Below are 72,089 nucleotides of genomic sequence, written 5' to 3'. Positions count from 1 at the left end.
CCCCACTATCCATTACACTGTCACCTATAAGGTTGTCCAGCCTCCCCTTCCCATACCTAGTGAAGCCCGATCTACTGATAGACTCAACTGGCACCACTGCAATGTAACCCATACCATATGCCATCAGGCTGGTAACCAGTTGTTTTGGACTGAATCATACATAGGTCAGTCTGCTGTCTTGTCTCATAGCTATGAATGTGTTTATTTAATATTAATGAGCTGTCTTTGTCTAATAGGTAAGTCTTAACAAATGATGAAATACAGGGCGTTTCAAAAAGAAAGAGCAGATTTCAAACATTTATTTCTCAAAAACTACAAATGATAGAAACACAATTCAAACGTTTCTTGTCAGAGAAAGGTTCAAAGTTTTTCAATGGTCCGCGCAGAAGTTCCATGCAAATCCGCAGTGGCGCTGGCGTTTGTTTGTAGGAAAATGGCGACGACACCACAGGAACGATCATTTTGTGTGCTGCAATTTGCAAAGTTAGAGTCCATTGTTGGTGTGCAACGTGCATTCCGCCGTCAATTCAACAAACAGCCGCCTCGTCATAAGCAAATTTATGAGTGGCATCACAGATTCGTAGAAGATGGTTGCATCTGCAAGCGAAAAAGCACGGGTCGTCCACGCACATCGGATGAAAATGTCGAGCGTGTCCGTGCAGCTTACGAAAGGAGCCCTAGAAAATCCACGACACGGGCAAGTCACGAACTAAACATGTCTAAAACAACGGTATGGCGCGTTCTGAGTAAGCGTCTGCACATGAAGCCGTACAAACTGCAGTTATTGCAAGCATTGCGTCCTGACGACCACAACAAAAGGTTCGAATTTTCAACTGCAATTCTACAGGACATGGAAGAGGACAATATTGCCGAACGATTAATTTTTTCAGATGAATCAACGTTTCACATTTCTGGTAAAGTTAATCGGCATAACGTACGAATTTGGGCGAGTGAAACTCCGAGGGACGTTATTCAACATGAAAGAGACTCACCAAAGGTTAACGTCTTTTGTGCAATTTCGGTAAACAAAGTTTATGGACCTTTCTTTTTCATGGAGAAAACTATCACAGGAACCATTTACCTGGACATGTTAGAAAACTGGCTATTTCCTCAACTTCAGGAAGATTCAAATCACTTCATCTTCATGCAAGATGGCGCCCCACCACACTTCTCTGAACCTGTACGACGGTACCTAAATAACACCATTCCAGGACGGTGGATTGGAAGAGCAGGAGCACAAGATCAATGTCATCGTCTGTGGCCTCCCAGGTCACCAGACCTTACTCCCTGCGATTTTTATTTGTGGGGGTACATAAAGGACTGTGTTTATGTCCCACCTATGCCCGCTACTCTTCAAGAGGTACGACATCGAATTGTTGCGGCCGTGAATTCGGTAACTAAAGACCAGTTGCGTCGTGTGTGGCAAGAAATGAGGTACCGGTTTGATATTTGTCGTGTAACAAATGGTGCTCATATTGAGGTACAGTTTTGATATTTGTTGTGTAACATTTGGTACTCATATTGAGTGAAGGACCGTTGGAATTGTGTTTCTATCATTTGTAGTTTTTGAGAAATAAATGTTTGAAATCTGCTCTTTCTTTTTGAAACGCCCTGTACTATAAATGTAAACAGATGGCAGTGTAGTTAATAGCAAGTCACTTGAAATGTTGTCTGCATGATTCCTTATATCTCAGATTGCAGATTATGTGTGAATTACCTATTTTGTATTTTGAAGATATCTCTGCTGCAGGGTGAGTTCATCCAAAATGTGACTGGATACCATAATATGAAGTGAAAGTAACAATAATGTACTTGTATATGAACTAATTTGGTAACTGATTTGTTGAGTACCCTTAGAATATGACACTAAGTTGTTGGCTTATTTGAGATACAGTTCACATGAGTGTTCTATGTATGACATCCTTAATGCAGTACACCAAGAAACTTACCAGAGCTCACACTGTCTAGCTCTTAGTTGTTCAGGAGCATGCTGGAGATTTCTCGTTTGAGAAGAGAGGCTGAAACTAATATGAGTTTTTTTTGTACATTCATGAGTTTATTCCCACTGAACCACTCTCTCAGTGATGACACAAATGGTTTAATCTGTAGTTGTTACCAGAATACTTGTGTCATCAGCAAATACTGTAATATTGCCTGAACTACTCTTCCTGTTTACGTCATCAATATATAGCAGACACAGTATGGATACCAGGTTTGAGGCATGTGGTACACCATATCTACCAGGCATTACCTCAAAGGAGTGCATAGTATACTGATAAACATTAGTATTCTTTTTTTCAAATTTCACTTCAAGTTTTGTATTCCATTTGACAGAGATAATTCTAATTATTGGTTTGCAGTTCCTCTTATACCTTTATTAGCCACCTTTCTACGTAGTATTGTGCAGTTAATATCATCAAAAACTTTTGACAGATGTAAAAAATACCAATAGTAATTTCTTTGTTATCTAATAATTTTAAGGCTGTGTTGTCATATTCATACACTGCTGTGGTTATTATTTATGCTTTATGAAATAAATACTGATGCTTCGATATTAAAGAGAATCTGTTAATAAAATTTTCAAGTCTGGTGTAAAACTGAAAAATGTGATGAGTTGTGCCACTGCCCTGTAATTAGCTACATCATTTTCAGGTCCGTTTTAGAGGAGTGGAGTAACTTTAGGAACATTTAGGAGGTCAGAGAAAACTCCATTACTAAAGAATACATTAATTATATGAGTCAGTGGTTCTATAACGTATTCCCCACATTTACTTACAATTAAATCATGCATGTTGTCACTGCCACTGGAGAATTTATTTTTTAGTCTTTTTATACCTCATTTAGATACTCCATCAGTGGAGTTATTATCTTGCAAGAATGACCCATTGTCTGGTATACTCGAAAGCAATATCTTGTGGCAACTTCAACCGCTGAAGCAGAATACAGAGGTGCCGTCTCTTTGATCGACAATTATTTCAGACACAACGCTTTGGACAAGAACCTGGAATTTCAGGTTTAAATGTAGACAATCAAGCTGTCATAAACATGCAATAACAAGAAGCAAGAAACATATTGACATTCCGTGGAAGTTCATTCATCAATATATTGGAATAGCTACAAAATTGAAACGTGTGGAAAGTTCAAGTCAGCTTGCTATATACTGACTGAACCACATACTCATAAAGCATTTGAAGAATTAAGGAAAATATTGAGCTGGAGCATAAGTCCAGATTGTTTTTCCTTAATAAACACAACAAACATTCGTAACAGGGATTTTAGTCATCAACAATGTATTCTCCTTCACTATTTACAACAGTCTGCCAATGCTGGGGTAACTTTTTGATTTTGCCACTGCAGAAATCATGTGGTTTTGGGGTGATAGACTTGTTGAGCCATGTTACATGCACATTTTCACCTGGAAAGGAAGTTCCTTGAAAGTTGTTCGATAAGAGAGGGGAAAGGTGAAAATCTGATGGTGCAAAATAAATTGAATAAAATGGGTGCGGAATTACTTTCACACCTGACTCCTTTATAGTCTCTTTTGTCAGTCTAGCAGAATGCAGACAGGTGTTATATGGAATAGCATCACTTCATGCAGTCTTCCTGGTCGTTGTTCTTGGATTGCATCTGAAAGACATCTCAGAGAAGCAGTTCATAGTACACCACACCATTGCTGTTCCAGCAGATGCATAACATTATCCTTTGCTGATGTGCATATGGAATACCAACATGCAAAATAAAAATACTACAAACTTATGCACCAACCTCATAATTAAGGAGGGAATAAACAGTTAATTATTTATCTGTGTCTTGTTGAATGTTATGCAAAGTGCTTTTATAGTATATTTTCCTTATATTTTTTAATAATGCTGTACATAATTATTACTCTTTTCCCAGCCAATTGTTTGTTGTTTCTTGTTGAAACATACTGAAAATGAATGTTTTTTTAAAATGTACACCTTTGAACATAACAAAATACTGTAGTTACTTACCTTTAAAACAGTAATTAGCAATATGTTAATATAAGTACAATGTCATTAGTAACACACATAACCAAATGTGGCATTCAATAATTATGTGCAGCCCAATGTCCATGGTCCTGGTGCTGCAGGGACATGACGCTCGAGGTCTCAGTTTGGAATAATAAGCATCTATTATAAGATCTATTATAAGACAATATATATTTTAAAATATATGGGTGTGTGATGCCCCTGTACGGTAATTTATTTTATGGCATTGGCGTTCATTTAAGGGCTATATGAACTATCAACAATAAAGCTGCGTAATCAATAATTCCAGATTTTAACTTTAGTGAAGTATTTAAATCACACATAACACAAAGCACATGTGCAAGTAAAATTTTCAAAAATAATAAAATAACTAATACAGGTCGTGGTCCAAGAACTTTTCTGCTCCTTACGTTTCGTCCAGGACTGCGCTGGACTTCCTCAGAGGCGCTGCTCCGCTGAGTCTTGCCGACTGACTGGTCGGGTGTCTGAGAGCGACTTATATATTGTGAGAAAGGGGGGTGTGGTTCAGGTGACATGTGATGAGCAGTGATAATCCATAGCAAAGATAAGGTTGACTATCGATTACCACCTTGTCAAAGATAAAAATTGTTAGTAATTTTGTAGAGCCACTGTCCATATATCGCTAAGTTTCATAGCCTCCTCTTTCCTATTAAAATTATCGTGATGTTTATAAATTTCAATAGCTTCTCTATATAGCCACGCATAGCCACTATAAACACGCGACTGAAAGAGCATAAAAGTCTTTGTCGACGTGGAAAAATAGAAAAATCAGGTGTAGCGGAACATGCTCTTCAACCAGGCAACCACCAAGTGAAGTTTTCGGATACCGAAGTTTTATCTACAACGTTAAATTACTATTCACGGCTAGTGAGAATCATGGCTGGAATAAAAAGGAGCAAACCATGTAGACCATTATTTAAAAGGATGGGGATTCTTCCCCTTCCATGTATTTTCCTATTTGAAAGTGCAATGTTTATAAAGAAATATACAATAACAAATCCTAGTATCCTCCCCAAAAATGAAAATGTTCATCATCATAATAGAAGACAGAAAATTGACTTTCATGTACTCCATACAAAAACCAGTTTGTGCCAAAAAGGAACATTACACCATGGATAAATTATCTACAATAAATTGCCAAGAGAAATTAAAGTAAAGACTGATGTAAAAAATTTTAAAGCAGCATTAAAAGAATATCTGTTGACACATTGCTTTTATAGCGTGGAACAGTTCTTCCAAAATCCTCGAGAGTCTAAGTGATGATTATGCAAATACTGTAACCATTAATACTGGCCTATAAATACATTCAGATGTAATTCTCAAGTTTCTAATGGGGGTTCAAGTATAAGTTGTATACCGGCTTGCCCAGTATATGAAGTAAAATTCTGCGAATGTAATTCTCTAGTGTACATGTCAATTCATAGTGTAGAAGAGTTCCTCAGAAATCCTTAGAGCTTAAGTGAGGATCATGCAAATACTGTAATCGTTAATATTGGCTTATACATGTATTCAGTTGTAAACTTCAAGTTTCTAATGTGGTTTAATTATAACTTACACATTGACTTGCCCAGTATATGAAGTGCTGTAAAATTTTGTGAACATAATTTTCTAGTTTCTAAAGTGTTTTAATTGTAAGACATACTTTGACCTGTCCAATGTCTGATGTGCTGTACTGTACATGTAAGATTTACTGGACCAATAAATACAATACAATCCAAAATTGCTTCAAAAAGCTTCACTCCAGTGTGACCTGCATTACTTTTAAAACACAGGAAGCTTTCAAATGGGACCCCATCTTCATTTATGCATCTAATTATTATACTTAATTGGTCACTATGGGATACATCTGCTGTAAAATCTACTCCGACAGAAAAATATATAGAAGAAACAACGTCATTACATATTTTCTGAGTCACTGACCTCCTCATAAGATATATTAAATCTTCATAAGTTGCTAGTGACAAGTATGAAGTAGATCTTTTTCCAGTATTACTCAGCAGCTAATTTCAGTCACATCATGTAATTTTCATTTTCCACAGAGCAAAACACCTCTTTGTCTCCATGAACCCCCACACGTTCGATGAACCCCTATAAGCTAGTGTCTTAGCTACAGAAACAACTCTTTTTACCACATTTCTCCCATACGTAACTTCATGTTCATAATGAGTGAGCAACCATTTGTCAGTTCTATTCATCTCATTTCTTCTGTTTTTCAATTTAAACAAGCAGTCTCTTTGAAAGGTAAAATTTTCATGTTCAGCTAATCGTATTCTAGCATGGCTCCAATCACCGAAATCAGATGTTGTAAATTGAGATGCACCACTGAATAACATGTACAGAACAACATGTACAGAACAACAAACATTTGCTACTAGGAGAATACACAAGATATTCAAGGTTGATAATTCACCATTCACCAAAACCCTCTGTAACAATATTTTGCTGCAAAATTGCTGAAATTTGTCAGTGTATCACTGTGAGAACAAAGCAAAATCACCATTTTTGTTTTAATTAATACCAAATAATGGAGTGTCTGGTCACTGTTTTCCAAATAAAATTGGTCATTAATGGGAACAGGAAAATCCCCTGCTTTAGAGTGTGTAGATTCATGACATCCTTCTGAAACTCTCAAAGACAGAATTTCAGCATTCTGTTTACCATTTAGAACTCTGTTTATGTTTGCAATTACAGAGATACACTGTTCGTTGTTACTGTTCTGAATCGCAACATCACTTGAATGCTCAGATCCACAAAGTTCACTTTCACTTTAGCACTAAAATATGAGTCCACTCACGGTATTTCTTGTAAAAGTTTGCTATCTCTCTGTCTATTTTCTTCAGCTTTCTTTCAATATGCAGCACGACTTAACCTAGATCATCTATCCATGGCACTACCACAAACTAAAGAAAAAAAAACTGAGATGCAGAGTGTTGGAACTGAACATACAGTGGACTCCCTACTATCCAGCCTAATGTGGCAGAAGGTCAAGCTGGACAACAGGAAAACGGGATACACCGGAGATTTTTAAGTTCTCTTTTCTGGCCCCAGCATCATTGAAAATACCCTTTTTATGCCAAATCACAATTTATTAACTTTTCTCCCTTCCCTATTCACTATAAGCTTTTTTATCACCAATTTTGCACTCCTTAATCACAACACAAAGGTTCACACAAAATAACAATTTAACAATGCATGCACTCTGGTCATCTAATATGCAACTGAAGAAACAAAGAACACGGAATTGAAAAGAGAGTTGTTCTCTACATGTGTTTGTTGTTGTTTATGAAGGCTTCTAATACTAAGTATCATTCCCTGTAATTTATACAATAGCATAACTGTGACACCAGACATGTTACAAGCACAAAAGATGCATAAAACATTTTGAAAGGCCACCCAGCATTGTAGTCGATGCTTGCTTGCTAAAGCTTTGGAAAAGTACAGTGCATACAATACATTAATCCTCATTTTATTACAAAGAGAATTAAGTAGGTCAGATAGTCCAGATAGTCTACAGTCCACTGTGCTTTATATCAAATACAACAGAGTCAACTTCACTATGACCAATTAGTACTCATACCTTAATTTTAAGCTGGGAACCACAAGAAACATTATTTTATGTAAGACAGCAATATAACCGTGAATGGATGAAGAGCTGTGTAACACGCAAGATCTCATAGGCTAAATGATTACAATTAGGGTAAGGCTGTGTCACACAGAGAGCAGGCTGCATGTACACTCACAACTCACTGTTGCATGCTGCAGTCAGCTGTGGTCATACAGTGTGTGGGCAGATGCTGCGATTCAATTGTTGAATGACACTCGTTGTGAGTGAGTCAGCTCCTGTTCAGTAAACATGAGTAGTGGTTCTCACGATGATCAACTAGCCTTTATTTTCACTCACTTCAAGGAAACAAAGGAAGTGGAAATATGAAGTTAACACTAAACGACTAGATGACATGGACTTTCACAGTTTTTGCAAGGAACTGTGGTCTTGTGAAGACATTTCCTCAGTTATTTTCAAACGTCTCGTGAACAGTTGAAAACGTTACGAGAGCTCATGTAATCGAAAATCTTGCAAATTGAAACGAACTAGAGAGAGCTCATAGGTTCAATTTGTTTGAGACAAGCACATTATTTATGATGTTAATTTATGCTTCTGTTGCTGCTTGGTGGAACATTATTTATAATACAACAGTATTTATGATAGAAACCATTTACTTTATTTTATTTTTTACTGTAACTATATATTTTAAAAAACAGTAATAATCATAAAACACAGAACTGTGTAAATAAAATATAAACTGAGAAATATTGTCAACTCTGTGTGCAAACAAGCGTGACCTACAGGCCAGTCGTCGATTGTCTACACTGAAACAAACTTTTGCTGTATTATACATTTCTCAGGCGCTAGTAAAGTCATTGGAAGATTCCCCCGGCTCCAAAATTACAATGGGGATTTATTTTTATGATATGATTTCAGCACTGCATTGTGACACAACTGAGCTGGGTGATGCAAGGACTGCATAGGTGGATGTGGTGGTGTTTCATCGTTTAATATTGCATGTTCAATCTCTCCATATACTGTACCAACTGTATTTTTAAAGCTGGCCGCTGCTGCTGAGCGGTTCTAGGTGCTTCAGCTTCCTGCCTCGGGCATGGATGTGTGTGATGTCCTTAGGTTAGTTAGATTTAAGTAGTTCTAAGTCTAGGGGACTGATGATCTCAGATGTTAAGTCCCATAGTGCTTAGAGCCGTTTTTGTATTTTTAAATAAATTCTTGTTTGAGCTGAGAATGTCTTGTACATAACTCAGAGATAAGTTGCCATGTGATCGAGCTCATGCTTCTCTCTCCTGTTACTGTCTCTGGTGTGTTGATTTATTTCTTTGCATTTTGACTTTTTCACCAGAAGAACTGACATTATCAATTCAATTATGCTTCTTCCTCTTGATCCCCATCGTCAGGAAATAGTTCCTCTGACTCTTCAGCATTTGATGACGTCTAATGTGGCAACAGTGTCAGGAAGAAACTTCAGTTGACCAGCCCATGGAAAATCCTGATACTTCTTGGCTAGACCTCTGCTGGAGATACTTACTATAGGAGTCTCATAGATTCTTCTGTTTTGCTCGAACTGCCTCACCTATCAGCCAAGCCATATGAATTTTCTTTATTCCTTATGATGCATTTATCACTAACAAGTAGTACATTTTGTTCCAGGTATTTGGCCACTGGTGATTCATGCCACACCATCGCTATTTTATTCCGCATGGGGAAGACTAGTGTCTCCAGTTTAGTCAAATACGTGTGTCAAGAACTACACAACTTTTTACAGTCACTGTATTTACCTCAACAGGCAGAGGAAACCTGGAAGAAAATTGAGGTAGGATTTGTGGAATGGTGGCAATTTCCTAAATATAGTGGCAGCATAGATGGATAGTTTGTTAGAATGAAGTGTCCTAAAAAACGGTGGCTCAAACTATTTTTGGTACAAGCACTTGTTTTCAGTTGTCCTGTTTGCAGTTTTTGATCAGTATTATAACTCCATGGTTATCGACATGGGCAGCTATGGCAGACACTATGACAGGACAAGTTTCAAAAACCCTGCAATATTCTGCAAATTCATACGAGGAAAATGTATTCTGCCTCCGAAACCATTGCCAGGCACTAACATTCCTGTCCCTCAAGTGGTGACAGGTGATGAAATGTTTAAATTACAAACCCATCTTACATCGCTAATGGTTAATAATAATGAGTGAATTTAATGGAGACTGATTTGATTTATGATGTCAACTGAGACATTCATATAAACCCTTACCTTCTATTTCAGCATCTTATTTTGCAAATGCAAATTTTCCACAGTATTTCCAGTTTTGTTACATGTTTCCTTTTGCTTTTAGCAAGTTTCATCGTTAAATACTTCAGTGCTTGAAAATAAAGTTCATACGCACACAGGCACAAAACTAAATCTGCAGTTTCTAAATTCATCAGTGCAACACTGTTCTTGCAGCTTGAATACATACATCACAATATTAAATAAATCATATACATTTATATTACAATATCCTAGCTGCAATCATTTTAAATGATAAACTTACTTGCCTCCCAGAATGTGAATTTATACTACGTTTCCTATTCTCTCTCCAACAATTTGGTAACAATTTTGCTTTCCAATTGTCGTCTCTTTGAAATCAGGATGACCTGAAGCCATTGCTGAGTTAATACTACAATTCAATGCAGCAACTAGAATCTTGATGAAAACAACAACAAACACAGACCTCTCTGCCCTTCAACTGGATGTTACTTCCCGTGTTTCGCTGTCGGTAAAGTCTTGTCAATTTTCCTCCTTGTTGCCGCCTTCTTCATCACATTTTTATAACCACAGTGTCCCATATTGTACAAAATTTTTTTTTCATGCACCAACTCAGTCATTCTGTTTCTGTGGCCATCTTGCGCAGTCTTGAACATCACAGAAAGACCACAGTTGGTGCTCATGCAGGTTGTGCGCTCCTTTGTGACAGAGCCTTAATGCACTCGTACTTGGAAGACTTCATACAAGTGGACTTGTAATAAAATATGAGTTTGATGACAGGTGCAATTTTTTGCAATATTTCGCCAATAAATTTTCAAATGCCTGATGCAGATTCAATGAACATTAATTTAGACTTTAAAAAAAATTTCGATGGCACCATTTTACCGTTTTCAAAATTTTGCCGCCCTGTGTAGCTGCACATGTTGCACCTGCCTAAATACGGTCATATATACAAGTCTCAAAATATCATTGAAAATCCACTGTGCAACTGTTTTTGAAACCAGTGACTGCCTCCATTGTGGCGCTAAAGGTTGAAATTTGGGTCAAGGGTGCCTGAAACATTCCACTGTAATGGTGCAAAACGTGACTCTCTGCAACATCATCCTTGGAATCGGTGATGCTTCAAACAGCAAAGCATCGACAGCCCTGTGGCTAGCGCCTGAGGGACTATGCAACCCATTCGACACCCCTTATGTGTGGTTTGCCTACCTGATCTCCATTGCAAAGACATCAACAGAAGGTTTGAAATGCGACTAACAGGATCTGTTACGCCCTTGTCGTCGAATGACATGTCAACGGTAGTGTTGGGCAGAATTGTGGTGAAATTTGATGCAACTGTGACAGCATTATCCACATTACAACACACTTGAACTTCTGATGCGTAGCCTTTATTTTGCAAGTGTCGACAGCTTGTTGTTTGAAGCATCGCCAAACCCAAGGCTGACATCACAGAGCACCACGCTTTTGCACTGTAACAGAGGAAGAGTTAAGGCACATTTGAGCCAAATTTCAAACTTGTGTGTCTTATTGGGAGACAATTTTGAGTTTTCAAAAAAATTATCCTCTAATTTTGTTGCGCAGAGTAATTAAGAAATTTTTCTGCTTAAATTCTAATTATTCATTGGCATGCAATTTCGAAAATTTTCTTGTAACTATAAATTTGTTTTTCTAGAACTTGTAATTTTTTACTTTTAAGCACATTACATACAACTTTCATCCTAAAAGAGGTTTTATTATGTGTACTTACACGCTACTTAATCTAGCAAAAAAAAAGACTTGCCTATATCTGTCCCAAATAAAAACCACTGCACACACCACAATTTAATTTTTAAATGCCTGTTTTACAATATTTGTTGTCACTGTCCTCAGTTTTGTGCATCTTAGAGTTTAGTATATAAGAGGTTTTAAAAGCAAGAACTACATTTAATTTTCGAAAATGCTGTTTAGTCTTTCCTTCTGTAACTTATGGGAATGTATTTTAATTTTGATCCTGACTTTTCATTTTGATTTGAAGTAATATCTGATTTGCTTTGAACCAATTTTTGTTGAGCTTCTTCTTTAGTTTTACATACAGTTCTTCAAGTAAATCCCAGGAACACCCATTTACAACAGCAATATGTTTTAATGTTGTCAGTTTCTGTTCTATACATTTAACATCCTATGGTAACTTTACTTTTCTGGACAACATAAAAACATGCTCAACATTTTGCTTCTTAATGATTATTTCCAGGTAATTTGTGGCATTATCTTTCCCCATTTCTAATGTGAATTGTAACTTGCTATGCATTTTATTCAGAGTTGTTACATAATCTGAACATCACTTTCATTTCACTTTCTCAAGACAGTGACACCATCTACCTATTGTTCGAATAGTTTTTTCTTTGAGGTCATTATTCACTTGAACAAAACTATTTTCAAACTTGTTGACAAAGATATCAACCAAGGTCTTAGTCAAGCTATTACTCATGGCTAACCCTACACTTTTCAGTTTAAATCAATTATCGAACTGAAAATAACTGTAGGAAAGAGACTATTTCTCCCTGACATAATTTTTCGTGAGTTAACAAATTGTTCTTAATAATTTCAAGACATTCATCTATTGGTATGTTCATATAGAGGTTCATAATGTCAAAAGCAGCTTACACTGTATCATTTGGTATATCAAGATATTTCAGGAAATTTGCAAGCTCGTAACTACACTCCTGGAAATGGAAAAAAGAACACATTGACACCGGTGTGTCAGACCCGCCATACTTGCTCCGGACACTGCGAGAGGGCTGTACAAGCAATGATCACACGCACGGGACAGCGGACACACCAGGAACCGCGGTGTTGGCCGTCGAATGGCGCTAGCTGCGCAGCATTTGTGCACCGCCGCCGTCAGTGTCAGCCAGTTTGCCGTGGCATACGGAGCTCCATCGCAGTCTTTAATACTGGTAGCATGCTGCGACAGCGTGGACATGAACCGTATGTGCAGTTGACGGACTTTGAGCGAGGGCGTATAGTGGGCATGCGGGAGGCCGGGTGGACGTACCGCCGAATTGCTCAACACGTGGGGCGTGAGGTCTCCACAGTACATCGATGTTGTCGCCAGTGGTCGGCGGAAGGTGCACGTGCCCGTCGACCTGGGACCGGACCGCAGCGACGCACGGATGCACGCCAAGACCGTAGGATCCTACGCAGTGCCATAGGGGACCGCACCGCCACTTCCCAGCAAATTAGGGACACTGTTGCTCCTGGGGTATCGGCGAGGACCATTCGCAACCGTCTCCATGAAGCTGGGCTACGGTCCCGCACACCGTTGGCCGTCTTCCGCTCACGCCCCAACATCGTGCAGCCCGCCTCCAGTGGTGTCGCGACAGGCGTGAATGGAGGGATGAATGGAGACGTGTCGTCTTCAGCGATGAGAGTCGCTTCTGCCTTGGTACCAATGATGGTGGTATGCGTGTTTGGCGCCGTGCAGGTGAGCGCCACAATCAGGACTGCATACGACCGAGGCACACAGGGCCAACACCCGGCATCATGGTGTGGGGAGCGATCTCCTACACTGGCCGTACACCACTGGTGATCGTCGAGGGGACACTGAATAGTGCACGGTACATCCAAACCGTCATCGAACCCATCGTTCTACCATTCCTAGACCGGCAAGGGAACTTGCTGTTCCAACAGGACAATGCACGTCCGCATGTATCCCGTGCCACCCAACGTGCTCTAGAAGGTGTAAGTCAACTACCCTGGCCAGCAAGATCTCCGGATCTGTCCCCCATTGAGCATGTTTGGGACTGGATGAAGCGTCGTCTCACGCGGTCTGCACGTCCAGCACGAACGCTGGTCCAACTGAGGCGCCAGGTGGAAATGGCATGGCAAGCCGTTCCACAGGACTACATCCAGCATCTCTACGATCATCTCCATGGGAGAATAGCAGCCTGCATTGCTGCGAAAGGTGGATATACACTGTACTAGTGCCGACATTGTGCATGCTCTGTTGCCTGTGTCTATGTGCCTGTGGTTCTGTCAATGTGATCATGTGATGTATCTGACCCCAGGAATGTGTCAATAAAGTTTCCCCTTCCTGGGACAATGAATTCACGGTGTTCTTATTTCAATTTCCAGGAGTGTATTTTTTATATTCGTGGGGTTGTCAAAAACAAACACCTCTTTTAATTTCTTATTTAACAGTCTATTTAATTTCTAATTTGATGCTGATCTATTATTGGTAATGGGCTTTACTGTTTAATTAAGCTTATGTGTTTTGATCAATGAACATAACCTGGGTATACTAAAATTTGTCATTTTAACATGATGTTTTTCTTTTTCATTTAGTATAAAACTAAGTTTATCAGTTTACTTCTAAGGGCAAGGTTGAATTTCTTAGTAGAATCTTTGCTAATTTGAACAATGTTATTCTCATTCAATAATGGTTCAGTTTTAGCTACATAATCCTGATCATGAATAATAACAACAGAATTCTTTTTATCTGCTTTTGTAGCATCTGGTTTATTATCATGCAGCTTTACATTTAATGGATTATTAAAGTATCAGCTTCGTTGTTACTATATACCTCAACTTTTAATTTTAGCATTATTAACAGGGGTTGCAATGGCTTGAAACATACTCATTCCTGACAAGCCTGTTGCTATTTTTATATCTGTCATTATTTCTTTAATGTCATGAATATAATAGAGGGAAACATTCCACGTGGGAAAAATATATCTAAAAACAAAGATGATGTGACTTACCAAACGAAAGCGCTGGCAGGTCGATAGACACACAAACAAACACAAACATACACACAAAATTCTACCTTTCACAACCAACGGTTGCTTCATCAGGAAAGAGGGAAGGAGAGGGAAAGACGAAAGGATGTGGGTTTTAAGGGAGAGGGTAAGGAGTCATTCCAATCCCGGGAGTGGAAAGACTTACCTTAGGGAATCTTTGACGAGGGCTGTTTGGTTGAATCTGGGAGTGGGGCTGAAGGTGAGGCCTTTGGATAGGACAGGAGGTAAGTCTTTCCGCTCCCAGGATTGGAATGACTCCTTACCCTCTCCCTTAAAACCCACATCCTTTCGTCTTTCCCTCTCCTTCCCTCTTTCCTGACGAAGCAACCGTTGGTTGCGAAAGCTAGAATTTTGTGTGTATGTTTGTGTTTGTTTGTGTGTCTATCGACCTGCCAGTGCTTTCGTTTGGTAAGTCACATCATCTTTGTTTTTAGATATATTTTCTTTAATGTCAAGTTGCTTAAATTTATCATTGATATTGTCCTGCAAGCCTTTCTGTAGTAATTCCTGTTCTGAAACAGAAATAGCTATATCAGAGAGGTTTCCAATGGTTTTTGAGAAAAAATTGTATTCTTAATATCTATAGCATTTAGCCATGAGTAATTTGTCTAAACTGAGTTTGTTTTGAAATTTTACTGACAGGATTTCACATAAATATCATCTCTAAAAATTCTTCATTTGCCAAATTAATCTTTAAAGATAGCACATTGTTTTAGCACCATTAGATAAAGACTGGATGACCTTGTAAAACTGTCTTAACTTGTAATTTGATCCGTATGACTTCTGATTTGGATCTCACTATTTTAGCAAGTTTTGAAGAATTTGTAATTTTAATCCTAGCATATTTAGGAACCATCTTATGCTTTATACATTCTTTATTGAAGAGAATATGTAGTTGTTATTTACTTATCCTATTTTTAATTTTCAACAAAGCACTAAACTCCTTAACAGTCTGGTAAGGCAAAATATTATACATGTATTCTAGACATCACCAAAGTGCGGAGGCAATCTACAGTTATGTGAAATATATAAGTAAGAACTTCAGCAGCCAAGATTGCTTATTATAATTTTATTTTTGATGACTGATTTCAGCAAACATTAGTTGCCATCATCAGAGGTGTAAAGAATATAGATTGTAAATTACAAGCATAATCAGATCGGATATAATAATGTGGGGTAAATATTTTCACAAAATGGATATATACAACATCCCTCATGCAAAGACACCTCAGTACATCACCATCACTTGTACAATACATTTATCAAATTGTAACACGTAGTTCTAGGAACACAAAGAAAGCGTTACATCAGGATGTCAATAACAAAACAAGTTTTACATAAAATATCATGCGCATTGCACTGACTGCACAAGCTCATGTTCACCCAACAGATGAAAGGAGACTGAGGACATGTCAAACCAAAGATCTTACGAATTATCAGCAGGTGGTACTGTAGTAGCGAATATACAGATGTACGATTCTAAAATGCAAAGCATAAGAATGAAGTTACATCAAAGGAGTCAATAAACAATGTAATATATAAATTTTTGTATGTAATTACACAACACATGGAATCCAACCTAACATATAGTGGAATAACAAGGTTACTTTTTTAAAAATTTGTTAAAATTAAAATGCTTATAACATATTAAGAGAATGATTGTATTTCTATTGCCTAAAGAGTAAAAATAGTTGTAAGGCAAGTAATGCGTGGAAGATAGACCGCCAGTGAACAAGCATACAGAAGATCAGTCAGTGTCTAGTAGATAATAATACAGAAACACTGAGTGAAATAGAAGTCATAATGTATGTAGGTAACAAAGGAGAACAATTAAAATACTGCGATCTTAAAATACTACGTAATAACCGCAATACTAGAGACCTGTATCAGTGTGACACAAGGTTCACACTAGGTGCTAACAACTTGGTCCACACAAACTCTAGGTGTTAATGTAACATGTATACATATAATTTGAAATACAGGGTGTACCAAAAAGAATCATCTGATTTGGCACGTCTGTATTTCTGAAACTAATAAACATATAAAATGAATTTTGTTTTTTGATGAACAAGATACTCAAAAAACGTTTTTTTTTTTTTTTCATACCATCAACTGGGGTTACTTTGGGCCAGTTTTTCATGTTTTCACTTGCAATTAATAAAAAATATAATAAATGGATTTTCAACATCAAAATTGAATTTTAACTAATTAACAAAGTATAAAGAAGTAAACTGTATCAAATTTTTTAAATAAATTCTTTGTTTATTTTTTCACTATTTTTTAAATGTTGGAACAAAGTAACTCCTGCTCAGGCCCACTTTCGACCACTCACTTACTTTAATGCAAACTGAATACAAATCATATGTTAGACTATTGTAACACCTTGCACAACAATCAGGTAATGAAATGACAATACAAAGTATTTAAAAAAATTACTTATTTAAATGACTATGAAGAGAACAGAATTTTAGATTTGATTTCTAAAACATGAAAAACCTTTATTTTTGTTCTACACATTTTTTTAATGCTAATTTCTTATACGAATTCAAAATCAGCCATCTCAGGAACATTAAAGTGTCCTTGGGAGGGTTGAATTTTTTATTCATGCCAGTCCACTCATAAACAAGAATATCCTTTTTGTCAGGCCGCTTCCAGGACTTTTTGGTCTTGCTCATACAGTCTACTGTAGGGCCTAACTCTCCCCCATTAGGCAGTTTTGTTATCAAACCTGGATAGTGCTTTCCTTCATACACACATCAAAATAAGTTTTACATCACCTCGGTTCCGAGAGTTCCGGAACCTGTACAGAAAATTGGAATAGAGATCAACATAAACTTATTGCTCATAAAAACCATATTGTACCACCATACAGTGAGACTAGATTGCTGTACACACTGGTAGCTCTAATACCAAGCAGCAAGTCCTCTTGCATTGACGCATGCCTGTATTCAACGTGGCATACTATCCATAAGTTCATCAAGGCACTGTTGGTCTAGATTGTCCCACTCTTCAGCAGTGATTCGGTGTAGATCCTTCAAAGAGGGTGGTGGGTCACATTGTCCATAAACAGCCCTTTTCAATCTATCCCAGGCATTTTTGATAGGGTTCATGTCCGGAGAACATGCTGGCCACTCTACTCGAGCGATGTCGTTATCCTGAAGGAAGTCATTCACAAGATGTGCACGGGGGCACGAATTGTCATCCGTGAAGATGAATGCATCACCAATATGCAGTCGATATGGTTGCACTATCAGTCAGACGATGGCATTCATGTACTGTACAGCCGTTATCACGCCTTTCATGACTACCAGCGGTGCACGTCAGCCCCAAATTATGCCACTCCAAAACAGCAGGGAACCTCCACCTTGCTGCACTTGCTGGACAGTGTGTCTAAAGCGTTCAGCCTGACCAGGTGACTCCAAACATGTCTTTGACAATTGTCTGGTTGAAGAGAATGTGATGCCAATCCTGAAAGGTCCATTCAGGATGTTGTTGGGCCCATCTGCACCACTCTGCCTGGTGTAGTGGTTGCAAAGATGGACCTTGTCATTGACATCGGGAGTGAAGATGCGCATCATGCAGCCTATTGCACACAGTTTGAGTCATAACACAACGTCCTGTGGCTGCACAAAAAGGATTATTCAACATGGTGATGTTGCTGTCAGGGTTCCTCTGAGCCATAAGCTGCAGGTAGCGGTCATCCACTGCAGTAGTAAACATCACTCCGAGAAGCCTGGACACTTCCTTTGTTGAGAGCCCTTCCTGGCACAAAGTAACAATGCAGACATGATCAAACTGTGGTATTGACTGCCCAGGCGTTGTTGAACTACAGACAACACGAGCCTTGTACCTCCTTACTGGTGGAATGAGTTGAACTGATCAGCTGTCAGAGCCCCTCCATCTAATAGGCACTGCCCATGCATGGTTGTTTACTCATTGGGTGGTTTTAGTGACATCTCTTGACAGAGGGACTGTGTCTGTGATGTAATATCCACAGCCAATGTCTATCTTCAGGAGATCTGGGAACCAGGATGATGCAAAACTTCTTTTCATGTATGTATATGACAATAACAAAGTCACCTTCTTTCAAGTTACGTTTTAATGATTCTAGGTCCAGTGCCAGTGATGTTTCCTTGATAGGCTTGATGGTATCAACTTCTTCATTGAAATCTTCAGATTCACTTCCAGTTAAAGGTGTGAGCCATCATCAGAAGTACTGTCATCGTGAAGACTGTAAGAACTAGAGTTATCTTATTCGCTTGCTAGTTCTGGCTTTCTATGCTGGGCCCCTTTTTTTGGTTTAGGTGTGAAGCTGATGCGCCTTCAAAGTACATTTCATTTTCGCTTGACTCATCAAACAACTTTGAACAAAAACTTTTTCCACCTGGAACATCCAACTTCTTATGTTTCTGAGTTGGCCTAGTACTTTTTCTCACAGCCTTCCTTTTTTCTGCAAGGTGTTGCATGAAACTTTCTCCAGTTAGACTTTTCAGAGGGTTGTTTAAGTTACCTTGTTGAGGCAAGCGTTCCAGTACTCTGGTTCTGTCAAAAGGTATGACACCTGTTATTATTAATAAAAAAAAAAAAAAAAAAAAAAAAAAAAAAAAAAAGCAGATATCACATTTTCCTTCTTCCCTACATACAATGAACCAGCTGTTTGAGCAGTTTAGGAAATTGATCCTTGGGCAAGGCTGTCATTGACATGCTTTTTTTTTCTCCATGAAGTCAATATCTTACGCCACTCCCTTTTCATATGGCCATAGTCAGCGATGTTCAACGGTTGGATGACATGTGTCGAGTTCAGTGATAGACACACAAACTTTACATCATTATCCTCATAAGCTTTTACAATTTCTAGGTTGATATGGGCACTTAAGATGTCCCCAATCATAACCTTGACACCAAGCAGCTTTTTCAACTGAAGAATTAAGGTGGTCATAAACCAATCTTCGAATGTCCCCAAATCAAACCACTCACTTTCTGTTCTGTTGTACCTGCATCCCACAGGATCACCTTCAGTCTGTGTAGGCCATAAATGCTTAGACTTATATGCAATGTAGGGTGGTAACATCTCTCCATGGCCACTTCCACAAAACAATAAAGAAGTACAAGACTTTGTTGGATACATTATGCATTCAACATACTTCTGCCCTCTTTTACAAATGGTCTCAATTGCTCCAGGGTTATGTTGCAGGTTTGTCTCGTCATAATTCCATACATACGTTCTCATCTGGAACATTATTGAGAACAGTTTGTATGTTGCCAAAATAATCATGGACTACCGTTTCTTCAATAACCACCCTTACTCATTTAATGTTGCTTGCTGTACGCATTGTTAACTTAGGGTGATGTTTTCTAAATGGAGCTGCCCAATCGGAACATGGAAAGTTGTTTTTAAAACTCTTTAAAGTATGCCCCTGTTTGTCAAGATAGTATTTTATGGAGCATCTTAAATAAAGATCAGTGGTAGGAAATCCAAATGTAGCTTACTTGTCAATATGAACCTCAAAGGCTTGATCTTCTTCTTGATTGACAACTGTAGGATGGCCATGTTTCTTTGCACGTAGGCCTACTGGTACCAGTAACCCATAGGTTTTAAGCTTATTTATTATTGTGCTTCTAGGTGCATTGTGATACTGTCTTGCACTTCGTTGTGTTCTTACTCCACTTCGTATATCCCTCAAAAAGCTTCCAAGGTGTCAGCATTATAATCAATGTACTTCCTTGAACCTGGCTTTCTCTTGCAGGTTCTTGTAATTCTGCGATCAGCAACAGGAACAAAAACAACAAAAATAATATTGCACAACAGTAACATATACAACAATGTTAGTAAAAATATTTTTGTTTCAATTTCGAAACAAAAAATGTATTTGTGAATTGATGGGGCTACTTTAGTCCAAATTAGGCCTGATACAAAGTTTTTAGGTGACATTTACAAGTTAAACATGTACTGTTTAAAAAAAGAAGAATAAGGAAAAACAATTATCACACATACCTAACAGATTACAGAAGATGATATTTAGACACTTACCTTATTTTTATCTTGTTACCGAATTTGTCCACAATGAAAAGTTTGGAGGTAAACAAATCACACATCCAAACAAAGGCTTACAAAAATTCCAGTGTTGCCAATGGTGAAAATTTTAAATTGCCCAAAACTATTAAAATACCCTCAAGTAGGTTATAAAATAGAGTTTAAAACAAAAAATACCAATATATCTTGTTTTGTTTGTTAAGCACAAAAGTTTAAAACTTCTTTTTGGTGTTGGACCAAAGTAGCTCCCCAAGGACCAAAGAAGCCCCAGAGGATGGTACCTTTTCATAGGTATTACTATACCCCTCTTGATTTTCATGGCATATGTCAATGTGGTATTCAAATTGTTCCCACACTGTAGTGACCTCCGACTGGTCCTTTGGTGCAGAGCAGAGTGGAGGGTCAGAATCAGAGGCTCAGGCAGTTCTGTGACAGTATACGCTGCAGATTCCTTGACTTTCGCCATTGGGTGGTGGGTTTCTGGGTTCCACTTAATAGGTCAGGAGTCCACTACACACAGGAGGCGGCTGCACAGGTAGCAGGGGCTGTGTGGAAGGGACTGGGTGGTTTTTTAGGTTAGAGGATGTCAGGGAACCACAGAAGGGGCATCTGTCCAAAAGTGGGCAGGTAAAATACAGTAAGGTAGTTGTAAAAACAATTGGTAGGTAGTTGTAAATTGTCATAGCTGTATTGGGAAAGAACCAGAGCTCCAAGCCCTAATAGAAAGCACTGAAGCTCAAATAGTTGTAGGTACAGAGAGCTGACTAAAGCTGGAAATAAGTTCAGCCAAAATTTTTTCAAACGATCTAACAGTGTTCAAAAAGGATAGATTAAATACAGTTGGTTGTGGAGTATTTATTGCAGTCAGAGGTAGTTTGCCTTGTAGCGAAACTGAAGTAGATAGTTCGTGTTAAATAGTATGGGTAGAGGTTATACCTCATAATCGGACTAAACTATTAATTGGATCATTTTACCAACACCCCGACTCAGAAGATATAGTTGCTGAACAGTCAAAGAAAACTTGAGTCTCATTTCAAATAAGTACCTCACTCATACAATTATAGTCAGTGGTGACTTCAATCTACCCTCGATATGCTGGAAAAATTATGCGTTTAAAGCCAGCTGCAGGCATAAAATGTCATCCGAAATTGCACTGAATGCTTTCTCAGAAAATTATTTTGAACAGTTAGTTCATGAGCCCACTCGAAGTGTAAATAGTTGCGAAAGCATACTTGACCTTTTAGCAGTAAATAATCCTGGACAAATAGTGAGTATTGTGACGAATACAGGGATTAGCGACCACAAGGCAGTTGCTGCTAGGCTGAATACTATAACACCTACAACCAGCAAAAAGAAACACAATGTATATGTATTTTAAAAAAGCTGATAAAAATGCTCTTAACACCTTTTTAAGAGACAGTCTTCACCCATTCCTATCCGATCATGTAAGTGTAGAAGAGTTGTGGAATGTTTTCAAAGAGATAGTATCAACAGCAATTGAGAGATATATACCACATAAATTAATAAGTGGTGGTACTGATCCCCCATAATACACAAAAGCAACGAAAAAAGCATGCCAAATTTAAAAGAACACAAAATCCCCAAGATTGGCAAAGTTTTACAGAAGTACGAAATATAGCACGTACTTCAATGCGAGATGCTTTTAATAATTTCCACAATGAAATTCTGTCTCAAAATCTGGCAGAAAACCCAAAGAGATTCTTGTCACACATAAAGCACACCAGTGGCAAGATGCAATCAATACCTTCACTGCGCAATAACAACAGTGGAGTCACTGATAACAGTGCCACTAAAGCAGAGTTATTACACACGGTTTTCCGAAACTCCTTCACCAAAGAAGACAAAGTAAATATTCCTGAATTGCAATTGAGAACAACTGCCAAGATGAGAGACATAGAAGTAGATATCCTCGGTGTAACAAAGCAGCTTAAATCACTTAATAAAGGCAAGGCCTCCGGTCCAGATTGTATACCAGTCAGATTCCTCTCAGAGTATGCTGATAAAATAGCTCCATATTTAGCAATTAAATACAACCACTCACTCACCTAAAGATCCGTATCTAAAGACTGGAAAATTGCTCAAGCCACACCAATACCCAAAAAAGGGAAGTAGGATTAATCCGCTGAATTACAGGCCTATATCACTAACGTCGATTTGCAGTAGGGTTTTAGAACGTATACTGTATTCCAACATTATGAAGTACCTCGAAGAAAATGATTTATTATGTCAAATTGATTCCATATTTTTAGATTTCCAGAAGGCTTTCGACACTGTTCCTCACAAGCGTCTTCTAACTAAACTGTTTGCCTACATCTACATCTACATCTACATTGATACTCCGCAAGCCACCCAACGGTGTGTGGCGGAGGGCACTTTACGTGCCTACGGAGTTTCGCCTCAGTAGTGCGACTGGATTCATGATTTCCTGTCAGAAAGGTCACAGTTCATAGTAATAGACAGAAAGTCATCGAGTAAAACAGAAGTAATATCCGGCGTTCCCCAAGGAAGTGTTATAGGCCCTCTGTTGTTCCTGATCTATATTAACGACTTAGGAAACAATCTGAGTAGCCGTCATAGATTGTTTGCAGATGATGCTGTCATTTACCGTGTTGCAAAGTCATCCGATGATCAAAACAATTTGCAGAATGACTTAGATAAGATATCTGTATGGTGCGAAAAGTGGCAATTGACCCTGAATAAAGAAAAGTGTGAAGTTATTCACATGAGTACTAAAAGAAATCAGCTAAATTTCGATCACGCGACAAGTCACACAAACCTGAGGGCTGCAAATTCAACTAAATACTTAGGGATTACAATTACATATAACCTAAATTGGAACGATCACATAGATAATATTGTGGGTAGAGCAAACCAAAGACTGATATTCATTGGCAGAACACTTATAAGGTGCAACAGGTCTACTAAGAAGACTGCTTACACCACGCTTGTCCACCCTATCCTGGAGTATTGCTGTGCGGTGTGGGATCCGCATCAGGTGGGACTAACGGATGACATCGAAAAAGTACAAAGAAGGGCAGCTAGTTTCGTATTATCGCAAAATAGGGGAGATAGTGTCACAGACATGACACGTGGATTGGAGTGGCAATCATTAAAACAAAGGCATTTTTCGTTGCGATGGGATCTTCTCATGATATTTCAGTCACCAGCTTTCTCCTCTGATTGTGAAAACTTTGTGTTGCCACCCACCTACATAGGGAGAAATGATCATCACAATAAAATAAGAGAAATCAGGGCTCACACAGAAAAATTTAAGTGCTCGTTTTTCCCGTGTGCCGTTCGAGAGTGGAACGGTAGAGAGAGAGCTTGAAGGTGGTTCATTGAACCCTCTGCCAGGCACTTTATTGTGAATAGCAAAGTAATCACGTAGATATAGATGTAGATGTACAGCTTTCACAGCTTCTGTTATGCAATGTCTCAGTTCATTCATTGTTGTTGGTGATGGGGGCACATAAACAGAGCCTATCCTAAACCCCTACAAGAAATAATCAGATGCAATCAGGTCCGGTGATGTTGGAGGCCAGTAATGTAAGGCTAAATAATTTGGTCCAGTGCGACCAATTCATTGTTCAGTAATCCTTTAATTTAAAAATTCCTGCACTTCCAGAAGCCAGTGCCCCATCCTGTTGATAAATGAAGTTGTTTCAATTAGTCTCCAAATGTGGGAAAGGAAAGCTCTCATGCACACTGACAGGCACTGCACAAAACATTGAACACAAAACACTTTCTGTTGCCCCAATACCATTCTTACTAGAACTGAAGTGGGCACACACTGCTGCTGCCTAGCAGGAACCATGTAAATCTCGAGTGTTTGTTCTTTCCAACAGTACGTTGTTCATGCACATATCTCAAATAATATAATATTTATGATTTTTTTAAATCAGATGATTCTTTTTGATACACCCTGTATAATGATATAAGTGGAATATCAAAGTGCCTATCACATTATATAGATATGATAAAACAAGCAAAAAAGTAGCTCAGGGTATAGGTATAAAATATATGTGCTCACTAGCACAAGGAAGGATATCAGTAATGTGAAATATACTAACAACTGGTACAGGATTACAGTGTTCAATTGATATAATATCAAACGAAGGGAACATATAATACTGTAACAGAAGTATGTAGTACAACACATGTAACATGGTGCTAGAGTTCGAAGTTTGGTGTAATAAGCATATAGTATCATACCAGCAATTACTTAATGAGTTGTTGTTGTTGTGGTCTTCAGTCCTGAGATTGGTTTGATGCAGCTCTCCATGCTACTCCATCCTGCGCAAGCTTCTTCATCTTCCAGCACCTACTGCAGCCTACATCCTTCTGAATCTGCTTAGTGTATTCATCTCTTCGTCTCCCTCTACTATTTTTACCCTCCACGCTGTCCTCCAATACTAAATTGGCGATCCCTTGATGTCTCACATGTCCTACCAACTGATCCCTTCTTCTAGTCAAGTTGTGCCTCTTCTCCCCAATTCTATTCAATACCTCCTCATTAGTTATGTGATCTACCCATCTAATTTTCAGCATTCTTCTATAGCACCACATTTCGAAAGCTTCTATTCTCTTCTTGTCTAAACTATTTATCGTCCATGTTTCACTTCCATACATGGCTACACTCCATACAAATACTTTCAGAAACGACTTCCTGGCATTTAAATCTATACTCGAAGTTAACAAATTTTTCTTCTTCAGAAACACTTTCCTTGCCAATGCCAGTCTACATTTTATATCCTCTCCACTTCGACCATCATCAGTTATTTTGCTCCCCAAATAGCAAAACTCATTTACTACTTTAAGTGACTCATTTCCTAATCTAATTCCCTCAGCATCACCCGACATAATTCGACTACATTCCATTATCCTCGTTTTGCTTATGTTGATGTTCATCTTATACCCTCCTTTCAAGACACTGTCCATTCCGTTCAACTGCTCTTCCAAGTCCTTTGCCGCCTCTGACAGAGTTACAATGTCATCTGCGAACCTCAAAGTTTTTATTTCCTCTCCATGGATTTTAATACCTATTCCGAAGTTTTCTTTTGTTTCCTTTATTGCCTGCTCAATATACAGATTGAATAACATTGGGGATAGGCCACAACCCTATCTCACTTCCTTCGCGACCACTAGTTCCCTTTCATGCCCCTCGACTCTTATAACTGCCATCTGGTTTCTGTACAAATTGCAAATAGCCTTTCGCTCCCTGTATTTTACCCCTGCCACCTTCAGAATTTGAAAAAGAGTATTCCAATCAACATTGTCAAAAGCCTTCTCCAAGTCTACAAATGCTAGAAACATAGGTTTGCCTTTCCTTAATCTTTCTTCTAAGATAAGTCGTAGGGTCAGTATTGCCTCACGTGTTCCAACATTTCTACGGAATCCAAACTGATCTTCCCCGAGGTCGGCTTCTATCAGTTTTTTCATTCGTCTGTAAAGAATTCGCGTTAGTATTATGCAGCTGTGACTTATTAAACTGATAGTTCGGTAATTTTCACATCTGTCAACACCTGCTTTCTTTGGGATTGGAATCATTATATTCTTCTTGAAGTCTGAGAGTATTTCACCTGTCTCATACATCTTGCTCACAAGATGGTAGAGTTTTGTCAGGACTGGCTCTCCCAAGGCTGTCAGTAGTTCTAATGGAATGTTGTCCACTCCGGGGGCCTTGTTTCCACTCAGGTCTTTCAGTGCTCTGTCAAACTCTTCACGCAGTATCATATCTCCCATTTCATCTTCATCTACATCCTCTTCCATTTCCATAATATCATCCTCAAGTATATCGCCCTTGTATAAACCCTCTATATACTCCTTCCACCTTTCCGCTTTCCCTTCTTTGCTTAGAACTGGGTTTCCATCAAAGCTCTTGATATTCATGCAAGTGGTTCTCCTTTCTCCAAAGGTATCTTTAATTTTCCTGTAGGCAGTATCTATCTTACCCCTAGAGAGATAAGCCTCTACATCCTTACATTTGTCTTCTACCCATCCCTGCATTAGCCATTTTGCACTGTATGTCGATATCATTTTTGAGACATTTGTACTCCTTTTTGACTTAATGAGTTAGTGTATACAAATAATTTGCAGTATAGTGATATATGCAGGATACCAAAGTAACTTTTATTATATTATATACACATATTACAACACAATCATAAAAGATCATCACATTTCGAAGTGTAGATATCAATTATCACAAGGAAGGACATCGGTAATGTGGAATATACTAACATCCACAGCATTACCGTGTTCAGTTGGTGTAATACTTGAAAAGGGGGATACGTAATAGAATTTCAAATATATGTAATGTGACAGAAGGCGTCACTGCTAGTGTAAGATGGAGCTCTAAGTCTATGTTTGCTGTAATATGCATATGTTATTTATATTAAAAACAAGGAAGAATATCAATAATGTGAAGTATACTGATAACATGTACAATATTACAGTGTTCAATTGACTTAAAATTAAAAAAAAAAGAAACATGCAGCCTCATAACAGGTGATCCATCGTACAACACAAGGTCTAGCAGCCAACATAACATGGTGTTTGTGGTCTAGGTTTTAATACAAGAAGCTTGTAGTATGAGAACAGACCATAAGTAATAAGTAGTGTATATAAATAAGTTATTTTGTTGTAGCTATAAATTCGTAGATTTTCTAGACTCTAATTTTTTACCTTTAGGAACATTAGGTAAAACTTTTGTGTTACAGTGAATATCTGTAATTCTATGTTACCTGGCTCAGAGGAGCCTGCCATAAATGGTTGTATTCTTCATTCTTGTGTGCTCCTTGAATCTTGTAAAAAACGAATAACCCATCTGTACCACATAAAAACCACTGCACTCACCACAATTTAATTTGCAAACAACTGTTTTTGTTGTCATTCCGCTTTAGGTTTAGACTTTAGCATATTAGACGTATTAAAAGCAAGAATTACGTCTGATTTCTGAAAATGTCATTCACTCTTTTCAGACGCTTTCCCTCTGTAAGTCATGGATATGTGTTTTAATTTTGGTTTCAGGTTTTTATTCTGATTTGAAGAAATTTTTATTTAGCTTCATTTTCAGTTTTACATGCGTCTTTTCCTAACTCCTGGGAACAGCCATTTACAACAGTATTCTATGTAGTCAATTCCTGCTCTATACCGTACTTTTAACATCCAGCTGTAACTAAAATATTCTATACATCATTGTATTAAAATATGAAATCTTGCAGCACACTGGATGACAAGACGATGCTTAAATAATCATGTTAGTATTTGTGGGAGCCCTAAAAACACTAAAAGCATGCTCACCATTTTGCTTATTAGGGCTATATCCAAGTAATTTATGGCATTGTCTTTCTATACTTTTTTTTAACATCCAATTGTAACTTTAATATCCTATACAGCATTGTATTAAAACATGGAATCTCGTATTTATTTATTTAATCCTTCAAATCCTATATGCACAGAATATATACAAGGATATTGGACATGGTTAGGTATTTACAAGATAGAATACAGTTTGTATTGCAATCCTAAGGACTAGATATTGAAGTAATTTAGCAAAGATTCATACATATAACAAACATTACAGGCAACATACAAAGTAGAATACTAATAATGCATCTTTATTTTTGTTGTTTGGCTTTTATATATTCTGTCAGACTGTAAAAGCAATGATCAATTAAATATGCCTTTACTTCAGCCTTAAAACTACAGAGCTTACCTATTGATTTAATATGGTTAGGTAGATTATTGAAAATCTTTATCCCAGTATGTAGTGTGCCTTTTTGGCACAGTGATGTTCTCACCTGTTTCATATGAAGGTCAGATTTTTGCCTTGTATTGTGTGCATGTATATCTTCATTTTTTAATAAGATATCTGGGTGTCTATCGATATATTGTTTGATGAAAACTGATGTTTCGTAGATAAAAATGCAAGGAAGAGGAAGAACTGACAGTTTTTTGAATATGGGTCTGCACGATTTGGTATTGTTTACTCCTTCAATAATTCTTAGTATTCTCTTTTGCATCCTGAAAAGTTTAATATTTGTTGTTGTATTGCCCCAAAAGATTATGCCATATTTAATTACCGAATGCACATAGGAGTAGTATACATTTAACAGGCTGGCTTTGCTGCAACAAGTTTTTAAGATCCGTATCATGTAACAGGTTTGCTTAGTTTTCTTTGCAAATATTCAATGTGTACCTCCTATTTTGTGTTGTTCTGGAGCCAGAGTCCCAGAAATTTAGTGCTGTCAACACTTTCAAGAACTCTGTCCCTAAGTTCTATTTCTATGTTTGGTTGCTGTCTTCCTTTTACATTATAGAAGTTCAGTGCTACTGTCTTTTCTTTGTTTATACACTCCTGGAAATTGAAATAAGAACACCGTGAATTCATTGTCCCAGGAAGGGGAAACTTTATTGACACATTCCTGGGGTCAGATACATAACATGATCACACTGACAGAACCACAGGCACATAGACACAGGCAACAGAGCATGCACAATGTCGGCACTAGTACAGTGTATATCCACCTTTCGTAGCAATGCAGGCTGCTATTCTCCCATGGATACGGTCGTAGAGATGCTGGATGTAGTCCTGTGGAACGGCTTGCCATGCCATTTCCACCTGGCGCCTCAGTTGGACCAGCGTTCGTGCTGGACGTGCAGACCGCGTGAGACGACGCTTCATCCAGTCCCAAACATGCTCAATGGGGGACAGATCTGGAGGTCTTGCTGGCCAAGGTAGTTGACTTACACCTTCTAGAGCACGTTGGGTGGCACGGGATACATGCGGACGTGCATTGTCCTGTTGGAACAGCAAGTTCCCTTGCCGGTCTAGGAATGGTAGAACGATGGGTTCGATGACGGTTTGGATGTACTGTGCACTATTCAGTGTCCCCTCGACGATCACCAGTGGTGTACGGCCAGTGTAGGAGATCGCTCCCCACACCATGATGCCGGGTGTTGGCCCTGTGTGCCTCGGTCGTATGCAGTCCTGATTGTGGTGCTCACCTGCACGGCGCCAAACACGCATACGACCATCATTGGCACCAAGGCAGAAGCGACTCTCATAGCAGAAGACGACACGTCTCCATTCGTCCCTCCATTCACGCCTGTCGCGACACCACTGGAGGCGGGCTGCACGATGTTGGGGCGTGAGTGGAAGACGGCCTAACGGTGTGCGGGACCGTAGCCCAGCTTCATGGAGACGGTTGCGAATGGTCCTCGCCGATACCCCAGGAGCAACAGTGTCCCTAATTTGCTGGGAAGTGGCGGTGCGGTCCCCTACGGCACTGCGTAGGATCCTACGGTCTTGGCGTGCATCCGTGCGTCACTGCGGTCCGGTCACAGGTCGACGGGCACGTGCACCTTCCGCCGACCACTGGCGACAACATCGATGTACTGTGGAGACCTCACGCCCCACGTGTTGAGCAATTCGGCGGTACGTCCACCCGGCCTCCCGCATGCCCACTATACGCCCTCGCTCAAAGTCCGTCAACTGCACATACGGTTCACGTCCACGCTGTCGCGGCATGCTACCAGTGTTAAAGACTGCGATGGAGCTCCGTATGGCACGGCAAACTGGCTGAGACTGACGGCGGCGGTGCACAAATGCTGCGCAGCTAGCGCCATTCGACGGCCAACACTGCGGTTCCTGGTGTGTCCGCTGTGCCGTGCGTGTGATCATTGCTTGTACAGCCCTCTCGCAGTGTCCGGAGCAAGTATGGTGGGTCTGACACACCGGTGTCAATGTGTTCTTTTTTCCATTTCCAGGAGTGTAATTAGCTTGTTGTAGCTGAACCACTGTTCTACACTGTTCATTGTTTGGATAGCGGAGTCTTTAAGTTTTTCTTCTGTTTTATCACTAATAAGGAAGCTTGTATCATCTGCAAATTGAAGGGTAGTTTGGCAATACTTGTTGTACATAAGATCATTGACATAGAGGAGAAACAGAATGGGTCCTAATACTGATCCTTGAGGGACGCCATATTTCACATTTTCATATCCTGAATAGTAGTAGCTGATTTTGTTATGGTCAGTATATTGCACTTCAACCACGTGTTTGTGACCACATAGGTATGCCTTGAGCCACTCATTGGATATACCTCTAATTCCTAATTGGTCAAGCTTCTGCAGTAGGGCATTATGGTCAATGACGTCAAAAGCTTTGATAAATCAAGACATATGCCTGTCACAAACACACTTGCATCCAGTTTAGTATAGATTTCATTAAGAAATTCAAATATTGCACTTTCAGTTGAATAGCCTTTCCTGAAGCCATGTTGTGAAGGAGAGAGAATTTTATTTTTATTTAGGAAATCAGACAATCTCTTATAAAAAAAAAAAAACTTTTTCTAAAATTTTTGAAAATATAGCCAGTATATAATTTGAAACACATTCTGGATTTCCTTTTTTGAACAGTGGTTTCAGTTTTGTTGTTTTTAAGCATGAAGGGAAGGTTCCTGATGCCAGTGAGCTGTTGCACAAGTGTGTCAAGGGATCAGCTAAGGCAAGACAGCATTTTTTAATAATTGCATCTGGTATTCCATCAATTCCACATGAGTACCCTGTTTTCAAGGTATTTATAACTGATAAAATTTCTTCAGTATTTGTGGGTGAAAGGAACAAAGATGTAGACACATTTCTCACACTATTGCATGATAGAGGTGATATTTTGTTGTGTTCTTCCAGTCCACTCACCAACTGTTCACTTATGTTTGCAAAATATTTGTTGAAGGTCCCTGCAATTTCTGTTGGGCAAGAAATCATTTGTCCTACACAAGTTCATATTTTTATATTGTTTAGTTTCACTTGCTGTTTGATTTTTTATAACTTCCCATATAGTTTTAGATTTGTTTTTTGAATTTTCAATGTACTTGTCATTTGCCATTGTTTTAGCTTTCCTTACAACATTTTTGACGATCCTCTTGTAATTCTTCAGGTACAAATGAAATTCAGGAGGCATGTTCTGTGTCTTTGCTATATCGTGTAATCTTCTTTTCTCTGCCCATTTGTTCTTTTTGAAGTTAGGTTGACGTTTTTGTTTTTTTAATGGAAATGCAGTTTCAAAGTATGACATGAAGATTTCCATGAATTTTTCAACCTTTTTGTTAGTATTTTCACAAGTATACACTTCGTACCAAGTTTCTTCACTTAGTCTCTGTACAAAAAGGTTTATTTGTATGTTAGTGAATTTCCTTGCTTCTTTTATAAGTTCCTCTTTCTCTGTTGTTTCACTTGGGGTGTGCAAAGCAATAAACTGTGCATAGTGATCACTGAAGCCAGTATTAAGATTTCCGGCACAGAAATTGTGATTTACATTTGTGTTTATTAATATCTGATCAACTGTTGAGCTAGTTGTTGGTGTAACTCTTGTAGGAGAGCCTATGGTGGCTTTTATGTTATATGTTTCCAGTAGGGTCATCAAGCTTTGCTGGTCTTTTGAGATTTCTTGAAAATCAATATTAAAATCTCCACATATGATCACTGTTTTGTTGAAGTTTTTTATAGTATTTAAAGCTGCTTCTAGTTGATGACAGAAATCATTTAAGTTCCCATCAGGGCTCCTATATACACAGATGATTATTAATTTTAATGCAGAGAGTTCAACTGCGGATACTTCAAAAACTTTCTCTTCAGCTAACAGTTCCATGGGTTTTACGTTATAATAATCAATGCCACTTTTAACAAATATACATGACCCTCCATGACTGGATGTAATTCTAGAAAATGATGATGAAAGATTGAAGTCTGCAAGTTTTGCGACTGACATTGCATCTTTAGGCAGCCAGTGTTCAGTTATACACATTACAGAAGCGTTTTTTTAGCTCATCAGTAGATAAAATTTCAACTTCACTTAATTTGTTTAGCGGTGATTGGACATTTTGATGAATCAGCATGAAGTTAAAGGATTTGTTAGGCTTTGGCATATTGTTAGACTTTGGCATATTTAACTGATCACTTACCTTTACCTTGTCAATAAAAAATCATTGGGCATTTTGTATATGGTAACTGATTAAAGGTTTTGGTAGCAGCATTATTTAGTCTTTGGAGAGTCAATTTTAATGAAGAGTTGTGACAAAGCAGGTTGACACCCACCCCCTATTTAAATTTCCACAAATATTCTTTTCAAAATTCCAGTATTATGTTCTACGCACAAGTTGTGCATATAATCAGAATGGTAAAAAAAAATTCTCCTCACAAAAGTTTATTATTCAGATATTCAGTTTGTTATCCTGGTTGCAATGAGCTACATAAATATGTCAGAAATGATGGAAATCAAAAGTTATTGCAGTTATCTAGCAATATGGAAAATCTTAGAAGTTAATAGGTAATTTTGGAATGAAAGACCACATCCAAATTAAAGAGCTATTTTTCGTCTTTTCGGTAAGGTATTTATATTAAGCTCAACCAAAGTGTCAGTGCCAATTATAGCTAAACTACTTTAAATTTCCATGATCTCTCGACATGCTTTTAATCACCTGATTTTTATTATTACAATGACATCTATATCAATTAGTGCATGGGTCCTTAATTAAGAATTACCAAATTTTAGCAAACCTGATGGATGCCATGGTCATAAACCTGTGATTCCCATTGCATAGGCATAAATTAGTACTGCATACTTTATAGATGTTGCTCATGAGCAATAATATACAAACGAAATATGACAACAAAATAATGGCCAATAAAAGATTAATCTTCTGACCTACAGAATTTGCAAATTATTATAAATCAACAAAGTTCAGTGATATCCTGGAGTGAGTGTTGTTTATAAGGCTTGTGCCATTTTCAGTCAGACTGCACTCTTGCTCATTCTGTTCCATCTGCTCTTAAGTCTTCATCTGATGTAACTTCAGACTAGCTGGTCTGTTTTTTTTAATCATTATTATTATTATTAACCCACCCTCAGGAATCACTTGTGTTGACTCTCCATTCGTTTAATTCAAGACGAGTGAACATGTTTTATAGCTATGAACAACGGACATCAAATTGTGTTTTGGTTCACGGAGTAATATTTGCAGCTACAGTAACCATTCTATTTAATTGCGTGTGAAGCAATGTGGATCACTTCATCTACACTGTATGAAATTTTACTTTTTGAAGAAATAAGAATTATTACATTCCACTTACATCCGTACGAAGTACCTGTGTGTAAACATTATAGAGACTGCAAAAAGACCTGGTCATCATTGGTAGCATCTTGAAGACACAATTAAAGATTCATAAACTTCCAATTGTAAACTTAAAAAGAAGCTTCTGGCTATCCATTTTAAGGGTAAGTCCTACAGCAGAAAGTTTCAGGTGGTGATCCTGCAAAACTGCGTAGCTACTAAGATTTCTTCCACAACAGGTAGGTTTCATTATATGACAAGTGTCTTTCTTCTGGTTTTATAATATACAAATAGATACTGAAAATAAAGCAAATTCCTTACAAAATTTGGTCTAAACAATCCAATACAGTTATGGAGATGTAATCGTGTCCATAAGTATTAACTTTTTTAAGACTGTGAAGATTACAGCTTCATTTTGTCCATTGTGTTTTCAAACACACCAAATGTTAGTAAAGATGTTTCATATGTAACATTTGAATGCACTACTATGTAAACTGTTCTGTCTTAGTTTATAACATATGGTCTTGTACTTGAATTTAAGTAAACATATAACACACTATATCTAAAAAATGCTCTTGTGGGCAAGGACTTCCTTCCAACAACCCCATGGGTACTGCCATTATCAACTTTTCATTGTGGACACAGTTATATGTGCATAACTATACTGGATTGTTTAGAACAAATTCCATAAGGAATTGTATGCTTTCCTTTGAAAACCCATTGCCTCTTAAATTACCTAAAATACGATTGTGGATGAACACACCGTATTATTCAAATTGCACACTTTTGTACAAATGAAACTTTCTTCCCATATGTTGAATTACTCCAAATATAGTTCCACAGACTATTATTGACTGAAAAGGAGTGTAGTATATAAACCTACGATTTTGTTTTTGTGCAAGACTTGAGGCTAGAGAATGTTTTCTTTCAATTTAAAATTCCATCACAGCGTAAACTCAACATCACTGAAGATTCTTTTTTATTTATTTATTCTTCACAATGTAATAAACTAATCATTGCTTTTTTACCCTTTGATATGGAAGATTGATTTTTTCCTGAACCAAGCCTCAATATTCAACATTGATCTGCAAAAAATGATGTTCAAATAGATATCAGTACTTGTACATATTTTTTTAAATTAAAAAATCAAACTTTGCTCTCGTGTGAACGGCAAATTCACTGCTACCTGGCAAATTCTTATGCACACATGACATAATTACACAATAGGAAATGGACCTGCATTAGGAGAACCCATGTACAACAACAAACACTTCTGAGCTCTGCGAATGACCCACGATCAAACACCAAACAATGCAACAATTCGATACACTTCCTCACCTTTCCTCATGCGTCTCTACAATCATTTCCAAAGCAGTATCCCAAGAGAAAGTTGCAACAAAATTACTCAGTACACATCTTTCCATTACGAGACAGTTCAATTTTCCCCAGTCTCAGAATCCCTCAACTATTCCAGTAAATTCAATTTCTCTCGTATGTTCCAATTTTCTAGAAGTCCTCACTACATTTCAATTCCTATAAAGCTGTGTAAACATTTCCAGGTGGACAGGAAACATAGGAACTAGATAAAGAATGCATGGAATACAACAGTAGACAGATTTAGAAAATGTTATTCCTTTATTAGCATTTGTTTTTATTCATACATTTACTTTTTTTTTTTTTTTTTGATAAATAGAAAACACTGGAAATACTTCAACCCTCATTATCCTGTTTTCTCGACAAAGGAAATAATCGATATACTAACAACCATCGTATACTAAACATCAAGTAATAAAGGATTAAAAATATTGCCATGACACTGCTGACACTTGCCAGTTATTAACAATTCATTGGATTTATGGAGCAATGGGTTTCCCATAATGGAGAAATATGTTTCCCACAGTGCCAATACACAACAAATTACTGTTGTGCAGTGTGATCAATTGAAACATGAAATAATTGCAGACATGAAATAGAGTTGTGGTTATAATACTGAAGGGCTGATAAGAATTTAACACAAAAGGTTTCACAAGATGTTCTAATTTAAGCAAGAAGTATCTAAAATGAGGAAGAAACTGCAGACTGGATTTCAACCAGAGCACTGGTATATAATCTTTATTTCACTTATGCAAAGACTGACTTTGATTACAATAGTTTTATTAATATGTAAGCACAAATTCCATTGAAGACGTTCAGTTTAATGTATTATCCATACAGAAATTCAAGATACTGCACTGTCTCACAAAGTAGTAGAGAAACAGAACTATCATTACCATATCTGATGCAACCAACCAATGTTATAAAAAAAACTATGATTCTATGCTATAATGGTGTTCATACTCTGCACTGAATATTAACAAATGGTAAAGACACCAAAGCAATTAGTTATGTACTTAATATGTGACTTATTTACACAACTCATCAAATGTTCAATGAGAAGAATTTCATAAACTAAACCAAATTCATGTTTGAGCGAGGCATATTATGAATCCATCCTGGTGTTTAACTTCAGATACTCGAGGAAGACACCCTCTCTCAAAATTAATAAATAAAATAAAAATAATTTAGTAGTTGAGAGTTAAAGTTAATTTTCATTACATGTGAATCAAAAGATAAGACATGAATACAAATTTCCACTTTGGTGCGCTGATAACCTCAGTGTTGAGTGCCCATAAGTCTCTCTCTCTCTCTCTCTCTCTCTCTCACACACACACACACACACACACACACACACACAGTTTAAGTAACTTATATAAGCTGAAATGAGAACTCTGATGGAAGTGTTTCTCTATTTGGAAGGTGGAACCGACAGAGGAATAATAGAAAGGAAACTGCAAACATTAACAGCCACCTGATGGAATTTTTAATGGGACACTCACACTAGGAACTGCAATGTAAGGTTCACAAGCAACACTAGTAAGTTTATGGCATGGAGGAATGCAACTTTTCAACCACATTAGAGCAATAAGTCCTGTATCAATAATTATAGACCAATTTCACTTGTGCCTATTCTCTCAAAAATAATAGAACATTGCATACTGCAGCAAATATGCATACACCTATCAGACAATAATATATTAAATGATTATCAGTATGGATTCAGGTCAAACTTATCAACAGTCAAAGCAGTTGAAAACCTTATCTCTTTTGTACTAAGCGCATTTGAGTCAGAATTATCTGCTGAAGCCATTCTAATTGACTTGAGTAAGGCTTTAGACTCAGTTAACCACAAATTATTATTAGATAAACTGTGTTGCTATGGAATCAAACACTTGGAACTCTCACTAATTGAATCATACCTCACCAATAGAAAACAAATAGTAAAGCATAATGACCAACAGTCACAGACTTTAAGTATAAAACGAGGTGTTCCTCACGGCTCAGTGCTTGGCCCTCTACTATTTATATTGTTTGTAAATGACTTTCCGAATAACTTACCCTGTAAATCTATCCTCTATGCTGATGACACAACATTAGCTAATTCTGGAAAGGATATAAACATATTGAAGGAGGAAAGTGAAGAGTGTCTCAAAATATCTAATATCTGGTTTAAAGCTAATGACTTATCTATGAACCATGAAAAGACTGTCAAGATAATCTTCAGTTTATCAAACAGTAACATGGAGTTATCATCTGTTAAGCTACTAGGAATACACATTGACTCAAAATTAACTTGGGACACACATACAGATTATGTATGTCGAAAGCTATCACGAGTTATCTACCTACTAGCCAAACTACACACGTGTTACACAAGATTTATTGCTTCAGTCATACTATGCCTTCTTTCATTGCCATCTACAATATGGCATTCTTTTATGGGGTAACTCTCCAGGAGCCAAAAAATTTTCACTTGGCAAAAGAAAGCAATTAGACGTTTTTACGGAATCACTGACAACAAGACCTCTTGTAGACCTTATTTTAGAGACTTAAAAATTCTCACAGTCCCATCTCTTTACATATATTGTTGCCTATTAAACATAAAAGAAAACTTAAACAACTACACTATAAGGAAATCAGTTCATCAACACAATACTCGACAAACAAATATGATTGATATACTCACAACCAGACTTAAGAAAACCCAATCTAGCTATGAATACATAGGCATTAAATTATTCAACACTTTACCCGTACAGGCTCAATTGGTTTCAATGGATATTTTCAAAACTAAAACCAAAGTGTAGATGAAGAAAAATATTTTCTACAGTGTAGAAGAATTTCAGAATAGTTGTAAAGATGATCTAATTTATTGATAAACTAAGGCTTACTGTTATGTATAGTTATGGATGTAGAGGCAGCTAGCTATAAGCTAATAGGGTACAACACTGTCTTTTTTTTCATGTAATATTTTTGTTATACGAAACATAATGTACAAATAGCTATAATACTTCTGACAACATTGATTGCATGTTAATGCTGATAAATTATGGCCTAATAGTTGACAACATTGCTATATTTTTACTATGTAATATTTTGGTATGTAAAACATAATGTACAAATAGCTGTAACTCTTCTGACGACATCGATTGCATGTTAGTGCTGAAAGATGGATAAAATAAATAAATAAAATAACATCACTGATAATAGTTTTGTCACCAATCATAAGAACAAAGAATGTATGAAAAGTGTAGGACCTCCATTTGTCTGGTATCATTCCTAAAGTAAATAAATGCTTTGTTTTCAATTTTTTAGTTTACTTTTGGATATCAATTACCTAGTAAATATTACAATTATTTCAGTTTTCCTGAGTATTATTATTCAGGCAATTTTTCTATAATGTACTGACAGATGTCGCATAGTTAGTTTTGTTGAGGAACATTTATTTTACAAAATAATTTGGTACATAAAACTTCATAGTATTAGGTGCTCTAAAATGTTGATCCTACTTTAAAAAATCTTGCTAGAAAATTGATCTGTACTGATTTAAAGTAGTTAAGTTTCCTGATTATAGAGCAGTGCTTAAATTATTCTTCAAAAAATAAGGACCTGATTTATCACCATTTCCAAATCTATATGAATTACTGAGATGAACAAGGAAATAATATCACTAATAAAGATTACATTAACTGTGAAATAAGTATGTATTACAATATCAGTATAAACACACACCAATGTAAGACTACATACAGGACCATAGCAAGTAATGCTCTATATATACTTGCCAATTGCTGCCTATTAACGACAGCAAATTAATATTTTGGTATCAACTATGTTTCAGTATGTTAGGTTTTGATTAATCATTCACAACTGCATTCTTTGTAAAACATTTTTAGAATTCAACTGTTATTGAGTGATGACTTGTTATCCAGGAAGACCTTTCTCATGAACTGTGAAATTTAATGAAATGATGGAAGTCCAGTACTAATTGCACAGTCAATTGTGGAATTTAATTAGGTCATTTCATTACACGTGGGTGACTGCCCCCATATCTCTCTTAAGTGGAGTTTTCTTTATGAGAACCTGGTGAGAGAACTGCATCATCCAAAGAAGTGATAAATAATCAAGCTAATGCAGCACTCAGTGAAAATTTTAGACTGACAATCACAATAAAAGACTGCATACAAATTGGAAGACCCAGAAAGGAATGCATGATTGGAATTATTTTAGTGTGTGTGTGGGGGGGGGGGGGGGGGGGGGGGTGTCACACACACCTTGTTCCTGCAGTCATGTTGACAAGTAAGTATGTGATGCAGAATTGAGACCTGCTTCAAAGTAATACAGTGTGTGTACATAAATACATTTGAAAAGGAAGTTTATGTCTTTGGCATAAAAAATGTGCTGATTATCTGTGATGAGTCTGCTAACATCAATAAATAAATTTAAAAAAAAATCCAACCGCACTTGTGTGCCAGAATGAACGGTTACTACCTATCCTCTCATCACTCTCACATCTCTTTGATTTCAGTGATACAGCCTCTGAATTTCTTAGGATACATCTGCTCTAATGAAGAAGTAGATAGGCCATAATGAAAAGAAATAATACTCAGATATATGCCGCAATTTTGTTCCATACAACCTCTTAAGAGCAGTCCAATATCAAGAGTTAAAGCCACAGCTTTACTGGGATATTTCTGCCAGTAAATGTAATTTGTATACAACAGGTGACTAAATCAACCAGCACAAAAATGGCAACACCAAATGTTAAGTATACATCATTAAATACCATACGTAGTCTTACCTGCTTTGAGCCAATTACACAAAACCAAATATTTCACTATTGACATTATGCACAACAGAAAATGCTAAAAAGAACTGAGACATCACTATGGCACACAAGCTAACCTTTGAATGCCAATGTTGTGCCTTCACATGGATCAAGTTTTAATTTTTGAGAGGCAAGGTCTCAATTATGTCTCTAAAGCAGGAGACACCAGTTACATAAAAGCATATGACAGACTAGAATCACAAAAAATTCACAATTAATATGGAGACAGTCAATGAACATCTCCATAAGGAATAAGACAATAAACCAGACTGGTCTGTAACTTAGGCAGCCAGCCATAAAAGTGAACATGATGCATGGTAATACAAACTATGGAAAAATTTATTGTACAAGCTGAACTGGACACTGTAATGTGTCAACTGACAGGCATCTATTTGGTACCATATGCACCAAATCACTATCTCCTCCATGATGCACAAATAATACCATAGGAAGTTCCACGTGGTGTCCTTTCAGCTCGTCGTACACCAGGGATACGCTATGACTTGTGACACATCTGATGCATGCCAAAAAAATCTTACAACACCTCTGACAAGCATGTTAAAAAAATCTTAGGACACCACAATGATATGTAATTAGAAAAACCAAGGTCACTTTCACGATGAACGATGAGACGAAAGCAAGACCCCCCCCCCTCCGCGACAAACGATGAGACGAAACCCGGACACCTCCGCGCCGCACGATGAGACGAAACCCGGACACCTCCGCGCCGAACGATGAGACGAAACCCGGACACCTCCGCGCCGAACGATGAGACGAAACCCGGACACCTCCGCGATGAACGATGCGACGAAACCCGCACACCTCCGCGATGAAACCCGGACACCTCCGCGACGAAACCCGCACACCTCCGCGACGAAACCCGGACACCTCCGCGACGAAACCCGGACACCTCCGCGATGAACGATGAAACAAAACCCGGACACCTCCACAACGAACGATGAGACGGAACCACGATACCTCTGCCAGTAAAACCGTGACACCTCTGTGATGAATTCTGCTGGACACTCCATGATGAATCCCGGATCGGACATTTCCACGACGAATCATGGACATCTCCATGACTCCTGGATACCTCCACGACGAATCCCAGACATCTCCGTGACGAATCCTGGATGTCTCCGCAACAAATCCCGGACGCCTCCGCATCGAGTCCCGCGACGAATCCCGGACATCTCCGCATCGAGTCCTGGAGAACACCTCCACGACAAATCCCAGACACCTCCACAATGAGCAATGCAATGAATCCCGGCTGCCTCCACAATAAACAATGCAACGAATCCCAGACACCCCCACGATGAATCCGGGACACGTCTGCGATAAAACCCGGACAGCTCTGGGACAAATGCTGGACATCTCCAAAATGAACAGGACCCCTCTGTGATGAATGGTGCAATGAATCCTGGACACTTCCACGACAAACAACAGATACCTCTGTGACAAATCCTGACACCTCTGTTATGAATGTAGCAGTGAAATCCAGCCACCTCGGCGACATATAGTGCGATCCTGGATGTATCTTGGACACCTCCATGACAAATTTGACAAATCCTGGATACCTCCAGGCAAAAAGAAAGCTGGGCACTTCTGCGTTGAACGATATGGAGATAGGCCAGCTAATCACGGTACAACCAAAATATTAACAAGGTAAACATTCTAGAGCGCATGCGCATGCACATAGCTTACAAAACATACTTGTCTGTGGTCTTGCTTGTGGTCCTGGTAAACTGAAACTTGAACACAGTAAATAGGTATGACCATATAAGGAACCCGTTAAGAGATGGACCAATCAAACGGATTGGTCTGGCTGAGTGGTCAGTCAGACTCAACTGTCTGTATCTGGTGAATTTTTGATAAATGGTTTGACATCCCCTGTTTAACAGTTCTATATGATTATCCAAAGAACCAATTACAGGGGTTTTTGTTTCCTGGAACTAAATTTGTATTAACTGGTCACTATCCTCGTCCCACAGTTGCTGAATTACTGCACATGCAAACCTATGACCTCTTGGATAAATGCACAAAAGAAATTATCTAAAAAAAAAAAAAAAAAAAAAAACAAGAGTACGTTTGACAACCAATGCAAATTTCACCACAGGAAACTGAAGTACCTGTAACTGTAGGAAACACCACAACACTACACAAACACTTAAAAAACAATGACTAACAATTTACTAACAAATATAACACTGGGACATGGTATGGTACGAGCAGTTGTTGCATCAATCAGACTGTGGTGATAACAGCCCCAGCCTAGCACATAGATTAAGAGACAACACACAGCATCTGATAAAGAAATCCACAGCAGCCAAAACTGAAAAGCATATTAAACTGCAGCAAGGGGCCTAAACTTCAGTACACTCTTTTGTACAAGAAACGCCTGCAGAGCAGAGAGACTGAGGCATGTGGTTGCGAGTGGCTACAGCTGCTACAACCAAACACTGAATTAGCAGTGGTCCAACTGACCAATGATTGGAGACTAGTGGAGAATCAGCTGCATTCCACTTTGCACAATGTCAGCACCCAAGTTGATAGGCAAAGTTGCAAAGGACATCATAACGTGCTGAAACACTGTGTACAAGGCGCAAAATGCCCATGGTCTGCCAGACATTACAACTAAGGTCTGAACTGTACCACGCAGTACACAATAGAGTAAATCTCCTACAATCAAGTTCTTCAGTGCATTGCACAACAAGAAATTCACATCCTAAATCCACAGTGAACTGCAAACTGCACCATACTTCCAGGGGAGTGGAATGCAATACTGGCCTCACACTCAAACTCCTTAACACAAAATGATGTCCAAAGTTCCACAACTAAGGTAACAACAAATTTAATGTTTTCAATCTCTTATGGCCTCAAACAAGTATGCTTTAAAAATACTCTATGCTTTTAAAACACTATATGGTGTCAGACCCAGCATTCTGGATCACATCAATCAAGTTGAATCTTAACACTCAGAAGCATTTTATGTTTTGGAAAGATCAAGTAGTGCAACTATGGAAAATGCAGTCAACAAGATCTACAGTTCAATATTGGTCCCCATATCTGAAAGGAAGTTGTTAATCATTGCAATGTTGTCAGTATTCTTGAGCAGCAATCACCATCAGAAATGGACCCATGAGTAGAATAGTCCCCAGCAAACTGCCACCACAAGTAGAACTGTAACCAGAATGACAACTACCACAAGATCATTGCTTGGACAACAGTACTGGTGTGTAGCGAAGTCACCTGTAAGATAGCCCTCACAAATGAAGCAGTCGATAGCCCCCACGAGTGGAGCATCAACCAGGAAGATGGATTCCATGGGCAGAACAGTTGATAGCGTCACAGCTCCCACGAGCAGAGCAGTTGCTAGCACCACGGCTCCCATGAGCGGAGCGGCCGACAGCACCACGGCTCCCACGATCGCAGCGGTCGACAGCACTACGGCTCCCACGAGCGGAGCAGCCGACAGCACCACGGCTCCCACGAGCGGAGCGGCCGACAGCACCACGGCTCCCACGAGCGGAGCGGCCGACAGCACCACGGCTCCCACGAGCGGAGCGGCCGACAGCACCACGGCTCCCACGAGCGGAGCGGCCGACAGCACCACGGCTCCCACGAGCGGAGCGGCCGACAGCACCACGGCTCCCACGAGCGGAGCGGCCGACAGCACCACGGCTCCCACGAGCGGAGCGGCTGACAGCAACACTGCTCCCACGATCGGAGCAGTCGACAGCACTACGGCTCCCACGAGCGGAGCGGCCGACAGTAACACAGCTCCCACGAGCGGAGCCGTCGACAGCACCACGGCTCCCACAAGTGGAGCGGTTGACAGCACCATAGCCCCCATGAGCGGAGTGGTCGACAGCACCATGGCTCCCCCGAGTAGAGCAGTCAGTAGTACCGTGGATGCCGGGAGTGGAGCAGTGATTCATGAGTCCTCTCCTAGCAGGATTGCCACCCATCACAGCTGTATCACATGAGTGGAGCTGCTGGTTTGGAGTCGAAAAACCACAAGAAGCCCAGCTTTAGGAACACTCCTTCCCATAAGGGGGATGCCCCAGCAACAATAGCCGATCAGGTGAAGAACTGCCATTGTGCTAACAGCATCCAACCAGCAATGCAGCAACTTAGATAACCACCAGTCAGGAGACTGGTCGCTAAGGGCAATGGTTCTCCACAAGTAGGTGTCACCGTGTTGACCTGGACATAGAAACTTCCATACATCTTACAAGTTATATTTACCACAATATGTTTCAAGCTTATATATCCTGTTATCAAGAGTTTAACATTGCTATCCCATAGACACCATCAAACTAACACACTACAAGCAAACATGCCATATCAAACAAATAAAGCTCTTCTTTGAATATCTCATTTTCTCACATAACCATCTCACAAAGCTCTGCTTGTAACTGACCTTCATGATAAGGTTATGCAAAAAAAAAAGAAACATTCACGGAAGAGATTTAAATGTTTGACAAGGCTTGTTTGTTGCTGGATTTTTAGCTTTGATAGTTCCTAATGACATAGCTTTAACCATCTGATTATCTGATAACGCAGTCCCAAAACATGTTGTGGTAAATATATCATTCATTTTTGGCAACTTGGGCAACTGCTCCATATATCTGAATCCCATGAGTTTGGATTCCATCTGGGGCCCTCAAGCATGACATTAGGCAGCCCAACACTGCATGGCTTTAATTAATCCCAGTGATAGAAGAATCTTTAATTTCTTTAAATTCAATGCTCTTTATAATAATCTACATCGTTACAATAAAATTTCTAACTACTGCCCACAACTGAAAAAATTATTTTTTAAGGAAAATTTAAAAAACTGTTGGACTAATTGACTGGTGCCATTAAAATCAACAAACTACGCAATGAAGCCAAGACCTAGAAAAATCACACAATACTAAAAGATAATGTCACTAATGGGTCTCTAATTAAATGTGAATAGAGATTAACCATTAAACTGATAACTGCCCGAAATAAAGTGACTTACCAGGTCATTAACCTGCTTGCAGGGCAGATACAATATCTGACGGCAACATTCCAAGAGCAAGCTGATCAGTTGATATGGCGACCGAGTTGTCCAGCCATCATTCTCTGAGCAGAGCAGTTGTTGGCCTGACAAGCACCTACCGAACCCAAAATACCGCGGACTGAGCCGATGCCAGCAAGACAGCCTCCTGTGGAGATAAGCAGACACGACGACAATGGCCCCCAAGGAGCTGACCAGACATGCACAGTAGACCACACGAAGTTGAGCAGACAGAAGCATGACAGCTCCCCGCCAGTGGAGCTGTTGACAGGCCATGTGACGGGAGTAGATGCAAGTTCAGCAGTGTCTGCGAGCAGATCAGTCAGCAGCGCGGCGGTGTCTACGAGAGGATCAGTCGGCAGCGCGGCGGTGTCTACGAGAGGATCAGTCAGCAGCGCGGCGGTGCCCGCGAGCTGATCAGTCGGCAGTGCGGCGGTGCCCGCGAGCTGATCAGTCGGAAGCGCGGCGGTGTCCGCGAGCTGATCAGTCAGCAGCGCGGCGGTGTCCGCGAGCTGATCAGTTGGCAGCGCGGCGGTGTCCGCGAGCTGATCAGTCGGCACCGAGGCGGTGAACGCAAGTGGATCAGTTGAATGTGCGGCAGAGGCCGCGACCAGAGCAGCCGCAAGCGGAGCAGTCGGCAGCGCGGCATCCTCCAAAAGAGGAGAAGCCGGCAGCGCGATGGTATCCGCAGGCAGAGCAGATAGCAGCATGGTGGCGCCCGCAGGCGGAGCAGTCGCCAGCACGGCAGCACCCGCGAGCGGAGCAGTCGCCAGCACGGCAGCACCCGCGAGCGGAGCAGTCGCCAGCACGGCAGCACCCGCGAGCGGAGCAGTCGCCAGCACGGCAGCACCCGCGAGCGGAGCAGTCGCCAGCACGGCAGCACCCGCGAGCGGAGCAGTCGCCAGCACAGCGGCACCCGCGAGCGGAGCAGTCGCCAGCACAGCAGCACCCGCGAGCGGAGCAGTCGCCAGCACTGCAGCACCCGCGAGCGGAGCAGTCGCCAGCACTGCAGCACCCGCGAGCGGAGCAGTCGCCAGCACAGCAGCACCCGCGAGCGGAGCAGTCGCCAGCACAGCAGCACCCGCAAGCGGAGCAGTCACCAGCACAGCAGCACCCACGAGTGGAGCAGTTGCCAGTTCGTCAGTGCCCGTGAGCGAAGCAGGCAATATTGACTGCTCCACTCAATATTGACTCACTCAGTATTGAGTAGTCAATAACGACTGACTCAATATTGACTCATTCAATATTGAGTAGTCAATATCGACTGAATCAATATTGGGTAGTCAATATTGAATGGCATAACTGATCCCCAATGATATAAGAACGGACAAATTTTTCATTTTAATATACTCAATCACAGTAGTCCAATACATTACAATAAAATTTCAAACGAATGCTTACGAGAGATGTTTTGGCTGCCAAAAAGAGAGGAATTCTATTTCTTAAGGTACATTTTAAAAACTCTGAATAACTTGTACTGTTAAAATCAACAAACCACGCAGTCCTACAATACATATAGAAAAAAATTTCAACAATACTGGGACCTATTATTCAATAAGAATGAGGGTTACTGATTGAAAAGATTATTGTCTAAAATAAAAGTGGGTTACAAATTACACTCTACAAGGTAAGAAAGGCAGGACATTAACCTGCTTGCAGGGCAGCTACAATACCAGATGGCTCCCAAGGGTGAGCAGATCAGTTGATATGGCCAACAAGTTGGGCAGCTGTCCAGCCTCTCAACACAGTTGATGTTCGCCTGACGAGCACCTACCAAACTCAAGAATCACGAGTGGAGTCGACGACAGCATGAGTGCACCCGTGGAGAGGAGCAGTTGCCTGGATGACAGTGTTGGTGTGTAGGGAAGTAACCTGCAAGACAGCACAACCCTCCCCCCTTTGCACCCAAGTAGGACAGCTGAACCGTTAACAGGGCCAAGACAGCATACAGCTGCCAAGAAGCGGAGCAGATGCCAATATGACACCCTGCATTGGGTACAGCAGCCAACAGCCCATAAGTTGTGAGTAAATATTATCACTCATTTTAAATAACTGGAGTGTAACATTCACATTATCGCTCCATATGTCTGCAACCTATGAGTTGGGATTCTTGGGCTCTCAAGAGCAACTTCATGCATTCCAACATCACATAACTTAATTGAATGACAGAAGAACAGGTACAATTTTAAAATTAAGTTCCAATAAAAATATAAACTGCCCTCCCAAAAAACAAAAAAACTACTTTTAAAGAAAAATTCGTGCATGTCTATCAGGTATGGAACAACACTGGGTCACTTACTCAATGTGAATAGGTGTCAACCATTAACAAGACTGCTACCTAAAATAAATGTGGCAGCACGACAGCGCCTGTGAGTGGAGCAGTCGCCAACACGGCAGCGCCCGCGAGCCGAGCAGTCGCCAGCACGGCAGTGCGAGCAAGCCGAGCAGCCGCCAGACAGGCAGCGCCCGCGAGCGGAGTAGTCGTCGCCAGCATGGCAGGGCCCGCGAGCTGAGCAGCCGCCAGCACGGCAGGGCCCGCGAGCCGAGCAGTTGCCAGCACGGCAGGGACCGCGAGCCGAGCAGTCGCCAGCACGGCAGGGCCCGCGAGCCGAGCAGTCGCCAGCACGGCAGGGCCCGCGAGCCGAGCAGTCGCCAGCACGGCAGGGCCCGCGAGCCGAGCAGTCGCCAGCACGGCAAGGCCCGCGAGCCGAGCAGTCGCCAGCACGGCAGGGCCCGGGAGTGGAGCAGTTGCCTGCACGGCAGGGCCCGTGAGTGGAGCAGTCGTCGGCATGTCAGGCCCCACGAGCGGAGCAGTCGCCAGCACGGCAGGGTGCGTAAACGAAGCAGTGGCCAGAACGGCAGCACCCACAAACGGAGCAGTGTCCAGGATGGCAGCGCATCACAATCTGCGCAGTCGCCAGCACGGCAGTGTCCTGAGGGCTCTTGCAGCAAAATTGCTGCCCCGTAGTCATCAAGATCCTCAAGCAGAGACACTATCTTCGACATCGAACATCATAAGAAGAGTAGTCTCCAGAATGGGCCAACCTATCATGAATGGTGCCGCAGCGACAGTGTGTCAGGTAACAGCAGCGAACTGGCTATGCAGCTGCTTAGTCAGCATCCACTAGAAGCACACTGCTCGGTGAAGCCTACCATTCTCCATGAGTAGCTGTCACCTTGTCGACCTAAACAGAGGAACCTACATACATCTGCATCCCACAACCTGGGCTTCATGCTGTGCCCCTCATGAATGACTGCCTGTTCCCCAACATCGCATTGCTCAACTGAACCCCTCCGCCCAATGATAGAAGAATACGCATGATTTTAACTTAATGCCCTTAATGGTATAATATTCCAACATATTAAATAAAATTACAAACAGTTCTTTCAAATAAGAACTATTTTTTACGGAAATTCAAAAAATTTGGATTGATTGAGGGGTCCTTAATGGTAACAAACCATTACTGAAGCCACTATTTAGAACAACACTACCATATTCACATCTCATTAAAAGATTAAGCATAACAAATGGTCTCTCACCAAATGCCAATAGGTGTATACCATTAAAGAAGTTATTGCCCACAATCAAGGTGTGTTAGCTATCATGCTCTACAAGCTAACAACTTACAGCAAAAAAGAACACAATAACTAGCATAGTTGTATTCAGGGCAGCTAAAATACCAAATGGCTCCATCCCACAACTGAGTGGATCAGTTGATGACGGCCAAAGCGCAGGGCAGCTGCCACCTTCTGAGTGGTACAAATGTTGGCCTCACAAGCCCGCACCAAACCCGCAAACTGCGAGCCGAGCAGTCGCCAACACGGCAGCACCCCCGAGGCGAGCAGCAGCCAGCACGGCAGCGCTCGCGAGCCGAGCAGTCGCCTACATGGCAGCACCCGCGAGCCGAGCAGTCGCCAGCACGGCAGCGCCCACAAGACGAGCAGTCGCCAGCACGGCTGCGCCCGCGAGCCGAGCAGTCGCCTACACGGCAGCACCCACGAGCCGAGCGGTCGCCAGCACGGCAGTGCCCACAAGACGAGCAGTCGCCAGCACGGCTGCGCCCGCGAGCCGAGCAGTCGCCTACACGGCAGCACCCACGAGCCGAGCGGTCGCCAGCACGGCAGTGCCCACAAGACGAGCAGTCGCCAGCACGGCTGCGCCCGCGAGCCGAGCAGTCGCCAGCACGGCAGTGCCCACGAGCCGAGCAGCCGCCAGCACAGCAGGGTTCGCGAGCGGAGCAGTCGCCAGCACGGCAGAGCCCATGAACCAAGCAGTCACCAGCACGGAAGAGCCCGTGAACCGAGCAGTCACCGTCACCCAAGAGATGAGCAATCAGCACAGCAGTGCCCGTGAGACACACAGTGGCCAGCACAGCGGCCCAAAAGCCATAGTTCTTAGCATGGCACTGCTCACAAGCCGGGCAGTCACCAGTGCCAGTGACTGGAGCAGCTGCCAACACAGCACTGCCCGTGAGTGGAGCATACACCAGCACAACAGCCTCCACAAGCGGAACAGTCACTGAGGTGAGCGGTCTTGTAGCAAGCTTGTCACACCATCGTTGCCAGGACTCGAGCAGTGATGCTATCTTGGATCTCGAACACCACAAGAAGGGCAGCCTCCGGAATGGACCATCCCATCAGGCGGGATGCCACCACGATGACAGTGCATCCGGTGAAGCACTGGCACTATGTTAACAGCATCCCACTAGCTATGCAGCTAACCTCTACCAGCAGCAGACCGATCACTGAGGCTAATCATTCACCTGAAGTAGCTGTCACCACGTTGATCTGGACATAGGAACCTACATACATCTGCATCCCATGACCTAGGCTTCGTGCTGGGCCCTTCAAACATGACTGAAGGTATATCTTAACTTTTCATTGCCTAACTGATCCCCAATAACAAAATGGATACACTTTTAATTTTATACACTTAATGACATACTCCAAGATATTTCAATACATTTTGAAACAGTAGTCTAAAACAAAAAAATATTTTTAAGGAAAATCCAAAAAACCAGACTGTTTCAAGGATAAGTTAAAAAAGACCTTAATGAAGTCACAATTCATAAAAATTCTGAAATAAGGTACAACACTTGGACTCTCACAAATTCGAAATAGGATCTACCAAGAAGGAAGTCACTGCTTAAAACAGAGGGTACATTATTACCTGCCACACGCTACAAACAACTCACCACCAAAAAGTACATGGATCAACCACAGTTATATGCAGGACAGCTAAAATACCAGATGGCACCCTCACAAGAGTGAGCAGATTAGCTGATGGTGGCGAATCAGCTGAGCAGCCACAATCTTCTGAGTTTTGCAGATGTTGGCCTTACGAGCTCCTACCAAACCCACAAACAGCACATGCGTGGGTCAAGCGGTCGCCAGCATGGCAGCTGTTACAAGGGGAGCAGTCACTGGCCATGTGCTGCTGCAGCAGAATTTCCACACAGGTTGTTGTGACCCCAAGCAGAACTGCTGTGTTGGAATTCAAACTTAACAGGAAGGGCAGCCTCTGGAATGGCCCGCCACAAGGAGAGATGCCACAGTGATGACAGTGCATAACGTGAAGAACTGCCACTTTGCTAACAGCACCTAGTTAGCTATGTAGCTATTTAGCCAAACTCCGCAACAGGCAGACTGGTCACTGAGGGTGATCACTCAACACGAGTAGCTGTGTTGGCCTGGACATAAGAACCTCCATATATCTCTACCCCAGGAGCTGGGCTTCCAGATGGGCCCTTCAAGCATGACTGCAGGCAGACCATTGCATGGCTCAATAGAACCCAAATGACAAGAGGATGGGATACTTTTTAGTTTTAATGCACTCAATGAAACAGCAATCCACAAAATCACAACAAAAATTTGAAATGGCTGTCTAGGAAACTAAGAAAATTCAGATTGATCAGAGGATAAGTGCCATTAAAATGAACTATAAGGAAATGTAGCACACTTAAAAAATATCTACACAATCCATGCAATGTAGCCATGATTTAGAAAAACCCTACTATATATACACCTTACTAAGAAATGAGGTACAACACTGGATCCCTTATAAAATGTTTAGATGTTCACCATTAACAAGATAATTGCCTAAAATAATGGGGTTACCTGCCAAGCTCCAAAAGCTGAGAACTCACCACAGAAAGTACTCTGGTACTATGATCGTGTACACAAATACAATTCTAGATGACACCATTCCACGAGTGAGCCGATCCGATGATGGTGGCCACTGAGCTGCTACCAAACCCACCACACCTTGCATCCAAGATCGATGATCGGGCCCCGAAGTGAGCTGCCACACACCACTGCACCACACCACATTAGCTAAGATGTCACCCACACGGCCTTGTACAGCATGTCACCACAAATAGGTGTGCCACCACACGACCTGGACACAGGAACTTCCAAACATGTGTGTCCTACAAGTAGGACACTGATACAAGCTCTACATGTAGGATTACAGGCAGCCCAAAACCGCACCGCAAATAATGATACTGCTTCTAGACACTACCTCATTAACAGGTCATCATAGTGAATGAGTTACAACAATAAATGGATGAATCAATTTTCATTTGTATTCACTAACGATATGGTGAATGAATACCTTGTACTGTATGTAAAATACCTGCAATACCACAAAATATATTCCTACAGAAGTCAGTAAAAATGATGAGGCTGAAGAAAAGAGATGTAAAAATAAATCTCATCGGCAAGTAGAATAGTTAAAGATATCGGAATAGTCTACACAATGTTGTCAATTTCTTTTTGCTCAGCTGCAAAAGATAAATGTTGGCTTTTCCTTATAGTTTAGGTACAATTTCGGTTCTCTCAAAAATTGTGAATAACTGCTAACACTAATATCATTGGTAATAATCCTTAAATTTAAACATACAAGGTGATTAATAACCTAAATTTATAATAAACAGAATTTCATTAACTCCTGAGCAGATACTAGGGAAACAGCCATGTAAATGCACTATCAGTCTCACAGCATCTCTTGGGTATGCCAATCAGCTTATGGCATCCCACAACCTTAGCAGCAAAATGTACCCCCTGAGCAGGGCAGATGTTATTCTAATGAGCTCCTGACATATCCACTGTGCCTCACATTAAGAGCAGCTACAATGATCCGATTCCCTGAAAGCTACCATGCAGCAGACAGAACCATACAACCAGAATTTAGCTGTCACCAAATTGACACAAGCATAAGAATTTCATCCAGTATGCAGTCACCTGTCTCCCACAAGCAGGATTACAGGTAACCCAATATTGCATTGCAAACAATACTGGTTGCAGAACAGCCTCAATAGTGTAACTGCTACTGGCTTAACTGAACACCAAATAATAAAAGAACCCACATATTTTTAATTGTAATGCTCTCAGTGGCATAATAATCTGAGAAATTATGACAATACTTAATAATATTGAAAATGGCTGTGTCTAAAATCAGAATGTTCTAAAGGAAAATAGCAAAAACTATCAACTGAAGGGTATTTGCTATCAAAATACACTGTACTGGGATATAATGTAGTTAACTAGTATCTAAGCTATCCAAGCACTGTAGCCACAATTTTTTAAAAGTTCTACAATAGGGCTTGCATACACGTTACTAAGAGATGTACAACACAAGTCCCTCACAACATGAGAATAAAGTGTTTACCTGATGGGATCATTGCATAAAATGAAGACGTGTAACAGACTGATGCTCTATACCAAGGACATGCACTGCATTCCATTAAATGTTGCTTTCTGATTTCAGCATGCTACAAAACTGGCCCCTATGAGCTGAGAACAGAATAAAAATAAAATAACTAAGTCTCGAATAGTCGTATCTAATTCCAGAGCAATAAATAGGCAGTCAGTTATACAGCTACAATACCGGATTAGCACAATCCCACATTGAGCAGATCAGTTGCTTGTGCCCAATGAGTAGCCACTGCCACCCTCTGAGCACAGCAGATGTTGGCCCGACGAACTTCTACTAAACCCAACAGGCCTCAGGTTCAGAGCAGCAACCAAGACGGTAACAGCATTTAGCAGCAAACAGTACCACACGATCAGGGTTGGAGCCTGGCTGCCTGTTCTCAGATGTAGAGCAGGTGCTAGACGGAAAGCTGCAGTATCCCTCTCTGCGGCCCATGAACAGAGTTGTCGCCTTGCTATTTACTGCCACTGGAATGCAGCCTCTGGAATGGCTGCATCCCTAGATGAGACATGCTACCAAAATGACAGTTCTGCAGCACAACTGCCAATGCATTGATTGCACTCCACTTGCTTGGACCACCTTGTCCCACACGTAGAGGTCACTGGGCTTCTCAATCACCGCGAGCAGATCTGCTACTATATGACCTAGACAAAGGAATTTTTAAACATCTTTGTCCTACGAGCAGGGCATCCAAATGAGCCCTGCACGTAGGACTACAAACAGCCCAAGCTGCAACGCAAATAATGATACTACTTTCGTGACAGTACATCTGTTATAGTGACAATACATCGGTTATAGTCTTAATGTATCAAAACCACAGCAATAGCACCTGACTGAAGAATTAGTGGTACAAAAAAAAAACCTTACTTGAATGTAGTAAAATATATGTAAACAGCTCATGCTATATTGTAGCTTTTCTCTTAAATTTCCTACAAAAATACTATGCTTGCTTTCCTAAGAGTTTAAATCCAACATTGGGTCAATCATGGAATGTGAGTAGCCACTAACATTAATATTATAATAACCTGTATTCGGAACACAGACAGCATTTCATAAAACACAGAGTAGCAACTAGGCAGACAACCATGCCAATATACTACCAGTCTAACGACATCCCACGAAGAAGCTTGTGACACCCGACGAGCTGAACTGCTATCACCACCCTCTGAACAGTGCAGGTGTTGAGCCAACAAGCTTCTGTCAAATCCACTATGCCTCGCGTGAAGAGCAGCTATGAGGTAAATCTCACTCCCTGAGGCAAGCTGCAAACAGCGGGCAGCACCTTACAACTAGGACTACTGCCAGGCTGCCATTACCATGCATTGTACAAATGAAGGATGGACAGTACACTGTCAATAAAGCCGAAATCGACCCAACTGCTCCCCTAGCAAAAACAAAGCTACCCTTGTTGTGATCCATAAGCTGAGAAGCCCTCTTGCAGTTTAATCAACACAAGATGGGCAGAAACTGGAATAGTGGTCCCCAAAAGAAGAGACGTCACTGTGATGACACTGCCACAGGAGCACACTTGTCATTGAGCTAGTGGCACCTAACTATTAAGATAGCTGATTAGCCAACCTTCATCACGAACAGGTGGGTCGCTGAGGTTAATAATTCATCATGCAGTGAAGTATCTATTGGCTTAACTAAATCCCAGTGTTAGAAGTCTAAATACATTATCAATTTTAATGCACTCAAAGACATAGATATCTAAGGAATTATTATTATATTAAAAATTGATCTTTTTTAAAACTGAAACATTTTATAGCTTTATAGATAATAGTAAAAAAGATAAACTAAGGGTTAAGTGCTATTACAATATATATTCCTACATGTACCGCTGCACATGGTCGTTGCAAGGCTGCCTGAGCCAGAACGGAGTGCAGATGCCGGCTGGTCAGCAGTCACCATTCTCATTCTGACCCACGCGCAGAAAGTTCAAACACCACGAGAAGAGCAGCCTCTGGAGCGTCTGTGCCCAAAGAGACATGCCACCAAGACGTTGATGAGCAAGACATGAGCCATCATAGGGTTAAAGATACGCCGTTAGCAAAGAGGCCGCCTAGATGATCTTGCACCGTGAGTAGATCGGCAGCTGGAGGCCAATTTTTCATGACGAGTAGATCTGCCACTGTCAACCTGGACATATGAACTTCCATCCATCCGTGTTCCACCAGCAGGGCAGAACTGCAGGTAGCCGAACATTGCATTGCAAATAAAGATACCGCTTGTGCGACAGAGCCACGGTATTTAAACAGTCAAAATGTTTAGCTGAGCGCCAATGATATAAAAATGAATATGGTTCTAATTTAATTGCCTCAATGTCATACTTTCTCAGGACATAAAATGAATGTTTTATGGCTCTGTTGTGAAAATGGAAAACTCTTAGAGAAAAGCAATAAGAATAACGGATTGAAGAGAAAGTGGTACAGAGCTACATTATACTGAATGTAAAGTTCTAGATATCTAAAAACTCATTGGAATGTATTACTTTTTCAAAGGTTATGAAATATGTCAGTACAGAGAGACTAGTTACACCATACGTTATCTCACTGAATCCATTGACTAGTTAAATGCGTAAAATGAAATTAGATTATCTGCCAAAAGTACTGATATCTTACAGTCAGTTTTCAAACAGCTTTTAAACAAATACAGCTTCCTATTAGCTTACTTGCTCCCCAAAAACCAAGCACTCATCACAAAAAGAAGTGCCTACCCTCTGGTGCGCTGTACGCTGAGCAGCCTCCAGCACCATATTAGTAAAGAGGCCACCAACCTAATCCTGCAGCATGAGCACAGCTGCCGTTGGGTTGCTCTTCCTCTCAGTGTCCCAGGAACAAGATACGCCTGTGCCCTGTGAGCAGGACTGCAGGTAGCCCAACATTGCATTGTAAATAAAGATATTAGGTACAGTGGTGCCTCGCCACTGAAGTAGTAGTCAGCTTAAATGTACCCAATAATAGAAAAATGGGTAAATTTTAATTTTAAGCGTATTCAAGAACATAGTGATCAGTGACTTTCTAATAACATTCAACTACCTCAAAAAAAATTACAAATTTTATCTTTCAACATGAGCTTTAAAAATGATAGGTTGAAGAATAGGTACAAAAAAAATATTGTACTGGAACGTAGAATAGTTATAGTCTGACAGTGTTCTAACATCATGCAGTTCAATTGCTTACACCCTGAGAGCAGACCGACATGGCAGAAGTTTGTCCGGAAAACCGAAGGTGCCAGATGTACAGAACAGCCACCAGGATGGTGAGATGTGCTGTCTATGGGCTGATAGCACTGAACGATCCAGGTTGCTGCCACCCACAAGAATAACAGCTATCGGTCCCCCCAGCAAATCTTGCACCACGCGTAGAACAGCAGCTGGGGTTAACGAATCGCCATCACGCTGCCATGTCGACAGTACTACCTGGACATAAAGAGCCTCCATCCATCTGTGACCCATATGCAGGGCAGCTGCCTTTGCCCTGGGATTTCATTATAAAGCTACTGCTTGCACAACAGCACATTACTAGTTGAACAGTCATTGGTTAACTGTACCCCAATGATAAAGAGCCCCTTTAATAACACTTAAAATGGATGTGTCCACAACTTGCCAGGAACATATTTTAAAGGCAAATAGTAAAAACTGTAAGAGTAGAGAATAAGTGGTATAAAAATATACTATTCTGTACTGCAGAACAGTAATAGATATTTAAACTATCCCTGCAGTGATGTCAAGTTTCTTTAAATCAAGTACGGCCCACTTTACATTTACTTAGTAAAGAGTATTAAGTATGAGAATAGTTTTCAACTTTTGTGGTCCCGTCCTCATCAGTTGCACGTAATACTACGGTATATTGATAATTTTCACTTATGGACCGTCTGACAGCAACTGAATAAAACACAATTTTAGTGCCATACACGTTTCGCCTTTATTTTTCTGCAAGGCATCATCAGTGGCCTGGAATATGTACATATGTTAGCTATTTTATTTACATTTGCCTTGCAGAAAATAAAGGCGAAACGCGTATGGCACTAAAATTGTGTTTTATTCAGTTGCTGTCAGACGGTCCATAAGTGAAAATTATCAATATACCGTAGTATGAGAATAGTTCTCTCACAAAAAATGTGACTCTGACAAGTTATTTGCCCAGAATGATGGCTGGGTTCATTACCAAATGAACTGATGCTCTGTACTCAGTATACTACATTCCATAAAATGTAAATTACTCTGGTACTCTGGCATAATCCGAGTCCCATGATCTGAATAGTTGCTAATCTGACAACACCCATATTGGCTCTTGTATGTCCCATTAAGAAGGCTCTCAGGCTATCTACAGCCTGGACATATACTGAGGCCAGAGCACCTGCACACTGAATGCACCCTTACGGAAAAGTTATCATGGGTGCGAAGGCATCCCGCAAATAGGCTGTCAAGATATTTTAAAGGCCCTGGTTGCAGAGGAGTTGGCAGTGTCACCAAGTTCTCTTTGAAGAGCAGCTGCTGGATGGATTTAACCCCAAGTGTGGCACAGGGTTTCCGTTGTCCTTGCTGTACCCCAAATCGGAATGACAGACAGTTCAGGTGGGTCCCTCGAACTGGTCTGCTGTCCACTGACAGCGCCTCATAGGTAGCTGCAGGCACTACTGCATCCCCAGAAGAGATGTACTGGCGTATCCATTCTGACCATTCGACATCCAATAGGCAGACTGCACTCCATAAGCAGCCACGGGCTAATAGCAGCACTCGATATGCCACCAGTCCACTGCACCAAACAAACAGTTGTTGACGCACAAGATTCATATTAACTGACAACAGTTAACTCCACTATTAATAAACCAAAAAATGTTAACACGGAAATCTAAAAACAATATGACAGCTGATGTACGACAAGTGAACCATATGTGTAGTTCATTGTATGGAGCAACATTGTTCCATTAAGAAAAGTACATCAACCAATCAAAAAGTGTAGGAGATGTAATGAATGATATGCATGCTGTACTTAACAAGAGGCAATTTCCAGTACCTACTAGCAGCCTGCCAATACACACATCACCATAAGTGGAAAGACATTACATAGAGGACAAACCCATAAATGCACTTAAATGCAATATCATGCTTGCCTTCCAACTCTATACTACCAAGCAGTGACAAACTGCATCAGCTAACATACAGAACCTTTTTGTAACTGCATGCTAAGAATTAATATTGAAGCCAACCAATGGTCTGCTGCAACCAATATATCTTTGCTTCTCTAACATTGTGCCATAAACCCAGAGTTTTGCTAACTTTACTAATAGATCTACAATATCTCACGTACAAATTCTATACACACCACATAGTCCTGTAAAGGAACAGCACACAACCCGATAAAGTATGACAACAGCGATTACTACGGTGTGCAGACAACTGACTACTCTTTCAATAGAAGACAAAACAATCCAGCATTATATCTGCCTGTGCTTTAGTATATGTAATTGGCGATTATTAACATGCACAAAAAAAGAGAAAGCTTCCATCACATGTGTTGGTATCAAGCCTAAGCCTCAGCTATGCTGCTTCTATCTGCCTCTCCCTTGGGGTAGATAAATAGGTATTATTATCTGGTAGAAAACAGAGAGCTTTCACAACTTGTACTGATATTATGCCCAAATATCAGCTGTGCCAAGAAGCACAGCTACCAGTACTTTATGAGAACACTGCTAATGACAATGCTGTAAGAAAGCAGTTTTCACCCAATGTCTACAAGTGATAACCTTAAAACCAAGATACTGCAAATGAAATACTCAAAAAATGCTTTTTTTTATTTGAGCAAAAGTAAATTTGCAAGTGATACGCAGCAGTCATATAAATGGAAATCAATTTTTAAAGGCAACCATCATAATATGGTCTAACATTGGTTCAAAGTTGATGTGTTCTACATCTCTATTCAAACTGAACTACTGCTTTGAACGATACATCTATTACATGCAAAAAGAATTAAACTCGGTTTTATACATGCAGTGACAAAATAAGACCCATCTCAGTTGGGGACATGTAGTCTACTGGTTGCTGGACTACCAGTTTTGATCAAATCCTAAACATAGCTGACACAACAGCCACCCACTCATTAATATCAACAGGAAGGTACCTTAGTGAAATAGTTCTAAACTTCACAGTTTTCATCCACAGAAACTAACCTATTAGATTCAAAATATAAATCAAGATTCAGACTAAAATCTTAACAAGCTGACTGATAGTCTTCTCGACAAGAGTTAATATTCCAATGGAAGAGAACAAAATACAATCATTGTGAACATTATTTAATAAGTAAATCATAGCAGCATAATGGCCTAGCCCATATACAATTTTAATTTCAATAAAGTCCCTTCATTTTCCACCATCTTCATGGTACAATATGGCACCATAAATGTGATTAAATCATAACGGTTGCCTTTTCACACCCTCAACATAAAATTGTGAGACCACACAATTTCAGATCTGTAACATATCTGTCAATCTGATGTAAGCAAAATTTATGTATTGCTCAAGCTGCACATGAGAACATCCAATAGAACAAATATATTAAAACTGGCACTACAAATGGATAGCTTTTACTAAAAACTAGCTTGAACAAGTGTACGATACTTATTTCGCATATGTACCTTTTAACTCAGATGTCAAGTAAATGAGAATAAAAGCTGATGTTCTAGCTCGAAAGTCTTGAGAAGCCTGGGTACCGCCATCAGAAAATTTGAAGAATTATCATGGTAACAGGGCTGACACGATGTAGTTAGAAGGGAAACCTGGTGACGAAGTGACAAGACAATATTATAATAAACATTGCAAATTAGGCCTCAATGTGGAGGATCAGGATAGGAAAGTAAATGAACAGCATTGAAATCAAAGTAAACAGATTGATCAAATTTTTCTTGTTTATTTCCCGAATACAGTTGTCTTACATATGATCTAGTACTATGTTTTAATCAATTTTCTTTTACAAAACAAGTGAGTTTCATCACAAGTTAAGGTTAATTTACATTACTCTAATTAATACAGACCTGACTTGAGAAAACCATCTGAACCTTCAACCAACACCATCCTTCTGCCATCTCAGTATTCCACACTGTAAAATACAACACAGAATATTGTATCTCTTTGTTATATGCTAAGTCTTTCTAAATAAGACACTTCCAGTTATTTTTTTTAGTAGAACAGAAATGCCTTAACACAGTGATACTGGAATGTTCTGTATACTGTAGGGAGGGGTAGATATCTTTAGTATAAAAAAGCCTACATTCTCAAGTTTTCAAGAACATCCAGAATTTCAGAATGCACTTATGTGAGATCATTATTTCTGTCTGTCTGGCTCACAGTAATTTGGATAATATGACCGGAAGAGGGAAAAAAACATAGATCTATCCAAAGTAAGAAAATGTGAGCTAGTCTATTTCACAATACCCCCAAAACTCATTCCACGTGGACACATGGAATACGACCAAGTAGCACTTGTAACACTGTTGAAAATTTAGGCTGAGTGCAGCAGACTGCAAAGACTCAAAGTTGACAAACAAAATCAGGTTTAATGATGGACAGAGGCAACTTTACATCCCCAAAAATTTTAGACTATGTATCAAGCATAACTACTAAACTATATTACATATCAGTGAACAAATAATCCATGGAAAAAAAACATGAAAGTAAAATCAACTATAGCTTGTAAGTAAAAAAAATTATTAAACCCAATAAGATTGAAAAGTATATGAAAAACACACAGGACTATGGAAATAATTATCATTGCGGTATCACAATTCCAACAGTTTGAAGGAAACCACATATATTTATTGCAACAACCCCGAGCAGTAAGCTTGATGGCAGTGAACAGGGTGGGGGAGGGGTGGGGGAGGTGAGAGAGAAAGATGTACTTGAACAGTTATAGTTGTTGGAAATGTCTATAAAGTGGGAAGAAAATATAATACAATCAAAAACTTTTAGAGGACCAGTATAAATGACAAACTCCAAAAATGACAGAACTTTTCAATGAGAGACGACAACAAAATTGTTGAATTGAGAACAAACAACACTAAGGCTATGAAGATTGAGTGCAGCAAAATAATAAACCTTAGAAAAATTGGGAAGAAAATACTGGTAAAAATCAGAAAGAAGAGCACGCAACATCGTCAAAGCAAGAGTACACAAGATGGCCGGAAAAAAAGTAAGATGGCGGATGCATGGGGTACTAGCTGCCATTTGGTGCAGACTGTAGAAGGTGAAGTATCTCTTTAACAGCACAAATTTACTAAACTGAAGGTTTTCCTGGCATTCAAACAGAACACACTCATACTAAAAAGTAAAGCATGAGGCAGATTTCTGTTCACTGGCAGAATTCTGAGAAAATACGTCTACAAAGGAGACTCCTTACAAAACAATTTAGTATCCCACCTTAAAATATTCATCAAGTGAGTTTGGGTGTGTGGTGCATGTGTTCGTAACAGGGTGGAGGCACAAGAACCAGCACTAACAATGGATACTGAGCAAAGGATAGCATAAATTGTCACACGTATGGTTGATTCATGGAGGAGTACAATGAAATTGTTGAAAAACCTGAATTCGTAGATGCTTGAAAATATTCACAAACTATCCATAAAACCCGTTTCACAACGTGCATCAAGTGAGGAATCTAGGTATATACTATAGCTCCTATATATCATTCCCATAGGAATCAAGAGCACAAGAATTAAGACTAATTGCAACGTCCACAGGGGTATTTCAGTAATCATTCTTCCCAAAGCCCCTATACGAATGGGATAGGAAGCAGCCCTAGTAAATCGTATATTGGGAAGTACACAATGCCATATACTTCACGGTTTGCATAGCGTACATGGAGATAGACAAAACATTGACATTGCTGACAAAACATTGATATTGCTACTGACCATTCGTAAGAGCTTAATACAAAGCACAAAAACAGGTTTTGCATCAGCATCTGTCTGTAGATCTTCCGCTTGCAACAGTTTATATCGGGGAGCAGGCTTGCTTCTTCCACTCCCCACGCATCATCTCCAATTTACTACAGACAAAACGAATGTGAATGAAGGTACAGTACGGTTTATGCATGCTATTTTTACGGCAGCATCAGTGTATGAATGTATTTTTTATATTTTATATCCACCCACTACGCCCTCTTTCGGAGGAAGTTAGTCTCCAGTGTTACTGCGCTCACATTTGTATAAAAAGCGCGCACACACACACACACACACACACACACACACACACACACACGCACACACACACACAAAGAAATGAAAAAATCGTATGGAATTGTTGGCCGGGAGGCCCCCATTCGAGGGAGTTCCGTATACACTCCAATCCTTTAAGGGCTTGTCGTAATTTTTGTCTTTACATCCGCCGATTTCACATCTGTGAGTGCGGCTGCAGACGATAAAACATAGCGAGGAAGTCGCGATGTATTCCCAATACGAGTATTAAAGATCGAAAAGAATAAATTACAATGTACAGAATTTCTCTTGACAAAATTGCGCGATACCCAAAAAATGTTGATGACCTTTTAAGGCAATTGATACTTTTTATAGTAAAAATCTGCACTCTGAAATTTATAACGCACTGTTATCTGACTTTCTTATGCACTTCAGAATTTATCCCTCCGTGTAAACTCTCACTAAAACAAAGGAAGGCAAGAAGCAATGTTAAATGAAGAATTCGCCTAGGAACGGATTTAAACTTCTCGTTGGCGATGGTCGGACTACGGTTAGATTTGGGTGATAGAATCGTAGAATCCACTTACCTTCATCGCCGCACAATTCGCGCCCGCACATCCGCAGTCCTCCATCTTCTCGCAACTCCCGTTGCCTACGCCCTTGTTCGAGTCTTTTATCTCGCGCTACTGTAGTTCGCTACTGTACTACTCCGCGTGCCGCATACAAAGTAGTTCCCTATTTTAACGTACAATCACTAGCTTTCAGCAAACAGTGACACTTTCTTTGGGTTTTCCAACCGACACCACCAAAATGTTGCTCAATAATTTGTAACAATAGCACTTTATTGAACCGAAAAATGGATTTCCGCTTTTCGCTAGAAGATTCGCTGGCGCAGGCACACTGGGTGCGTGGGCCAAGCGGTTGCGCTATTGACGTCATACTGTAGCACACAGAGTGAGAGAGAGAGAATCTGTTTGTGGACAGCAGCTTCTCATAATTCGTTTTTATGTGATTCCAGTTTTTGTTATAATTTGTCGAAAAAAATATTGCAAAATTTGGCGATTATAGTATTTTATTATTTAAACACGAGATTTTCTTTCCGTCCGCAACTTTTATAAGATTATTCTATTGCTGCTGCAGTCTCCCGTTACGAACCACACCTCTATACGATTTCTATGTGCATTTACAGTGTGAAGAACCGTTGTTACAGCCAGACATAGTAATCCTCTTGATTGTACTGCCTTCTTCATTGAAACAATTCAACTCAAAACCAAAATGGAAGGAAATAATTTTTCAATCCCAGACAAATTCGTCTCCGTAAAAAATGCAAAAATCTACAAACGAATATTCTCGAAAATCGTATCACTTTCGCCTTTCGTATCTGTGAACTGTGCACAAAGAAAGTGTTTGGATTTAATTACCGCAAGAAAACTGCCGCATTTCTTGATTTCCCTTGGAAAAAATAAGAACGGTTTTCTATCCAATCTGCAGTCAATTAAACTGCACGTACGTAAACGAGGCTAATCCTGGAAATCCGCTAGACCACACTGTAATACAACAGAGGCGTTTTGTCCACAAATACTACAAAATTACGTCAGTCACAGTTTGGTACCCATTTCAGCCCAACTGTGTCCGCTTTCTGTCGTCTGCCGCTTTCAGTGTTCAGTTTAGCTATGCAGGAGGTTTATTTAAAAATGATACAGTCGAAGAGCTATAGAAGCGTGAGATTTCACTCGTTTTCAAGAAGCAAATATCTTACCAAGTTAAGAGTATCAGTATAGTGTATGTATTTTCATTTCGTGAACGATGTCCGTTTTCTGGTCCGCGAGAGAACAGAATATGAATTGTTATCAGTATTGCCAATTTTTTGCTTTGCTAGCTTTTCATTTCAGGCGGTCCATACTTTTCTGTTTCTATAAGACCATAGTCTTTCTTAATACATGTCCTATCGTGTGTCTCTTCCTTCTTGCTATTAGACACCGCAATTGTCTCTACTCTCCTACACTTCTTACTATATCCTCATGTTTCACCCTGCAGATTCAACTTATTCTTTCGATACTTTCCCTCATCCACATCATAAATGCTAACACCCTTGCTCTATTTTTGTTCCTCATTCCCTACGTTTCAGTATCATATATACAAAAAAAAATCACTTAAAATCTGTAGCTAACTAATATATAGAATACAGGGGGGTCAGAAGTGTATGAAAAGATTGTAAAGGTTTTGCAGGGAAGGCTCTGCTGTGAAATAGTTCTCATGGAAAAATATTCGATGCGTCACACCGAGTTAATTAGAACTAAAATAGTCAACCAGACCACTGCGTGTTCAAATTCAAGCTGCTTGCCAGATGCGGTTTATTAGTGTCGGTTGTTTTCAGAGCCTAAATGATAGCACACGAGACTGCTTAGCCTTTGGCTCGTGTTAGATTCTCACTACCGTCCCATGTTTTTGTATCGCTCTCTTGTTCGGTTTTGGGAAAGCAGACGAAGCACACTTTTGGCGACACTATCTCTGACAGGCCGCTGTAATTTGCGTGCTGTACAGCCTGATTGGCTAACATCAACGCAAATTAAATCGGAAACTGCGCAACGTATCAATTTTGTCTTAACAATTATTTCTCAGCACAACCTATTCTGCAACACATTTACAAGCTTTACGTATCAATTTTGTCTTAACAATTATTTCTCAGCACAACCTATTCTGCAACACATTTACAAGCTTTTCAAACTTTCTGACCGTCCTGTACAAGCAAATTTTGAAAATTCTACGCTCTGCTTGTCACTGAAGTTCCTTGATGTGATACAAACTGTAGTTGGAAGTGAATACATTTTTAGAACTGGACGCAGATAGTGGAACATACCCTGGAGAACCAAAGTGTTAACTTAAGTACCGATAATGCCACACAATTTAATAAACACACTTTACGGATCTGCATAACATAAAATAAGACATTCAGGGAGACTGGGGTAACTGCATTTACGTTGGTATTTTCTTCTGCAACTATTGCTATCAACCTTTCCACAAGATGACAAATACTAACCAAACTTCTACAAAACGCTCACCTGACTAGTTACTCTCTAGTCTCTACGTTATGAACTGCCTAGAGCACCACAAAACAAGATTTGAACAAGTCGCCGGTGTTTGAAAGGAAGGTCCTTCGTAAAATCTGCAAGTCCGTTGTCTATGCAGAAACCGGAGAATGAAGAGTCCGTACAATGCGCGAGTCTACCATCTACACCAAGAACCTAGGGTCGGTATTGAAAATACAGTGTCTGCAGACGGCCGGTGGGCAAATATAGTATTAAATGCTGAAATGACTGTTACCAGACCCTTTGGAAAATCCCAAACATGGTGGGTGAACTACAGTTCGAAAGATCTAGAGCAAATAATACTACTGGATGGATGTTAGCAAAGAGCATTGGACTAAAAGACTTGGAGGCCATCTCGCAATGAAGCTCGTGATCCTCTGGGCCTGATGGCGGCAGCTAAATAACTAACGAAATTGACAAATTCATGGCACACTATGTGACACAGAACATTAGATGCACAAGATGCACAAGAAAAATCGTAAAATGTTTAATACGATCGGAGCTACATAAATATTTTGTGAAGTTGACAATCTGTCAGTATGCCTCCGACACGCGCGTCTGGCCATCCTGATTTAGGTTTTCCGTGATTTCCCTAAATCGCTCCAGGCAAATGCCGGGATGGACCCTTTGAAAGGGCACGGCCGACTTCCTTCCCCATCCTTCCCTAATCCGATGAGACCGATGACCTCGTTTTCTGGTCTCCTCCCCCAAAACAACCCAACCCCTCCGACACGATTCTCACACGGTTCATGTTAGGTTTTGTTTTTTCTTCTGTACGCTGATATAAAGGATATTCGCCTATAGACCGGATGCCAGTAACTGATGCAGAATACCGATTTGTTCACGCTAATGTTGGAGCGTATGGGAACGACTGTGATTCTGTTTTTCAATACTGTTAATTATGGAGATCTATCATCAACGGCACCATGGATCTAACAGCGGACAAGTGTCTTCCAGGCACACAGAATCCCAAAATGCCTTAGTATCTCTTAGAGATGACGCTTTCGGCTGACACAAGCCTCTCCTCAAACCGTACAGTGGACATACTTCGACAGTGGACAGAAGGATCTACGACTATCGTGTGTGTGGAGCTCGCAGGTACGTCGAATGCACTTTTGGAGTACTTAGGAACAAATGGAGAATCTTCCACCGCTTAATTAACTTGGATCATGACTGTCCTAGAGGTACAGTGAAAGATTGTGTAGTTTTGCACAATTTAGTACGAGACCGAGATGACGCTGAAATGGAAAACACGTTTTTCATCTCGGTTTTGAAGATGTCCCCTGAGGTGAAATGAGGAGAAATCAGGCAACTACTTTAGCCAATAATGTAAGAGATGTGTTGAAAAGTTACTCCATGAACTGACTGTTTTCTAAAATCTGATTTATCTTAATACTTATCTCAAAAATGGAGTACTGTATTATAATTTGATATGTATTTTAAAAATGTCATTGGTGATTTTCGAAGTTTTCAAATCATTTCCTTTTAAATTTCCTCAAATTCGCAGGAGTTTACCAACTGCCCTAACGCCTTATTCGACAAAAATGAATTTCTCAATACTTATCCAATTCCATTTTTTAGTGACGTAAAATTCATCAAAGTAGTTGAAAATTTCAACACAAACGTCTTTCTACGCTTCGCGCGGCTTAAATTTATCCTTATATTTTTCACATGTTTTGCCCCGCATCACTTCTTTATATTGCACTGCAGAAATCAGCCAATCCATGTCAGCTTATGGGAAACCGATCATTTTATCAGGAAAACTGCGACAACAACTGTCGGAAAACAGTAATAAGAGACAGTTTTTGAAGAGATTCATTCTCTGCGGGGTTAAAACAAAAACTGAACCGTGCGCGCATGAACGCCTTGATAGTTTTCTGCTCCATGGAACGGAGTTCGCACCTCTCAGATACCTGATGAAACCTCTTCGTGTCGAAGGAGTGATCGGTGTTCTGCTGTTTCTATTAGGCACCAAATAGCAACCGATGCACCGTTTCACATTTGTCGTCGTCGGCACCGACCGAAAAATAACCAAAAACGAACCGAACCGAACGGATACGTGTTAAACAGACCTACAGGGATATAGCAATAGAATGTAATAAAGACGGTATACAAGTCCCGCTCTATAAAAGTAACACATTTTACCATCTTCGCTTACATCAACTTATGTGCACAGTATGTTAGTATCGGACTGTATGTAATCAAACACTAACATTAGGTTCAAATTGTGAGTGAAACACAAAGAAAATTGTTAATTTGCTTTCTGAAGAAAAAGTAACAAATCAGTATCGTGAACACAGTGCGTGTCACTAAAAATTTAAAACAGTAACGTGCAACGAGTAATCTGAATTAATAAAACTAAAAATTTATAGGCTGTAAATTAATGACTGGTCTGTTGACAAAAATTGCAAATGAACCGTAAAATTGATTGGTATCCATAGCATTTAGCATGTTCTCATTTTCCATAACCGACTCATCTATAGCGTAGTTCGGACCCACCAAACTCACACGTTAAACATATTTATATTTCGTTAGGAAACTGATGAGAAGTGTCACATTTCTCGATAATTTTCCAGATTTTTCTTTCGTCAGTATCTACTCACAACTTGTCTTCAAAAATTATTAGTCTTCTGCTTGCCTTCTTTGGCTTATTGGGCCTGCTTTTCTGTGTCTTAAATATATATTCCTTTTTAATCTTGTGTGAAAACCCTCCTCTCTTTTCCTGCTGCTTAGACTCTTTCGATTTACTATTCATTCTTTCTTCTATTTAGCGTTCTTTTCATACCCACTTCCATCAATGTTGCTTTCATAGTGTTTCTCTGCAAAAAATTGTAAAATACTGTTTTGGCTCTTGAAGCTTTCGATTTTTCGTTGCAACATATTCCCAGACGAGGAGAAATTGACAAAAAAGTTCAATACAAAACGGACGCAGGAGGCTGCGCCATTTCTTCATTGCAACCTCCATGCGTGGTTCATGGAGTTAATTTGACGTAAGCCCAGAGTAGCAGTTCAGAGTTGATTGTCCTTTGGAATGCCTTTCAGCCTTTCCCCTGATTTTAAGGTTTCTTTTTCTTTCTTTCTTATAGTCATCTTTGTTGACTGGTTCACAGCGAGGTAATGCAGGTTCATCGTGAGCAAAATCCCTACAACGGTTTTCAGTTTCATCATATATATATTGGAAGACAAAATCCGTATTGTCTTGAAACCAGGCGCAGCCATGTCCACACATGGGACTTCCAGATGCGTTAATTAAAAAAAAAAAACAGATTTATGTCATAGATAGTTATTTTGTGGAACGAGGTCCGTTCAAAACCTTCCGGAACATTCGTAATTTCACGCCAATGGTACGTTGGAGAGAAGTGCGGTTGGCATCCCTGCACACACCCGTGTTTAACGTGTAACTTCTGGAAATTTCATTGTTGCATGGCTGTTAAGTTATTGTTCAGTGCTGTACTGAGTAGAACGTTGTGTCGCACAGTTTGCGAATTTCGAGATGGTAGAGTTAAGAGGGATAATGCGTCTGCATTAACTTTTTCAGGAAATTCAAGAAAAGCTTTACAGAAACACATCAAATTATGTATGAAGCCTACGGTGATGAGTGTTTAAGCCGTACTCGGTGTTACGAATGGTTCACTCGGTTTGAAGATGGCCGGACGAAAGTTAAAGATGACCCTCGTTCAGAGCGCCCTGCGACGTCTACCGACGACGTTCATGTCAGGAATGTTAACGAACTTGTGCGCGCCAATTGAAGACTGACTGCCCGAGAGATTGCAGAAGAATGTAACATTTGAATTGTATCATGTCATGAAATCCTGACCAGCATCTTGGAATGCATTGTGTTGTCGCCAAGTTCGTCCCACGGCTCATGAGTCAAGACCACAAAGACCTTCGCCTCGCAGTCTGTTTAGAACTTTTGGATCGCACAAATGAGAACGAGATATTCCACGAGAGAATCATAACTGACGACGAGACGTGGGTCTACGGTTATGATGTTGAGACCAATGTTCAGTCTTCACAATAGATCGAGAAAGGTTCCCCAAGACCAAAAAAAGCTTGTTAGGTCAGGTCAAATGTCAAAGCCGTGCTGATAGACAACAGTGTCACTTCCTTTTATGGACAACTTAGCTGTCTCTCTTGCGGCCGTTCTGGAAGGACAATTCTGGGACATCAAGCTGCCATGCACTGGCATCTTCTGTGGGTCAACTTCGTCTTACAGATGCATTTCTTCACGTGAAAATGTTTCAAGTTCTCACAACGTATTAAAAGAAATCGCCATCTTGAGCACTGCTAGTAACCTTTTAACCCTCCGTCGCTCGCGCGGATGACACTCGTCATCCACATGACTTTCCTGCTCAATTTTGTCTGACAGGGCAGGATTGAGATCGCGCCATTTTCAGTACCTTTCTGTTAACTCTCCAGCAGTTAGCTCCAGTCATTGTTGGCTTTCAGTTACGAAAGATACATTGTTTATGAAACATTATTATAGTCTGGAGGACATCAGTCACCCGCGCGAGCTCTGTTGCCACAATCTGAAACAAAGTAAGTCTGTATTACTTTATTGCTTTCCTAGATTCAATCGATCTTTCATGTGCGTAAATTTGGACGTATAGAAACTGACTACAGTTACCTTCCGTGTTACCTAGTATTCTCTTTATTTTTAGATTGTGGGAGAAATGTCAAAAGCAAAAAAAACTCGGGCAGAGTTTAGTAGAGATCCTAATGTATAGTTGGAATGGTTCAATGAGCTGAGTAATGAAGTTGCTCACAGCGCTAGCGCTGACTCAGAGACTGAGGACTGTGTTCATGAAAGCGGCCATGATTCAGGAACAGAACAGAAAGTGCCAGAGTATGATGAATATGAGTCACAGGAAGAAGTAACTCAAGAGGATGCATTTCTTTTAGGGAAAGATGGAATAACTAAACGGAGGAAAAATAAATATCCTACCATTGTTAGAAGCAGATCTTGTAATATTACTACGCATTTGTCTAGACCAAAAAATCAAGCTCGTATAAAAAATACAGATTTATTTTTATTTATTTATTTATTTATTTATTTCGTATTCCATTAATCCGTATTGTGATAAATCACAAGGATGTGGAATGAGTCATGATTACATACAACAGATATAATACACATATATAAAATGACAAAAATGTACCATAAGATTATGAATAAGTTTGTAGGTTAAAATCAAATCAAAGGTATAGCTCAAGTAATATAAAACAATACCTAAAAAGGAAATATAGTACATTTTCCAAATTAAACAAATAATACACATATATAAAATGACAAAAATGTACCATAAGATTATGAATAAGTTTGTAGGTTAAAATCAAATCAAAGGTATAGCTCAAGTAATATAAAACAATACCTAAAAAGGAAATATAGTACATTTTCCAAATTAAACAGTTAATGTGATCTATAGCAAACAAATTTTTATCAGTATAAAAAATCATTGCTTTATCTGTAGATACTCATCAAGAGAATAGAAGGAATTTACCATTAGGTATTCTCTCAATTTACATTTAAAAGTAGGTAAGACATTAATGTGATCTTTAATACCTGATGGAAGGGAGTTGAAAATTTTTGTGGCTGAATAATGAACACCTTTCTGAACAAGACTTAAATGTTTCAGATCCCTGTGTAGATCATTTTTAGACCTAGTATTATGATCATGACATTCACTATTAGTTTTAAAAAGAGATAGGTTGTTAGAAACAAAAATCATCAAAGAAAATATGAATTGAGAGGTAAGTGTTAATATTTGTAACTTATGAAACAGACTTCTGCAAGAATATCTTGGATGAACACCACTCATGATTCTAACAGCTCTCTTCTGTGCAGTAAATATTTTTTTGGCTAAAGGCTTGTTGCCCCAAAATATTATGCCATACGACATGATAGAATGAAAATAACCAAAGTAGGCAGCTTTAGTAGCGTCCTCATCACCAATGGGGGTGATTACACGCAGAGCATAAGTTGCCACACTGAGCCTTCTATGTAGGTCTAAGATATGCTCAGACCAGTTCAGCTTGCCATCAATTAGAATGCCCAAGAACTTAGATGATTCACAGTGTAGTATATTTTGGTTACCACAGTTTAAGTGGCATACTTCATTTTCTTGTTGAGATGTGTGAAATTGCATATACTGAGTTTTCTGAATGTTTAGAGTTAGTCCGTTGCACTTAAACCAGTGTAGGATGTCAACGAGTACAGCATTACATTTATTTTCTAGGTCACTGTTAGTTCGACTTTCAAGCAGAATAGTGGTGTCATCGGCAAAAAGAGTAAATTTACACTCGGTGTCTGTGCAAAGTGGGAGATCATTGATGAAGATAAGGAAAAGCAAAGGTCCTAGGATGGACCCCTGAGGCACACCACACTTTAATGTGCCCCAATCAGAAGAAATGGGACTATCATTGGCACCATTAATTATCACCTTCTGTTTTCTGTTTTGCAGATATGATTCTATCCATCTACCAATGCTACCTCACAAGCCATAAAAATTAGCCTTATGTAAGAGAATGTTGTGGTCCACACAGTCAAAGGCCTTAGACAAGTCACAAAAAATTCCAATAGGTGACATTTTATTATTTATTGACTCTAAAATTCTGAATTTGTTCTTGGATGAAAACATAATAAGCATTATCGCAACATGCACTAATTTATCCATCAGTGAAGTTCGTGGTAACTTCTCTAGGGAAAGGGATGCTAAAGAAACAGATGCGATACTTATCAGAGCTTTCATTGGTTTGTTATATCTGTGTGGATCTTTGAGATGTTCTAGGAAGAGTATATCGAAATTGTGGGATAACTCAAAGGGAAACTGACTGGGATCTTGTTATTTATGCATAAGTGAAAACCGATTCAGGTTTCTTTTCAGATGTCTTAGGTTTGATAATATCCGTGATAGAGGTGTTTGCAGAGAGACTGACAAGTTGGCTCCTATCATAGAGGTACTTGAACTATTCACGAACAATTGCTAAAAATGTTTTTCACTTAATGAATATCTTACTGTTGATGAACAGCTTTTGGCACATTTAGAGGAAACTACCCAT

The 72,089-nt window shown here is 39.9% G+C and overlaps 3 protein-coding genes and 1 long non-coding RNA gene across 4 annotated transcripts; all 4 read right to left on the bottom strand.

Moving 5' to 3' along the window:
- Positions 1 to 35,863: 35,863 nt before the first annotated feature.
- Positions 35,864 to 42,021, bottom strand: LOC126416500 (uncharacterized). The gene is made up of 2 exons (XM_050084241.1): positions 40,899 to 42,021; positions 35,864 to 40,832 (listed from the first exon to the last, which is right to left on the bottom strand). The coding sequence occupies exons 1-2, from the start codon at positions 41,538 to 41,540 to the stop codon at positions 40,524 to 40,526; spliced, it is 951 nt and encodes a 316-aa protein (XP_049940198.1). The 5' UTR covers positions 41,541 to 42,021; the 3' UTR covers positions 35,864 to 40,523.
- Positions 42,022 to 43,290: 1,269 nt separating this feature from the next.
- Positions 43,291 to 43,956, bottom strand: LOC126417132 (hornerin-like). The gene has a single exon (XM_050085029.1). It carries the CDS (start codon positions 43,954 to 43,956, stop codon positions 43,291 to 43,293), a length of 666 nt encoding a protein of 221 aa, XP_049940986.1.
- Positions 43,957 to 45,061: 1,105 nt separating this feature from the next.
- On the bottom strand, positions 45,062 to 47,826 carry LOC126417131 (formin-2-like). Its single transcript, XM_050085028.1, has 2 exons — positions 47,422 to 47,826; positions 45,062 to 46,207 (listed from the first exon to the last, which is right to left on the bottom strand). The coding sequence occupies exons 1-2, from the start codon at positions 47,824 to 47,826 to the stop codon at positions 45,062 to 45,064; spliced, it is 1,551 nt and encodes a 516-aa protein (XP_049940985.1).
- An 11,814-nt stretch (positions 47,827 to 59,640) lies between these two features.
- Positions 59,641 to 62,756, bottom strand: LOC126416501 (uncharacterized). Its single transcript, XR_007575470.1, has 2 exons — positions 62,529 to 62,756; positions 59,641 to 59,849 (listed from the first exon to the last, which is right to left on the bottom strand). It is a non-coding gene; the product is annotated as an uncharacterized LOC126416501 (long non-coding RNA).
- Positions 62,757 to 72,089: the final 9,333 nt, after the last annotated feature.

Source organism: Schistocerca serialis, chromosome 8 (assembly GCF_023864345.2).
Source record: "Schistocerca serialis cubense isolate TAMUIC-IGC-003099 chromosome 8, iqSchSeri2.2, whole genome shotgun sequence".
Classification (NCBI taxonomy): domain Eukaryota; kingdom Metazoa; phylum Arthropoda; class Insecta; order Orthoptera; family Acrididae; genus Schistocerca; species Schistocerca serialis.
The sequence above is the reverse complement of the archived record's forward strand: the minus strand, read 5'-3'. Positions and strand labels throughout refer to the sequence as shown.

Coding starts and splice junctions, on each gene's coding strand:
- LOC126416500 (XM_050084241.1), bottom strand. CDS start 41,540: ATGGAGGTGTCCAAGATACATCCAGGATCGCACTATATGTCGCCGAGG. Junction 40,833..40,898: donor TTTCATCGTTCATCGCGGAG/GTGTCCGGGTTT, acceptor TTCGTCGCGGAG/GTGTCCGGGTTTCATCGCGG.
- LOC126417132 (XM_050085029.1), bottom strand. CDS start 43,956: ATGGGTGGCAATCCTGCTAGGAGAGGACTCATGAATCACTGCTCCACT.
- LOC126417131 (XM_050085028.1), bottom strand. CDS start 47,826: ATGCCGACGACTGCTCCACTCACGGGCCCTGCCGTGCAGGCAACTGCT. Junction 46,208..47,421: donor TCGCGGGCGCTGCCGTGTTG/GCGACTGCTCCA, acceptor TGAGTGGAGCAG/TCAATATTGCCTGCTTCGCT.